At 46.9% G+C, this 60,948-nt stretch overlaps 1 protein-coding gene and 1 non-coding gene across 8 annotated transcripts; both read left to right on the top strand.

Moving 5' to 3' along the window:
* The first annotated feature begins 10,745 nt into the window (after positions 1-10,745).
* On the top strand, positions 10,746-39,117 carry LOC130153868 (aprataxin and PNK-like factor). Of its 7 annotated transcripts, none has more exons than XM_056349258.1 (7): positions 11,924-12,355; positions 13,349-13,448; positions 25,275-25,375; positions 29,628-29,749; positions 32,236-32,282; positions 34,089-34,157; positions 38,340-39,117. In XM_056349258.1, coding segments are annotated over exons 2-7 (366 nt in total). In that variant the 5' UTR covers positions 11,924-12,355; positions 13,349-13,423; the 3' UTR covers positions 38,342-39,117. The 7 variants fall into 7 exon arrangements, 5 of the variants coding, with proteins under 5 accessions (XP_056205231.1, XP_056205233.1, XP_056205232.1 ...); XM_056349257.1 differs by lacking the exon at positions 34,089-34,157 and adding an exon at positions 33,578-33,615; XM_056349256.1 differs by lacking the exons at positions 11,924-12,355; positions 34,089-34,157 and adding an exon at positions 10,746-11,118.
* Positions 13,872-13,956, top strand: LOC130154516 (small nucleolar RNA SNORD45). Its single transcript, XR_008823780.1, has one exon. It is a non-coding gene; the product is annotated as a small nucleolar RNA SNORD45 (small nucleolar RNA).
* Positions 39,118-60,948: the final 21,831 nt, after the last annotated feature.

Below are 60,948 nucleotides of genomic sequence, written 5' to 3'. Positions count from 1 at the left end.
TAGACATTTTCTGGGATGGCATTATTGTTTGAAAGCTTGAGCAAAATTGCATTGGCTGGCTTTGAGTTAGGGCAGCATGAAAAAAGAAACTTTCCCCATTATAAAAGTAATACTTATGTTTGTTCCCGAGAAGCCTGCAGGCAGAATGTTGAGGTCTGAGTAGAACTGCAGTTTGGCAAGGGAATAATACTCATTCAGGAAAAAGGTGGGGCCTTATTCCAGAGAAGTTTGAGCTTGAGTTGTCCAACTGGCAGTTCTGCTCTGCTTAGCAGAGGACCCAACCCTACTTTGGTGCTAGGGAGCCTCCTTGGGCTGATAACCAGCCATAGCCTAATTTTACTCTGTGTGTCTCTCTCTCCTTACACCACATCAAAATAATGCCCAAAACATAGGCTTTTATCTGAACTGGAGTTGAATTCTGTTAGAAAATGTGCTCCAGGCAGTGAGGACTGGGCTGAGTCTTAAAAGCAACCCAAGGGCCAGTGTTTTGCACACAGGTGGGAGCCTCCCTGTGCCCGTGGCTCTCTTGTCTTGCTCACACTGTTTCTGTTCTCTCTCCAAAGCTGGGGAAAGCACCAATGCAAGTGGTCCAACAGACGTGTTTAGCTGAAGAAAGAGCGTGTCAATACGTAGTAAACAGTGTTGGCCCACACTCAGGGTTTCTTTGAGTGCTTTCTAATTGTAAGCACCTGCTGTAGCAACCTTAAGGCGGCATGACCATTTTCTTTGGGTTTCGTTGGATTTGTTCAATTGCTGCTCCAGACCACTGCTGAACGTCATCATGAAATCATCTCTTTTTCTCCGTTGTAATAGGCAAGAGTCATTAAATAGGCATCAAGGAGTTCACAGCATGTAGTGGTACTTAGCACAGACCCATTAAATGCAGCTAAACCAATTTTCTGCCTTGGTGAAGAGCCTAGGCAGTCAAAGCAAGCGATGGCTGAGGCAGCGGACAAAAAAAAAATTGAAGCAGTGGTTCTGACTTACACGTTTAGCTAATTATGAAAAGTAATGATTGCAGTGCATGTGGACAGCATGGCTTTTAATTATTATTTAATTAGCAGATGGATTAGTGAAGACCCTCAGATATGCACACATGACTCCTATTGACTTTGGGAACCACTTTAAACTTCTCCTGAAGGGGAGCAGATGGAGGTTGCCCCTAACGTCGGATGTTCATCGTGTCGATACAACCCTTGTGCTGTGAGGCACCAAACTGCACCAAGGCCCTGGAAACTGGACTGATGCCTTTCTGCCAGTCCAGCATGCCCAGACAGCTGGACTGTTGGAGCCCCGCTCATAAGTTCTGCCCCTGAAATTTCAAATGAGGACTCCAGAGCTGCAGGGCACGTGAGGGGAAGGGATCGTTTCTGAGCTGCAGACCCCAAGGGTGGGAGGAGGTAAGGGAAGGCGCTGTGCTGTGGTAGTCTGTCCCGTACTCTGCTGGGGCACGGAGGGGTTTCCAGACTTGCGGCACAGCCTTGTGCTGCACTTTCCATCACAGGGGAAAAACTGCTCTGGACAGGTCCTGGCATGTGGGCGCGAGCAGATCAGCTGGGAATGGGGGAACCACACAGATGTGCTGGACAAGAGCAGGTGCAGGAGGGGGCCTGGGAAGCAGGACCACAAATAACAATCAGTTAGTTGAAAGGAATGTGCTCGAGCTTGTGGGTCACAAGCCCTGGTGAAAGGGACATGAGAAATTTCTGAAGGGTATAGAAACAGGGACTAATCATCAAGTTGAGACTATACAAGGAATAAGGCAGTCAGTTTGTCAGCTTGCTCAAAGACGTGGTGCAAGAGCTGCAGACATTGTTGTCTTTATTGCTGAATTGCTAAATAGCTAGTGTGAGATCCTCGCAGGAGTTGCCACATAGTTATTGAATAAGCAAGTTTTTGAACCGATCAGAATTAGATGTAACAATTGCTTGTGTGTATATAATCATGATATTCGGCTAGTTAAAGTGACGTCTGCTTGCATCAAGCTGCATCCCGTCTCTCAGCTGTGGCAAGCAGGGACAGCACTGCAGTACCTGACAGCATCCCAACAGTTTGTGTCTACCAACACTGGGAAAGACCTGTCACCAGTAACCCGTGTGTGTGTTTGTCTCCACACCGGAGTGTGAGTTACTTTTGGGTGGGTATACAAGGCACATCTTCCAGACAAGTAAACAACATAGCGGTGTCCTGGAAAATCTGGGATGGACAAGAGAAACCTTTTCCCCCATTCAAATAACTGAGATATGTGTGTGCTTTTGTGTATTCTTCAAAGCAAGGTTTCTGCCTGTGAAGTGTCATGTCACTACCTTGTTCAAATGCTAATGACCTCTTGTGTAAGAGGCAGAACTGGTTGCACTAGTTCCAAGTCACTTGGGCTTCCCACCATTGCCTCCAAAACAGTAATTTGGGATAACATTTCAAGTGCTCTTCTCAGGCTGGGCTGACAATGGTTTATTTCCACAGCTGCCTCTGAAAGTTAGTTTAGGAGAAATATATGTATTGTTTGTGCCTGGTGGTGGCACAGTGGTAAGAAGCCAGCACTCATCAGAAAGACTGACCTTCTGGCTTTCAGGGGTACTACTTTCCCAGCATTTGCAAAATATATTAGAATTTAGACCAAGAATAGCTGTTAGGAAAGTGCCGCTCCACTTCTCCCTCATCATTATTACCATCAATGGGCCCGATTTCCTGTATGGAGCAAGTTCGGTCTTTTCTTTGCTCCTCCTGGAGACCAGAGCAGTGAGAACAACTCAACCTTTTCATTCTGTATCCTGGAAGAAATCCATGTTGGATTCACCAAGCCCTGACAGTTTTGGGATATGAATCAAAAACATTTTATTGCAAGACAAACAAAACACTTTGTTTACTTGGGAGCAAAAAATTAGAAAGAAACTTTGTCATCATTTAGGGCTTTCTAAACTGCATTTCAAGTAGAAACGCACAAGATTTGGTGCTGGGGACAACTAGTTATGGTAAAACAGTGCAGTAAGAATTGAGAGGTGCTCCTTTCCTTGCAAGCATTGCAGTGAAGGCTCTATAATGCAGCTGCTCTGGGACTCAGGGACACTGATTCATGCTCGATCTGCCCAAGGAGTGGGTCAGGGTTTGTAAACTGAAGGAAGGTGCCTTCTGCGGGTCCCCTGCTTATTTGCTGTGGGTGCTAGATGACAGGCAGTGAGAAGATAAGGTGCTGTAGAATAGAAACCTTAAAGCAGCTGAATATCTTTCCCCTCCTCATGCTCTTGAATGATGAATGATGTACTGCTTATCTATAGGATGATGTACCTATGTTTATCTAAAAGCTGGGAAACATGCAAGGACCCTTATTGCTAACATGAGGGATGTACTAAAAATGACTGAAAAATCCCCTCGGTGTGGGTGACTTTGGTGGAGGGATCCCCCATGCACCCAGCGCTGGCAAATAAAGATAACCTCCTCCGCTCACTCGAATATTGGTGGCTGATTCTTTAAATCAATTTGGCGACCCAGGTGGGACCTCCTCTGCTCGGCTGCGGGACCCATTGAGAGCGAGCGGGGACTCCCTAGGGTACCCCCGGGGATTTTCCCGGAGGGGCTCCTCGTCTCATCTGGATCACCGCAGGAGCAGACAAGGACTCCATCTTGCGGAGCAAAGGTACTATCTTTATTCAAATATTATATTAATTGTAAATATTATATTAATATTATATTTTGAACAGTACTGTTTTGGATATTTCTGTTCTGGGACTGGTCCATCTGTAAAGCTGTCCGTAAGACATAAGATCATTGCATGCTTATGCAGGATGGCGTATGCCGGGTAGCTAGCACCGCAGGTATACATCTGATTCTGTTCTGGTATTTGTTCCGGTATTAAGGTAATATCGGAACTCTGATTCTGTTCTGGTATTTGTTCTGATATTGAGGTAATATCGGAACTCTAATTCTGTTTTGGTTGGAAGACTGACACGTTTGATGATTTGAAGTCAATCTGTGTATATAGGATTAATAATTATAGGGTTACTAATAATATTTGTTATACTCATTTTATGCTGGAAATGTGAGAACATTTCTGTATTAGGTATATTATGAATGTTGACATGTGGTTATTGTCTTGAACATCCGAGGGGTGAGTGTAAACCTCTATATGTTTTAAAGCGCATATAGTGTAAAGAATTAGTGAGTATATGGTGGGAGTTGCTGCTTAAAGACAAAATTTGTCTCTGAGCAGTTACTCTGTGCTGTTTTGGCATCGATTTTGCGAGCCAGCCAGGAGAGCTCTCCACCAGTGCTGGAATCCAGGGGCCTGGGGACCCTCAGGGCCCCCGACTGCATCTTCTGTCGGCAAGACTCCCCTGCCTCTCGGCTTCTCACACAGGTGGACAAGGACTTCTGCACAACATAAAAGGTATTTATATTTATTCTTTGTTTTGAATATTTGATTGTCTTAAGATTTGTTTTTACCCCATAAGACAAAAGACAGGGCGCCGTCTTGCAGGGTTGAGAAGAAGGGACGCCTTCTGAAAAGGGTAATAGCCCTATTTGATTATCTTAAGATTTGGGAAGCTAAAAACTTCCTTTAGGTTGTCTTAAGATTTGAGGAATTCCTAGAATATAACAACTGAAATAGCGCTCTGTGTCTTGTTTGTTCTATGTATTGTCTTGTTACATGTTCAAAATTGGAGTTATGAAATGTATGTTGAAAAAAAAAATATTCTGGTAATTCTAGGCAAATAGCTGAAAACTTAACACTCTGCTTAAGGCCAGAAAAAAATGAGAATCTGTTTTTTGGCAATTGTTCATTGAAATGCGTACTTTGTGTGATAATGTAAACTGTCAGCATTCCTAGAGTTGTATGTAAGTGCACGGTACCGTGTAGCATACTGCCTGTGTGACTGAGGGCTGCCCAGAGAGTGTGGCGTGTGTGAGAGACGTGGTGTCACTGCAAAGCGACTGGGGAGTCCCGATCTGTGTGTCTGTGTTCCCCGCGAGGGGCCGGCCAGAGATGGACGGAGCGATTGCAAAATCAGTTTATGAAGTGTTGGAATGCATAATTAGACATTATAGCGGGAGACTGTGGACAAAACATTAGAACTAACATCATTGGAAAAAGCACGAACTAGCCTCTGCCCTTAGTGTCGTAGGTGCTGTCTGTATACTCGAGCAAGAGGTTGCAAGTGTCTAAGATATATTATCTCCTTGCAAAAAAACCCCAATAATAATAATAAGAAGAAAAATAATGAGACCAAGAAATAAGGCTAAATAGAGGTCTGGAACTGTGGTGTGTGTTCTGAGATAAGTATGGTACCTCCAGTAATAACTAACACATTGTAGAAAAATGCCAGACTTATTAGGACGATGGGGGGCAGACCGAGCCAAGAAATAAATACCAAAACACCCCTGGGATGTATTTTGAAGCATTGGAAAGAATTTGGCAGAATTCCCAGTGGAAATTTGAACAAAAAGACATATTTAAAATATTGTCAGAATTGGTGGCCTTTGTATACATTAGGTGATGGTGAAAGATGGCCACTCGAAGGAAGTCTTATATTACAACACAATTTTACACCTTATGCTGTTTCTTCATAGAGAACAAAAGTGGAATTAACACCACCTGATCTTTGATTATGGCTCTAGAAAAGGATAAGGGAAAAACTGAGACCTAAACTAGAAAGATATTCTTGTTGAATTTTTTTTTTTGGGGGGTGGGGGGGGTGGGAAGAGAGAGAAGAGCTGAGGTTGTGGTTCCTTCTGTGGAGCAACCAGAATGAAGCACGTTGTAAGATAAAAACTTGCACTAACGTATATAAGACCTAAAGCGGGGTGTGGAGAGTCAAAGACCCTGTGAAAGTGTTAAAGTATTGGGGTGAGTTTGTACAAACCCCCATACCCCCTCGAAGGTGCATGCTGGACGCATGACAGGGTGTTTGCTGTTTGCCTGCGAAGGCGTGATATGTAAGAACACAGAGCAACAAGTAGCAGATTTGCATTCAGGGTAAGAAAGAGTTAAAACAGAAGTGCTGTAGCAGAGGCAGGCTTGTGTAACCTGCAGAGCAGGAAGAGCATCTCCTGCCCCGAATCCTTCTGATGGTGAGGAGGAGGGGGTCGCTGTTGCTGACGATTGAGCAGAAGGACCTGACAATGTCACCCCAATTGCTGCAGCATTTGCAGTACAATGGGACCGGTAACGGCCCCTCTAGGGCAGGCGGTGGGTCTGAGGAGAATAAAGGTGAGTCTTTGATGGGGAAATTTAGATGTTTGAAAGTTGGTTGGGAAAGACTCATCAGGATGATCTAATAGGACTAGATAAAGGTTCGAGTTGATTGTTATTAGGTAATTGTGATGTAGAAAAGTTGATAGAAGGAACAGGGAACCTGTACAGAAGGTAAGAGAAGAGCTGGGTCGTGCTGAACTGGTAGAGGAGATGAGGCAGAGACAGGAGGAATGTCAGGCAGAAGTGAAAAGTGAATCCCTCTCCTATGGGATCGGATCACTGTGCATATTGTAGGGAAAGTGGACACTGGAAGCGAGATTGCCCTAAGCTAAAGAACCAGCAAGGGGTTCTGGTGAAATAGGGACTAGGAAAAATGAGGTGGAATTTTTAGTGAATACAAAACCAACTTACTTGGTGTTAAACTTCAGTGAACAGAATTTGTTACAGTTGTGGGAGCTGCTGGCCACCAGGAAAACATCCTGAAACCTTTAAAGTACAAACTAAGAAAACAAGTAAGAATGCCAAATTCACCAAAATCTTTGTTGGGATGAGATTTATTAGAACATCTAGATGTTTAAAGAAGGAGAAATGAACCCAAAATTTAAAAATAATCAATTAATTGAAATCTTGAGCTTATCTTTATCCCTGAAGTAAAAGAAATCTTTAACCAGGTATATCCGGGAGTAAATTCCAGGTAAGGCAAAAAATGCTTTACCTGTTACAGTAAAAATGATAAGCAGGAGGCCTGCCTAGTTCAGGTAAAACAATATCCCTTGGTCAGCAGGGCTGTGGGGGATATTGGCATAAAAACTGAAATAAAACGCACTGTGTAGTAGTTCTACTACCAATGTAAATCTGTGTGTTTTACCACGACACAGACTTGTTACGGGATGCACAGATGAAACTGCATTGACAACGAAGTGCTGAATGATGAATGATGCACCACTTATCTATAGGATGATGTACCTATGTTTATCTAAAAGCTGGGAAACATGCAAGGACCCTTATTGCTAACATGAGGGATGTACTAATTGCAAAGTCCTTGGATCTGTCATCTTTAAAAAGGCTCTCTGGTCCTAAGTTCCTGCTGTTTATGAAAGGTGGCAAAGACAAGGACTTAAATCATGGTCACTAGTTTAGTGAGATGTGTAAATGAGTTCCTGGCATTGTAATGAATATGTAAACGATTTCCTGGAAAGTTAATGAATAGGTCTGAGTTGCTTGTATAAAGAGGGGACTGAAAAATCCCCTCGGTGTGGGTGACTTTGGTGGAGGGATCCCCCATGCACCCAGCGCTGGTGAATAAAGATAACCTCCTCCGCTCACTCGAATATTGGTGACTGACTCTTTAAATCACTCTGGGTAATGTTATTGGCGGAGGCTACACAGGGCCTACAGGAAGATCATTTCATCCAGTCTCTCCACCACCGTGCCAGGGTGCGTCCCTCATTTTCCACTGGCACAGCACCTCTTGGTGCTCAGCGCTCCACTGCTGTGGCTGCAGAGCCAGATACTCACTGCACCGTGCACTTCGGGTCTGCCAGCAAAACCCACGGCTCACCTGGCCCAGGATCTAAGGGATGTTTGTAATTGCCCTGTGCCTCAGTGCCTAGCTGTTAGACAGGGATGCCAGGGAACTGCCCTCACATTAAGAGGCCACAGAGGAAAAAAATTGTTACTTCTGATGCACTCTGATGTCAGGGGTGAGATGAGAAAACAACAGCCTGCGAGGAAGATCAGCACTGCTGTCAGTGCAGAGGATAGCATGGGTGATAAATAAGGCCTTGGGCTACAGAATGCATTAAAAAGATCAGCAAATTCAGAAATGAGTACTGACATGCCTGTTCACCGGGCACAGTGGGGAGTGCTGTGCTCTACCTCGTGCTGTAGCTGTGTGACGGATCTGCCCCACGGAGGGGGCATCCACCCACCTGGGTACTGCACCGCTTCACTGTGCTGCTGCTGGGCTGCGGATGCAATTGCACACCCATCGAAGGGGCATGGGGGTGTGAACTGGCTGGAGTGGAGGTGATGATGGGGATACTGGGTATTGCGAGAAAACAGGGGAATTCCCCACTGAGGGCTCCTGAGGCGGGCACTGTGTGAGGTGGGAGTAGGACCAGGCAGTGCAGTATCCCACTCTCCATACATTTTAGCTGTGTGCTCCTGGGTAGCCCAGGTCCTGTGGCAGGATTTTGCTCTGTGATGTGGACTCGCACAAGCTACTTCCTCACTGCAAACGGGGTGATTAGAGCCCCTCTGCCTCTGAGATGCACCCCTTCCCCCAGTATGGATTCTGGTAAAATATTTCCCATCTTCTAGCCTTTGTCTTAGCCCTTGTTTCTTCCATTCTTCATAACTGCTATTGTTATTTTTTTTTCACATGCACAGAAAGCATCGTAACGTAATACAAATCAATAATTCTAATACAATAATTATGATAACTACAACAAAGGGCTGCTTCAGCCACATAAAATGAGGTAGGCAAGAAGTAAACTTTTCCCAGAGGTCAGAAAATCCAAAGGAAGTGTCATCTAGGGATACTTGATGTAGTATTTTGGGGGTTATCCAAATTTGTTGCAAATCCGTTTCAATACGTTTTTCTTGGTTAACATAGACACAGCAAGTTTGATTAATAACCATACACAATCCTCTTTCTTTTGCTAAAAGTCTGTTCAGACCCATTCAGTTTTGAAGTACTACATTTCTTAATGAAGAAACTTTGTTGGACTCCCTGTACAGCGTCCATGGTGAGTTTTTCCATTTGTTCTATTGTGGCAGAAATATTTATTATTGCTTTTTCTAACTCACCCCTAATGAAGGAAGATGCCGTCTCGCAAAACTATGGAATGCTGAGGGGCTTTTGGGTCATCAGGGGGTTATTAGTTCCTCATTTAACCAATTTCCATGGGGATCTCAAAACACCTGGTGGAGGATGCGAATGATTAAATATCCTGCCTTGGGGAACTGGTATCCTACCCCAGATTCACCTTGCCGTCAGTTAGGTAGTCTTTTCCTGGCCCTGCCATCTCCACATAACCACCATAATCCTTGATGTAAGCAGCTATAGGTCTGATTAGCGAGCATATCTAGATGCACTTTCCCACATTTCAGGGTAATACTATATTTTCCTTTTGTATTAGTTGGTGTTAGAATTGGCGGGCCACATACACTCCAATTCAGAGCAGTATAGTTTAAACTGAGCCATCCTGTCAGTGGAGCATTCATTCCCATCATTCCCTCTAATTATTGTAGAATTTCCTGATTTCTGTACTTCATATCAGGGTCCTGCCGTACTATCTGGAGATTTGTAACAACCAAATCCTGCATGATTAAATGGCCAGCTCCAATTTGCCTGTGATACCATTACACCATATAATGGAAATTCTCTACTACCTCTGGAAAATGCTGAACATACCCAGCAATCTGCCAGATTCAAAGCATTCGTTACATTATGGGTTAATTGTACAAACAGATTCTGGTCCCAAGAATGAGTTCCTATTGTACAGAACATTGTTAATATACAAACAATCAATGGTCTTTTTGTTGGATCCGAAGCCGCAGAGGTCTGGTAGGTGTTGATTTCCATTGTGACTTAGGGGCTGCCTTCGCTCTGGTGTGGCGGATCCAGGATGCTTGTTCCTTAACTCTGACTGCGGTATGGGATGTAAGCAGTATTTGGAAAGGACCTTCCCACTTCTGTTCCAGAGGTGAACCTGAAAGAGGTCTGACACATACATAATCTCCTGGCTCCATGTTATGCACAGGTCCATCAAGACCTGGAGCTCCAGTTCCTAAAACTACGTCTCGAAGCTGTTTCTGCATGCTTCTTCCATAATCAGTAAGTACTTCATTCTCAACTCGGGCTGACGCTCTGCTCCTGTTTGTATACTATAAGGTCTCCTATACAATATCTCAAAAGAACTTAGCCCTTCTTTAGCTCTGGGCTTGGTTCTAATTCTCAGGCGCGTCAGAGGCAATGACTGAGGTCAAGATAAACCAGCCTCCTGTCCAGGTTTTACAATTTGCGGCTTAATTAGGTGGTTCATTTTCCACTTGACCACTTGCTTGTGGATTATATGGGGTGTGTAACTGCCAGTCTATTCCTAAAAATTTAATAACTTGCAGAATGACTTTTTCAATGAAGTGTGGCCCCCAATCGGATGAGATTACTGCTGGAACCCCAAATCTCTGTACTCTTTCTTGTAATAGTACTTTGGTTACTTCTTTAGCTTTGTTGGTTCGGCAAGGGCATGCTTCGGGCCACCCTGAAAAGGCATCCTCAATACCTCCTGCATGACCAGCAGGTATTATATTAGGACCCCCCTTTTGGGGTCGGTGAGCCTGGATTGCGATGACGGTGCCACCTTGTCCCGCGGCCCCACGGGGATTTCAGGAGTTCACCTGGCTCCCGGCTCCCCCTTCAGCTCAGCTGCCCCCTGCCCCGCACCCGCCCCGCACCCGCCCCAGCCCCTCCGCACCCCGCTGGGGTCTCCTTCATGTGCCCACATGCCGGGGGGGTCCGTGCCCTGGGGAGCCCGTCCCGGCGCGGGCACGGAGGGGAGCGTCGCAGAGCCCCCCGGAACGGCGAGCGCGGCTCGGGGAACGCCGGCCGAGGCGTCCCGGGGCAGGGGGGGCGCGGGGGCCCCCAGCCCCGCAGCGGGCTCGCTCCCGGGGCTCGCTCCCCGTGCCCCGAGTAACCCCCCGGCGCCGGGCGAGGGGCTGCGAGGAGCCCGGGGGAGGGGTCGGGCCAGGGCCCCTTTCCCCGCGGGGCTCCGGCTGAGGGCCGGGGCGGGGGGACCCCGGGGCGGGCAGCGGGGCCGGCGGCGGCGGCCCCTCCCTGTAGCGGGGCGGCTGCCGGCGGCGGGGCCGGGGCGGGGAGCGGAGCGGCCGCTGAGCGCCGCCGGGCCGCGGCCGCGCCGGGGCAGGTGAGCGGGGGCCGGGGCGGCGAGCGGCGGGCGCGGGGGAGAGCGCCGGGGGGGCGGCGGGGCCCGGGCCGGGGCGGGGAGCGGGGCCGGAGCCGCGCTGGGGGGCGCGGGGCTGCGCGGGGGGCCGGGGGCTGCGCTGCCGGGGGGCGGCCGCGCTGTGCCGGGAGCGCCGGGCGGTGCCGGCTGCCGGCACTGGGCTGCGGCCGCGCTGCCCGGGCCGTGCCGGGGGCTGGCGGCGCTGCGGGCCGGAGCGGCGGGGCCCGGGCTGCCGGCGCGGCGCGGGGGGCGCTTTGCTGCGGGGGGCGAGCCCGGCGGGGGGTGCGGGGGCGCAGGGGAGGCGAGCGGACCCTGCGGGGGGCGTGGGGGTGTCTCCTGCCCGCCGGCCGCCTCGGGGGGCGGCACGGGGGACTCCAGCCGACCGCGAGCCGGGTGCGGGAGCCCCGGAGGGTCCGGGGGCTGAGGGGGGGGAGGCGGGGAAGCAGGAGGCCGCCCCCCGGGCGCCGGCGCCTCCCCAGCTCGCCAGACCCCCGAGCCTGCCGCGGCCCCCGCTCGCCCCGCGCCGCTGCCCCCGCTGCAGCATCTCCCCCGCAGCCGGGCCCCAGCCCCAGGTGCCCCCGGCGCTGCCGTGGCGGCGGCCAGCCGGCCCCCCGCTGCCGCTCGGGAAGGGCCTGCGGCAGGAGCGGCTCCGGGCGGGGCCGAGCGGCGCCGGTCACGGCCCCCTGCGCTTCTGTCCCTCCGCCGGGGGCCGCGCCGCCTCGGGCTGGCGGGGTTTGTCCCTGCCCGGCCTCGCCCCCCGCGGCGCGGGTGCGGGAGGGCAGCGGGGGCACGGCCCGGTGTGGGCAGGAGCCGGGCCGGCCGGGGCGAGGCGAAGGAGAAGGAACCCGAGGGCAGGCGGGCAGCAGCTGCCTCCTGCTGCGGGCACAGAGGGCCTGGCCCTGCGGTGGGGGGGGACCAGCCCCGCAGCAGCCGGGTGCCAGCGTGCACAGCGGGGTCCGTGTGTCACCCGCGGGGTCCGTGTGTCACCCACAGCCTGGGGCGGCCCCCGGTGCGCGAGGGAGCGACGCGCCGTGTCCGGGAGGCCGCGTCTTGCGAGGAACAGCTGTGAGACACCCGGGGGTTACCGGGGGTGGGGGAGCCGAGCGGCCGGCGTTCTGCGGGAGGGAGGGAGGGAGGGGAGAGGGGGAAAGGCGCGTCTGAACTGGCACATTTTCGCAGCGGTACCAAAGCGAGAGCTGTGGTGAGTCCTGGTCCGTGGGACCCTGTCTCCCCTCTTGTGTGCCCCAGGCGCCCCCTGCCCCTCCTCTGCCCCCCCTCCCCTTCCCTGTGCCGCTGTGATTTTGTGTGGGGGTGACCCGGGCTGGACCGAAGCTGCTCTTACCGCTCCCCCTCCTCCGCTGGACAGGGGGGACAGAATATAACAAAAAGCTCACGAGTGGGCACAAGGATGGGGAGGTCACTCCGCCATTACCTCCGTGGGCGAAACAGACTGAACCTGGGGAAATCAGCGCGATTGATTAGCAGTCAAGTCAGAGCAGGAGAACGTGCCGGAAAAGCAAATCTTCAGAACACCTTCCCTCCAGCCCCCATTTCTACGGGGCTTAACTTTACTGCCGATTTCCCTGTCTCCTCCCCGCAGGGGGATGGGGAACGGCAGCTGCGGTCAGTTGATCACACAGTTGTTTCTTCTTCTTTCTCCTCCTTTTCCTCCTCCTCCCCAAACCTTGCCATACAAACCCATCGTGTTTTGATTCCCTGTAGCTCTCCATCCTATTCTTCTGTCCTGCTCCCTCTTCCCTTCTGTCTTTCTCATTCTGCTGCTCCCTTCTCTTTTACTCTCTCTGCTTGTGTCCCACTCCCTCTCATTCTCCCCTTTTCTTCATCCTCCGCCTCTGTCCTGCAGCCCAGGGCTGGTTTTCCCTTTACATCTCTGTCCTCATCTGTATCCCCGTCTCTTCTTAGGTTTTCTTCTTCTCTTCCCCCGCCCCGCCCCCCCCCCCCCCCCCCCCCCCCCGCCTTTCCCTAACGCCTCTGGTCTGTTCCCTGACGTTCTTTTCCTCCTTGCACCTGTACGTGCCACTCGGGGTCCAGGGAGTTGTCTGGAGGTGGGGAGCACCTCAGGAAAGTCTGTGTCCAAAGAGGCACTTACTACTGTGGAATTCCTGACTCCCCCCAGGCATGGGAATCTCCCAAGCCAACACCACAACTGACCTTTTCTTGGTGTTTTTTAAAGGTGATGCCATGAAAGGATGGGGTAAGAAAACCTGATGCCCTAAGCGTGTCATTTCCAGAGAAACATGTTGCTTATATGCCTTCATCTGGGAGGAGGACAGGTGAGTACATTGTGTTGACTTGTTTCAGCACAGCTGTGCTTTTATTAAGAGGAATGACCTTCTTTTTCTTGTTAAGAGTTAGGGGTTGCTTTTTCTGAGAATTCTGCCCGTCTGTTCAACAATCGCTGATGTGTTGCGTGCTTTTCCCTCGAGGAAAAGGACCCTGTCTCAGTCTTATTTATTCACCATTGCTCGCTCTGTTGTAGAAAAAATTTCTCACCATAAGGCTCCAGTGCTTCCAAATGGCAGGTTGGTGGTCTGCATAATGTATCTGTAGTCCCGTCTCAAGGAATGCGTTAACGGTGTTACGAATTATAAATTTGTAAAAAATTAAAAAGTAAAAAATTAAAAGCTTCCTGCCGTAGGAAGACAGTGTGTTGGGTTTGAAACCTTTGGGTAGGACAGAAGGAGGTTGCCACCCTGGGTCAGTGGTGAGTGCTGGCATGTATCGTCTGATCTAGAGCTGATGTCTGTCACCACTTTAGCTCTAGAATTACTCTGAGACGCAGGGAACTCCAGTTCCCTTCAGCTGCAGCCTTGGAGCTTTTCCAAGCAGTGGGATGAAATTCCTGTCACAAGCTGTAACCCAGCTTAAGGAGAAGGGGGCACAGTTTGAGTTTTCTTCCACGTAGGCATCTGGGAGGTACAGTTCTGAGCTTGATACTGCTACTAGGAGATGCTTTCAAGTGAACTGAGTGTGGCTCTGGCGACCCAAAGCTGGACAGGGTTGGCAAATGGTGATGTAGAGTTTTGGTGGTAAACTTGACCAGCCTGTCTTAACGAGCAGGCATGTTCTTTGTTTGCAAGCACTGTTTAGTCCCGCCTAGGCATCCCGCAAGTTTGAAGGGCCGTGGTCACATCATCCCTTGGTCACACACAATGAACAGTTGCCTGTGCTTTTTAAGGAGCATGCTTGGTTATATTTTCTCTGTTTGGCTTTGCATTTGGGAAATAATGTAACAGTTACAGCTCAACTGAAGGAGCACGATACCTGACGTGGCAGAGAAGGAGGTGTGTTTTACTAATTTTTTGGTGTGCATCAGTTTGACCCCAAAATGACATTGTGTCAAAGCTTGTGGCCAGGTTCCGCTGTAGATGTTGACTTGGGGTATGAGTGGCTCCAGGTGTGCTTTAGGAGAGCTCTGTTGGTGTAGATGTGCTGAGCAATTGCTCTGCTGTGTGTGCAGCTGTTCTGGTTTGGCTTGCAGGTGTGAGCATGCAAAAGAAAACTCGCAAGTGTGGTCAGCCTTGCTGTAAAGTCAGAACGGTTTCTACTGCTGAGAGCCTCCTGAACATTTCAGGCTGGCCAAGCGTTGTGCCCCGGTGTTTCTGAAAGTCCACAGCTCTGCAGTTCTCTAGGAGGGTGATGCCAAAACGGCACAGAGTAACTGCTCAGAGATGAATTTTGTCTTTAAGCAGCAAAGGTATTTATTTCGTGCAATGCTGGGGAGCTAGCCAGTTCGCACCAGACAAACTAGCCCCAAAGTTTTCAGTGAAAAGTCAGGTAATTTATACAGTTTTCACGAGAGGTTACAACATCTTTACATACATATTCATTTGATTTTGACATCTAATCATCATATTCATAATAGATGGGGTTTAGGCGGAGCTTGAAGTGGAGTCTTCTAGAATTGTCTTTTGGGGAGACTTTTGGGTGGTCGTTCCGTTCTTTGGCTGGAGCTTGCAAAGCCTCCTGACTCATGGCCTTCTCATCTCCTTCAAATGCCCACCTTATCTTTATTTATGACTGCTAGATTGCTCAGAGTACATTTCTCCTGTCTCTTACTTCAGTAGCATCAGCAGAACAGAACAGGCCGTGCCGTCTCTGTTATATCTCAACATAAACAGAGCATCCCCCAGAGCATGGTACCAAACTCATCCCGAATAATCTTTCAAGACCTTGCTCTGTTTCATTCCCCCTTTTTCTTAGGACTTGGGAAGTCTTTTGTCAAGTTCTGAAGACAAAGGGTTTTGGTAGACATGCATCATTGATCACATTATTTGTGTTCTTCTGACTATGATACTTAGTTTATACCACAGACAGACGTTTAAGAGAGATAACAGGATCATTCCTTCCAACATGACTTAACATGGGATGTATTAAATAGTAGAATACTTGTGTTGCTTTGGGGGAATGGCCTGCAAAGGTGTCCCACCAGTGATGTTCTCCAACTTGTTCTGCATCGGCTAAAGATGGATTTTATATTTTCAGAGTCACGTTTCTCCTGTCGAAGCATTTGTTGGGCCGTTCTGTTTATTTCTTGGACCAGTCTTTCTATGTTGGGGTGTCTAAGCATTGCTTTGAAGAGGCTAATGTTCATGCCTATTTTTAATTTAGGTATATCATGATACAGGGTATAATCAGTTCCAATTAACTGTCTGGTAGTTACAGGAACAACATAACCAAAGTCACAGCCTACAATTCTAGTAAAATTATACATACAAAATTTAGTACCATTTGCCATTTCATGACAATTATCAATACTCTTGTTACCAGAAGAAGTTGTAACACATGTGCATCCATTTCCTACATAAAATATTTGTGGCTGGGCTTTAATATGTGGAAACATTTCAAAAGCACGCATAGCCTTTTTGATATCTAAACACAGATCTTCATTCTCTTATTACTGCGTTTTCACAGATGTATCCCAGTTGTTCCCTGGGGAACATGTTCATTCCATGTTCATTGACTGCCACTTGCCTTTGGTCTGACCATAACTTGCCCAAACATTATGGCCTAGGGGTCTGACAGTGACTTTCTGGTGTATGGCTCCTAGTGTCGCAACGGGAAAGATTGCCTGTTCTTTTGCTCCACTAATTGGGAGCACATATGCTTCAGTTTGCTCCTGTTGTGGGTTGTAGGTGAAGTTTACTAGTTGTCACCAAGCCTGGTGATGTTTTTCAAACTGAGTGGTGAGGCTGGTTTTGCCTATTATTTCCCTTATTTCTTGAGATAGTATTCCTGATGTTCCTTCCTGTTGCGACGGAGGGAAGACACAGTCACTCAATATGAGTGATAAGCAGACTTCGTTTATTGTCCCTTACAGTCACCTTTTATGCCTTGTTATAATTAGCTCATACATATTACAAAAGTTAAGCTCATTATTGGTTAGTTGCCTAAATACCAAGCCCGCCCCTTGTTTCTCTTCTGTAGTTTTCTGTTCCCACCTGCAACATTCTTTTCCCACCAAAATCTTCCTGTTACTGTGTAACAAGGACAGCCAAAGACAGTGTATTTTGCTTTACTTCAGATAAGCTGAGAGCGATGCGCACTTTTGTCCAGCCAGCTGGACTATGTCTATGTGACCCTTTTCAGCTAGCCAGTTATCCACAATTCCCCCGTTTTTATTTTGGGCGACATAGGCTTGGTTGACCATTTTCAATAACAGCATTTTAACACAGGAAAATACACAGCCAACTTATAAAATCTCAGTTCAGAAGTATAATTCCTGAAATACTTGAAAAATAAAGTTAGCTTGAAGCTTTAATTTAGATGCTCTTTCTGTTCCAGTGATATAAAAAGTTTAAAAAATTCAAAGGTAATTTTAAAGTTCTGAACATGGACTAATGCAAGCTCAAAACCCAAAAAGAAACCAAACTGATGTTTGACTAGGAATATTTGCAAATATTTTAGTGGAAAATCCCTGACCATTAACAATTTTCTGTCCAAATAACAACTGCCCTTATGCAACCAACCAATCCATACATTTTCTGAAGAATTCCTCATTGATATCAAAGAATTAACAAAGGGAAAAAATTAGTTCTAAGCTATATACATTCATAAGTGTTTTTTTCAATAGTTACATACAGATTTACACACTAAGCCATAATGGCTTGTAGGTGATACACACAAGAAGAGTACGTTGCTTATCTGTCTGAATGTCTATGCTAAATTTGACAACTATGCCACAAGCCAAGCCTACATGGGTTCTATGTTATGCACGTTCCTTAACAAACAGAAGTATAATAGGTAAATTCCCAAGATCTAGTCCCCAACCTAATTATATTATTTTGTAGCCAATTAAGGAAAATAACACAAATGTGCGTAACTACATGTGCACACACCTTTTAGTTCAGAACCAATCTGTGATATAAGGCCTTAGCCTTATGGCATCATTGAATCTTAATGAGTACAGTAATTAAAAATGCAGTCTTACTGTAAGTGTGATTTATGCTGACATTCCCTCAAATGCTACACGTGAGTATTTCTCACTCAACTGCCTCAAGTTAAAATAGTAGTATTTGTTAATATGTATTAAAAAATCATTAATTATCTACAATAGCAGTTGACTTCCATAACACTATGTAAGCAAAAGAGGCTTAAGATGGGTTTTTTGAATACTGACAATTTATTTTAGACTGTCTAAACTCAGGTCTTGAAAGATTTCACTCTGCCAGACATAGAAACACTGTTGCACTCCAGTTGTGATATCCCTTTTCCCAAGTTGTCACATGCACATCTTGCTCAAGCAACATTATTGTCAAAGTTTCTCTCTGCTACATAAAAGCATATTGCACTTGTGGATATAAAAGACAGCACCCTTACTTAGATTATTACCTTACTACCTCATAACTCTTAGTATCTCTGATTTCATCACTTCAAAAATTCACCAGAAGCAGATAAAACCACAGCATCAGACTAAACTACACCTTAACTGCTGATTCAAATAAAGGCATTCTCTTCAGATATGCCTAATGCTTACAAATAATTTTGGCTGGTTTTGATCAAAAAACTATTATTACAATAATGATCAAAAATAATAATCCTGTTTGCAAAATGCCTTTAAGCCAGCCTCCTAGTCCCAGCCAATTTCCACATTCAGAATACAGCATAAATACAGAATACAGAATAAATTATCTCCATCAAGGCAAAAAGGCTTCTCTTTAAGCACAGAGATGTTTGCTAGTTCAAGGCAGAAACCCATTTCTTGTAGGGGACACCTTCCCTTAACATTCCTGTGGCTACAGATTGTATCCACTGCTGAGTATTGGATAGCAAGTGCAACCTTTTTTGCTAATGCCCCCAGTCTGATGAGATTACTGCTGGAACCCCAAATCACGGTACTATTTCTTATAATAGTGCTTTGGTTACTGCTTTGGCTTTATTGGTTCAGCAAGGGTGTGTTTCTGGCCACCCTAAAAAGGCATCTGTCATGACCAGCAGGTATCAAGACCCCCCTTTTCTTGGGAGTTCTGAGAAATCAGTTTGTCATGGTTGCCCTGGATATTTTTCTTCTCCAATTGTCCCCATTTGATTCATGTTCTCCCTACAATTTTGTCAGTCTAAATATTTATACTATGAGTCAGTGCCCCAATGGGTCTTGTGACGTTCTTCCTTCCTGGGTGACCCTCTTACAACAGCGGGGGCCATTCCTCACATCAAGGTCTGGCATGGCACATGTTCCCACCACTCGGCACCTACTGGCTTGCAGCCAACAGCAGAATTCAAGATTCTTCTTGGTGGCAAACACAGAGGCCAACCCAGTCTTGCCCTTGACTACGGTAGGAGGCACTTGACCAACCTTATTCCTTGTACTTTGTTGTCAATGCAGAGTTTCATCTGCGCATCCCATAACAAGTCGCTGCCATGGCAAAACACACAGATTTACATTGGTAGTAGAACCACTACACAGTGCGTTTTATTTCAGTTTTTGTGCCAATATCCCCCACAGCCCTGCTGACCAAGGGATACTGTTTTACCCGAACTGGGCAGGCCCCCCTTTTCATTTCTGCTGTAACAGGTAAAGCATTTTTCGCCTTGCCTGGAGTTTACTCCCGGATATACCTGGTTAAAGATTTTGGTGAAATGGCATTCTGATTTTTTTTTCTTAATTTGTACTTCAGAGGTTTCACAATGCTTTTTCCTGGCGGCCAGTAGCTCCCACAACTGTAATAAATTCTTTTCTCGCTGAAGTTTAACACCAAATAAGTTGGTTTTGTATTCACTAAAAATCCCACCTCCTTTTTCTCTAGTCCCCAGCTTTAATTTAACCAGTGGATCCGCTAGGGCGGATTCCCCAGGCCTCTCAGTCTGGTTCTGATGCAGTCACCGGAACCCCCTGATGGTTCTTCAGCTTTGGGCAATCTGGCTGCCCGTGCCCACTTCCCTACGATGTGCCCACTGATCTGGGCCCGCAGGGCAGGGTTCGCTCTTTCACCTCTGCCAGGCATCCCTCCTCTGCCTCTGCCTCGTCTTCTCACCTTAGTCCCTCTGCCAGTTTTCACTTTTCCCGAAGCCGCTGCCGTAGCTGTGACTACAGCACGACTCAGCTTTTCTTCTCTGACCTGCTGTGCTTGTGCCGTGCTGCTTCTGTCAGCTTCTCTACATGGCGATTACCCAGTAATAGTCAACCCTTTTTCTACTCCTGTTGGGTCATCCTGATAGTCTTTCACAACCGACTTCCAAGCATCTAAATCTCCCATCACAGATTCGCCTTTATTCCCGCCCGCCCCCCGCCCCCACTGCGTGCCCTGAAGGGGCCAGTTGCCGGTCCTGTCGTGCTGCAAATGCTGCGGCCCTTGGGGTGACATTGTCAGGTCCTTCAGCTCTGGTGTCAGCAACAGCGACCCCCGCCTCCTCGCACTGGAAGGATTCCGGGCAGGAGATGCTCCCTGCTCTGCAGCAGGCACAAGTGCCTGCCTCTGCAACAGCACCTCTGCTTTGACCCTTTCGAACCCTGAACGCAGATCTGCTCTGTGCTGCTTTAAGTCTGTGTCCTTACCTGTGGTGCCTTTGCCAGCAACCAGCAACCAGCCTGCCACGCGTCCAGCCTGGCTCAGCCGCACCTCCCAGCGGGTGTGGGGCTTTGTACAAACTCACCCCAAGACTTTAACCCTTCCCTGGGGTCCTTGACTCCCCCGCCTCAGGTCCTACATTAGTGCAAGTTTTTATCTCCCAATACGCTTCACCCCAGGAGGAGCCACAGCCTGAGGCTCTGTCTTTACAAAACACAGCGATCCTATATTACACAAAAAACTTCAACAAGAGCATCTTTCTAGTTTAGGTCTCAGTTTTTCCTTGTCCTTTTCTAGAGCCAAAGTCAAAGGATCAGGTGGTGCTATATTAATCCCACGCTCCTTCTGCCACACTCTGTATGGCTTCTCAATGTGAAAAACAAATCTGCATGTGTCGTCCCATTTCCCTTGTCATCTTAAAAATAGCATTAACTGTAGCGAGGTGTTACAGTTTCCTGATCTTCTAAGATACATAAAGGCCACCATTGGTTATAATATTTTATCAATGTTTGCTTGACGTGTGGAATCAGACTCCACAATCTTTATCAGATTGTAAAGTAGGTATGTTTATTCAGCGCTGGGCAGCACCAGGGGTAGTCCCACCAAAGCCGTGTGCGCCAGGGGCAACAACTTGTCTCAATTTATATAATCAAATGTTGCATATACATAAGATTTCCAAATATACCGATACATATTCATAACCTAGCCCTGCTTCATATTAAAATTAGTTCCAAGAAGTCATTTCCATATGTCCCTCCCAACTGCGTTTGCGTAGTGCCTCTTGCTGGTCATGGGGGTCATGGGGATGAAGGCTTGGTAGTCTTTCTCACTCTGAACCTTCTCTCTTTGCCAGACTCAGTTGCTCCTTGGTCTTTGTCCAGACTATAGAGTTGGTTTTAGCTAGTTCTCATCACAAACTGTCCTTCAGGAGGAGCTGTAGACTCCTTGCTTCAGTTAATTTACACAATAGTTAGTAAAACAAAGCATTATTTATCAACAACAATCTAGGTAATCGTTAAGCAATTAGACCTACTAAAACTTCTTTAACCCTTTCCCTGACACTCCCACCCTGCGGTCCTCCTGTATTCTTCCAGTGAGCCAAAATACAACCCAAAGGGCTCATGTTCACTCTTTCCCCACTCTGTTGACCTCCCATTTCACCTTTATGCAATACAGTAAATAATACAAATTATCACAAGTTGCAGGTTTCAGCACTCGCTTTGTAGCTGAGCTACGTCTCAGTTGCACAAAACACTCGCACAAAAGGGCCCGTTACACACTCACTCTGCTACTCAGATAGATAGCAACAATACCATTTTATGATGGACATTCCGACCTCAAACACCGTTATGCCACCCCAGAACGTCAAATATCAACAAGAGGTCTCAACTAATACACGGTACCGAATTTTACAACAGATGACAAAATGGCCAAAAGACATTCTTGAAGAGAACCCAAATTGGCCAAAACACACCACTTGGGAGAAAACCTGTTACCCCTCGAGAGGCCCCTTCCCGCTACCGCAGCGAGGAGAGCACCCGAATTCCCACCCCCAGCCTTTCCAGGGGCAAGCACCAGCGCTCTTTACCTCACGTAGGACGTCTCCTCACAACTTACAGGTATCCCCAACCCAACTGCAACATACCTGGTCCACCGACGATGGTCCCTGTCTGTCCTCGCAGTCATCTAGGTGAGTAGGGGAGTCCTCCTGAGAAACCCTGGGGGCACCCAGAGGAGTCCTGTCCTCAGCAGGTCCTACAGCCGGACAGAGAGGGTCTCACCTGGGTCACCAAACTGACATGTGGAATCGAACTGTACAACTCGAGGGCAGTTACAAAGAGGTATGTTTATTGCAGCGTTGGGTGCAAGGGGGATCGCTACTCCTAACTTGCACGCTGTTTCAACAAGCCGACAGATATTTATTATACAAAGTCATGCAAATACGTAAGGTTTCCAAAAATTCATTATCATAACCTCCTCCCTCTGGCGCCTCTTCAGGATGTACTTTTCATCTTATTGGGCAGTTACCTAAATTTCCTGCTTACCTTTGCATACATTAGCAGTCTGTTGTTTAGTTTCTGTTACCTACTAGAGTTCTTTACACTTCCATCATCTAACCTTTTGTTCAAGTGTAACACATCTGCTGGCTAACGATGAGCCCCAAGCTAATATGTGCCCACGGGGCTGGTTTTAATCTCTATCAAGGTCCTTTCCAGCCTGGGCTCTACTATGATTCTCTCACTTTGAAAACAGGAATGATGAGGCAGAGTTTGACCTTAAAGCTTTTAGTTCTGAAGAATGTACATTTTCAGGTCCTTCAAAATGGAACCTTGTTCCACAGAATGCTCTGGATTTCCTCTTGAGAATACCATGAGAAACATGGCAGGGAATGGCAAGACTGGAACAAAAACCCCTGGAAGTTCTGTGGGAAGAAAAGCTAGGCAGCAGCATAGTAAATTGTCTAAAAGAGTAGGTCAGATCTCCAGTAAAGGAAATAGAATTGAGGAAACAGTAAACAAAGAGCAGATGACTGGTTCTGCAAGCCAACAGCCTCACTGGGCAGGACTTCCTGATCTTTTGGTGCCCAGGAAGGGACTCTTGAGCCTGATGCAAATCTGGATTACAAGACAGATTTCTGATTCAACCAGAAGTGCAGATACTTCAGAAAGCTCCAAACAGAACAAGCGTAAGAGGACACCTTGCGTGTATGGAACAGGCTGTTACAGGTGAAGCAAAAATAAACCCAGCTTAAGCTAGCTTGTTATTAAGAAGTACTGTATTAGCTACCAAAAACAGTAAAGTCGTTACAAGCTTTGATTTGAAAGAAATCTTTTGGTAAATGGGGACTGATGAGAAACCAATGGCATAGCAAGAATTTTAAAAGTATAAAAGGAGGAGCCAGGATGTCTTGCTAACTTTCAATATAACCTAAACAAGGGATGATGTACTTCAGCAGATTAAACGATGCAGAGTTCTAGGAAATAAGAAACAAAGGTCCACTTTAAAAAGGAAAGAAATAAACCCCCCTGTGTGTACAGTACATGTACCGGCAGGGAGAAGAGATGTAAATGATTGAAATGCCCAACATAGACCCTGTAGGCTTATTTTATTTGCAGCTGAAACTTTTATGAAAGATGAAGTTATTGTATGCTTTGTGATCTGACTATTTAAAATGCTTATTATTTGTTATCCCTAAACAATGGAGAATTACTTCTGTTGTAACTTGGCCAATCTGCACCATTTTTTTTTTTTATTTATTTTTTTTTTTTTTAAGCATTCAGTCCCCTCTTAAAACCAGAACAAGTCACACTTATAAACTCCCTGTGAACCCTTATCTGGTCAGTGTCTTTGGCGATACTTCAATTGAGGGATGATTTTTATTTTTTTTTCTGCTACTCATATCCTCTCAATTCACAATCTGTCATACAAATGTTTTGTGCGATACAAATGTTCCAGCAAGATCCCAAAAACCCCAGTGCTGAGTGCCTGGTCTCCTGCTAGTTCTTTCTGCCCAGAAAAGATCTGTAATGCCATGTGTTAATATATTGAAGAGAAGATAGGCGTCTAGAGGTGTTCCTGAGGGTAGCAAGTGACCAGTGACCTGAGAACTGCCTTTAGGAGAAGATTTTGAGCACTACATAAATCTATGTACATTGTAAGCACAAAAGATAAGGCTAATCCAGGAAACAGGAGGTCCTGTGATTTTTTTTTTTTTTTAAATATTATCACTGTTACTACTTTTGTATTTTTTACCTCTTCCCCCAAGGGGCTTGAGTGACAGTAAAAGCTTAGGTTGTTCAGCAAACAAGCAAGCACAAGTAAATGGGTTCTTGTGTATGTTTGGTGTGCCTGTTGCTGCAGATAACTGCGTAAAGCTGTTGTGTTCATGAGCACATCAGACTTCCAGTTTTCATGTAGCATTCCTTCGCATATCTCAGTTTTTGCCCTTCATGATTATGAGGAGGACATGGTTCATTAGGCAGCCAAGCTGATCCAGTAGTACAAATGCAGCCTTTAGTTTGCTCCAGCTACTTTTCATTTTGCTCAGACAAGTTTTCCCCTCTGTGGGGGTGAAGCTGATTCAGTGCTCTGACACGCTGAAGGATTCCTAATGTTTTGGAAGGCAAGTTTTAGTTACAGGTAACATGCAATAGGAGTCTGCATGTGCACGTTTCTTCTTGGGTCTTTATTCTAAAACATTTGGCAGCAGTACTTTTGGGAAGTGTTGCTTTGTAAGAAGAAAAGAATGCTCTGAAATAGCACATAACGAAATCTTATTTTGTTGGAGAAATTTGTAAATAGGAAGTATCAAAACCATCAGCTTTGATCTTCAGGAAATGTGATGAGACTAAACCTGCTTGTTTGCAAAGAAAGGTGCTTTATCGTCTGTCCTGTATGTGCTTTTAATGCAAGACCACCAAGTAGTCATTCTGCATCAATGAGATAGCTATGTTGCAGTAAAGCAAGCCATTGCAGTTACCCATATTCTTGACAGAAGTGTATATAAGTGTGATGTGAATGGACGCTTTGAAGGAACGCACTGATAGCGTATTCAGTTTTTGATTGTGTAGTGTTCTCCTTGAGCAAAACCTGTTTTTTAGAGTTGCTAAGGAAGAGGAGCTGCTTTGAGTGCTCTTTTGAGTACGATGAGTAGCTGGTTTTTGTCTCCTTCCATTAACCTTATGAAAGGTGTCTTCTAGCACAATGTGCTGTAGGAGTCAACGTCTTAAATGAGGACTGCTTTGGTAACCATAACATTTCCTTACAGTGTTCTTTCTAGGTGAGGTTTCATATAAAATGTCATTTTTCCAATAACTGAATGCCCTTCAGTTTTCTAATCCGTATTTTATAAACTCCTAGTAAGAGATACTTGTCTTCTGCATATGACAGGCACCTTTGGTGGGTGCGTGGTTGAACAGCACAAATGGAAAAGATGAAATGTTAGTTTAGTTGATTTTATTAGATGTCTCTAACACATAGCTGAAATGTTTAGGAAATAACTTTGTAACCCATAGCTCAGTTTCTTCATTTATGAATTTGAAAACACTGCTTTTTGAAAGAGTCAAGCTTGATTCACACTTCTCTCTGCAGAGATTCTTCTTCTTATCCTCCGTCAGTGTGAGATTCTCTTCCTGTGGCAGTCTGAAGCTTTTTCCAAATCGAAAGAAACTGCTGTTACCACTAGGAGGCAAGTGCTCTGTCTGTGTTATATCTGACTATATTTGTTGTCAAGGAACTTACTCTTTGAATACTGTCTTGTGTTCATTTTCTTGTCTGCTGCTCGCTTTTCAGAAGTTAGAAGAATAGGGATTTAAAAACAAAAACAAATTCAAACCCAACCCCCATTTCGAGTTGCATAGTAGGGGTGTGGTACAGCTGAACTCTCATCTCTGAAACTGTAATTTCACAATTTTTGTCCACAATTCTGTCCTTTGGCTAGCCTGTGGTACAGTTCTGTGCTGACTGGGTGTGTGTGAATCTTTCCTGTAACTGTCAAAGCAGGGCATGCTCAACCAGCCTTTGGATTTGTATGTGCATTCTTCTAAATACTGTGCTCTTTGTTTATGAAAAGAAGTATTTTTCATTTCACCTTCAGCTTGTAAATCTGGCAGCTACAGACTTGCATCTGTCTTTTTATGAGACCTGTTTTCTAGTAAGACTTAGAGTTTAGAACTTATAAACATCTTACATGCACTTGTGGCGTTAACTTCAGGCTTGAATACTATGGCTTTATAACTAGTGCTGGTGAGTCATTACGTTTTCCTTACCAGTTTCTTTAGTAGGCTGAGAAAATAAGCCCTTGAGATGACAGGGGTCTCCTGCATGTGATTAAGAAGAGCCAGGGATTCTGACCTTACCACTTAAATTTGTTTTAGAAAAAGCTTTTAAGATGCTTTTGGGAGCTGCATAGATGAAAACTGTCTTGAGTATTTCACTGAGCGATGCTCAGCTGCTGCTGGAGATGACTGCATTGATTCTGAAGAACTTTGTAAGTGTTACTTGCATAATTTTTATTTGCATAATTTTCTGCCACAAATTCAGAGCTTCTGTGTATGAGAAGGCAACTCTCCTAAAACTTTATTCTTAAAATAGGCTTTTAATTGGTTATTTTTTGTGCGAGTAAAGCTTAATGATTTTGTTTTGATCAAATTAATAACGTATTCCTGTGCAGCAAGGTTTTGTTGTAAAACTAACTTTGGAGTGCAGCTTCCAGCATGAAGGGTGCTGTGCTCTTACAACTCAGATCTCTTGTATTCAAAAAAACCCAAACAAACCCTCAAACAACCCAAACTCTTAATAAAAGGAAGAAGATTTTTGCAAGAAGGGATAATGTGTACTTAATATTAGCTGTGCATTTCTCTGCTTCTATTTATTTTGCTGGATATCGTTGCACAACATCTAGAAATGGAGTAAGTATAAATTATCCACATAAAGGTAAGAGAAACTATGATGTTGTTACTAGTCCTGAGCATCTGAAATAGGACATGTTTAAGGTGCTTCACAGGTGATGAATAATTTGAGGAGCATCATCCACTGGCCCAAAGAATCCTGAGGCCCAGTGATAGGGTGCGTACCTCAAGACCCTTCCCTTTTTCTTGCTTCCTCCTATACAATTTTTTTTTTCTTTTTTCTCTCCTGCAATAAAGGCTCTTTGGTATTGGCCAAATAGCTTTTGAAGTAAATTCATGAAAGGAACTGGCTATCACCTAAAACAGAATAGGTTAGCTAACTGGCAGCTCTTAGGCCTTCTTTCCTTCATGACTATGATGCTGCATGTATCTTATTGTAGGAATAAGTATTAAAATGATTTCACAGAGCATTAGCTGCTTCTGTGTCCCTTTGAGAAGATGAATTGTGTTTCAAATGACTGAACTCAAATTCTGGCTAATATTGCTAGTACGTTAGCTCCGTGCATTTAGAAAACAAAGCAAGTAGCCTCTAAAATGACTTGGTTTCATCCCATTTATTTTTAAATGGCAAAAGAAGTAGGCAGCCAGCCTGAATGTGGGGTTAGAAGTGATGTTTTCTGAGAACTTGTAGAATAAAAGACTGGTAAATGCAGCCTTGCAAGGATATCTAGTGAAACAGTATTTACTTACCCTACAGTCTGCAGAAATCAACAGAAAAGACCAGAACCAGAACAAGGCGTCTGTCACCTGTGTAAATAGGACTAAGGGACACTGGATCTCTGATAAGTAGCTCCTGGAAGAGTTTATCTGTAGCTTGCTTGCTGAGTTTCCCGAGTGAAAGATACCAAGCAGATGGAGATGTAAAAGTATTAATACTAAATATCTAATCTGTTTTCGGTGCCTGAAGGGAGGCCTGAATGGGTTAGTGGGGCTCACGGTGCTTAAGTAATCATTTTGCAAAAGCTATAACAAACGCTTTTTCTCTTACGGTGTTGGTTGAAATGCTGAAAATAATACTGACTGTTCCCTAGAAAGTTCATAAGAGCCCGTTGTGGTCAGTGAGGAAGCTGCTGTGTATGTCGCTAGCTGCATACGTGCTTCTGGCTTGGTGTTTCTAAATGCAGCTGTAACAAGTGCAAATGACAGCAGTAATCCCTCTGCAGTTTAAAGTTATCATTGCTCTTGCTTGAGGCAAGCAGTTCACTTTTACAGTTTGCACAAAGATGTTGATTATGTACACTGGGGATTAGTGGTAAATCACTGAAGTATTTTGTGTATATCTTTTGGAAAATCATTTATTAAAACATCTCACTTTTCTTGCTTTCAAATATGCTTGAAAAAAAGTGTCTCTAAAAGAAATCAGAGGGAAAAAGTAGATTTGCTTTTAGTACAGTATGTTCACTATGACATAATTTTTTGTAGTGTCTTTTGATCTGCCCCATGAATTTCTCCTGAAGTCATAATGTATTTTTCTGTGTTCTTTTTAACATCACTTCTTCACAAAGTGATGTTGTTTATAGCTGCCTTGTCTTGTACGGTGCTCTCATCACTAACATCGGTGTGGCTCAGCTACACACAGAGTTATGTCTTAGGGTACAACTTCATGTCATCGTTGTGATTTGGTATTTCAAATAAAATGTCACGGTAGCCAAGGCAAACCTGAGAGCATAATCAATGTAATGTCCAGGAGACTGCTCCATTGTTTTGCCAGTTGATGGGGTCAATAGATAGCACACAGAAACCAATACAGAAGATACCCTTGATGCACTGTTTGTTTCAAATTAATGCAGAAAATAAGGCAATATGCACATACAGAAGGATTAGCCTACGATACCCTGATTCAAACAATAAAACAGATAAGCAAGGCAATGCACCTAATCGTTACTATTCACAGCTAGCTGTAGTGGTTCAGAAAGATACATCACCCGTTGCCCTAACAGGTTGCCATCCTCCAGCTCCGCAGTCGCTGGGGAGCCCCTGTTGCACGAGGATCTGGAGAGCCTGTCCCGGCAGCTGGGAAGTCCTGCGCAGGGCATCTCCTGGTAGGTGAGGTCTGCAACGTCGCTGCAAGAGGGTTCAGCTTTTATACTATTAATAAACAAGCTCACGTAATTCCAAACGTGGAAACATCTGGTTTCACTCTCCTGTCAGATGCCACCAAAGCCTGGCCAGGGGTTGGGAGGAACCGAGGGAGTTCCCTTTATCGACTGGTTTTTAACCACCGGTTTCCAGACAAGGCCAAACAGCTGGATTCATGGCTTTGGCCGCCTGCCTCTAAGCAAGGAAGGATGCGCTGTCTCTTCTCTCATGATTGTAGTTTATCCAAGGTGCATCTTTTGCTAATGGCCATACATGGTTCACTAATGACCGTGCATATTTCGCTAATGATTGGATACTAAATACATATATTTAAGGTTGGGTTGGCGGGTTCTTCTGGAGGTCAGCTTCGGCTCAGGGCCTGCTGCTCAGGCCCCAGCACTTCACCCCTCTGGAATAATACGCTGGCATTTGAAGTGTTCAAGTGAGTAGTAACTTGCATACGGAACAGAAGTAATGATTGAGACATGCTGCCTGAAGCTCACAGGTGATCACCCGAGAGCGTGGGAAGGCTTCAGGACTGCAGTTGCTCAGCTGCCATGGGTTGGCCCTCGCAGCTTGAGCTCAGACTTTGCGAGAGGTTTGTGTAGCACTTGGTAACTCCAGAGGGAGTCATGACAGAGCAAGCCACGGAGCGAGATTCATGCTATGGGACTACATCAGTAGATTGTGTATGTGTTGGAGGCCTGAAACGTAAAGCTGATGATGGCAAATAGGAGAATTCATGTTTTAACCTCTTGCGGCCTCTGCTGAAACAAAACTTTTCTTCAGTTATCCTGAAAGCAGGTCTTACATTCTGCACCAAGTTAAACGTTAAAAGCTTCTCTTTCTGTAACCGCTGAAAATGTCACTGATTCAGTAACACCTTTCTTACCTCCACTTCTCCTGTTTAAATGGAATAGTCAGTTCTTGATCTATATTTGTCTTTTGCAGGAAGAATCCCATTCACTTTCAGCAGTTTAGTCACCCTAATGACGATGACAATCATGAAACAGAGATCGTAACTCAGGATAACAATGATAACCGGCCTGAATGTCTGTATGGAACGGCTTGTTATAGGTAAGAAGCACTGTACAAAATGGCTTTTCTTGTTTTACAGGTTAAGAATGTTCTCCCCTGGAGTTGCAAATTGACAGTAGGATAGTGATGTTAAATCTTGACTGTGGCTTTCCAAATTTACTGGCGCCAGACTGCTACCTTTATGCCACCAAGGTCTGTGCAAAGTATTTGTGATTTCAGCTGGTGAACATGAAGCCTTGACTTTTGGAACCTGTTCAGTGGCCTAGAGATCAAAACTTTCTCATTTTTCAACCTGAAGTAAACTGTTCTTGTATAGAAACAATAATTTATTGTTACATGTTCTTCTTGATATGTAACTTTTAGTTCAGATTTTGACAAAATATTTGTTAAGATTTTGTACAAACCCTCTATTTTAGTCAGTATTTGATTTGTTAGAAAGCATAATTTAGGTACCAGCAAGAAAATCCAGTTTATGGCTGACTGCTGTTTCTTTTAGCAGCTGTTGATTTTCTTCAAAAGATCCTTTTGTTCCATTTGTTTCTCAATATCTAGGTTTTACACTTGTATTTAGCAGAGTGTAAGGACTGCTTTGTAATTGATGCAATGGACAAAAGGATATATTTTGAGACAACAGCCCTTCTGTGGGGGCATATTGAAACTAACAGCTGCTGTTAAAGATTGTGCTTGAGCAGAGACATTTTCTCTCTCTCTCCCTGGAAGCGTGATGATCCTAAAGAGCGTGTTCTTTATAAAGTGTAACAAAATGGGAGTAACTTTTAAGGAAAAGCCATCTTATGTTCAACTAATGCAGAAGAAGTGTTTCTTTTCTCAAAAACCATCTGTGAGATGAATTTCTCATCTCAGGATGCGAAATCTAGGTTTATACCGCTCCTGAAATTGCCAACATACTTTTCAGGAGTACAATGGACACTGTCCAAAACTAAAACTGTCTCTCCTTGCAGATAAGTCAACTCCTGTGCTGTATTAGTTGATCATTTCTTAAACAGCGTTTCATTCTTTTTGGGGTAGAAGAAAGGAGGCACCCACAAAGCAATGATAATTCTTTCCACAAAGCAACAGGTGTCATTTGAAGGATTTGGATGTTATTTTTGTTGTCTTTATCTGTTGGCTACTACTGGAATACATAATTGAGTTATCTAAATGTTGTGCCTTGAGTTGGGATCAAATGCTCTGATGCTACCAACACTTGCAAAACACTGGATTAAGCAACTGTTCTGTTTCAGTACGGTATTTAATAGAAAGCTGTACTTGCATGTTTTTATTCAGATAACTATCCCTTCTAATGCACATGAAATGCACTTTGGGATAGCAGTAGCTATAAAACTGTAAATCAGCTTCAAGTATGTGAATGTGTAACAAGTTATTTGATGTAAAAATAAGATTTTCTTACTGAAGAGTATTCTGTTTTTGAAGAATAAGAAAACATAAGCAACTAGTTTTACAAGGCAGTCTTCACAGCAAGGGTATTTTGTAAAATATCAAAAAAATTCTGCAGTTATAGAAATTAATCTTGTGTTTCAAGCAATGTCAAATGGTATGTCATTCTTAAATAGTGGGCTTTAATTGTTGATTCTTTTTCAGAAGGAGAAATTAGGACAACTGAACCAGTTTTCTTCCAAAGTTAGAATTTTTTTTAATTTTAATTTTCTGCACAGAAGTAAATTGAGCTGAAACAATTTTAACGTGCCGCTCTAATACACTAACACAACAGATCAGCACGGTGTAAGTGGGACCAAGTTAAAACATTAGAACAGCATTGGATAACTGCTTTAGGGGGTGGGATAAATCAGTGTGTTCATGACCTGGATCGCAGCCTGAATGAGGGGAGCATTTATTGCAGATCAAAGAGTAAGTTGACTTTAAATTTTTAATTTTCATTGCATTGATGCTGTTTTTTAATAGAAGACATACACACTTGTATATTGAACTTCCCAGATTGCAGCAGCATATTGCAGAAATGAGTAAACTCTCTTAACAGTCCTTCTTTGGCCTTTCCCTGTGATACTTTGAGACAGGCAATTCTTTTCAATTTCTTTAATTTTCCCAAACTGTTTGATTTTTAGCCTTATGTTGCAGAATATGGAAGTTACGGCTGGGTATCTCAGACTTGTGATGCACTGTGTGTGCATTGCACTTTGTGCACCAGAGGTTATGTTCTGGTTTTGGTTTTAGTGAGAGTAAATAATTGGATCAGTTCTTATTATGCTGAACAAATGCATCTCATCTTACAAGTTTGGAAACTATCTCATCTCTTGGTTTTGGTCAGCTGTCTTTTTTATTTTTTTTTAAAAGGCTGAAACAAAAGGAACTCTTATGGAACCCTTTTTTTCTTCCACCCTACATTACGTAAGCTGAGACACTGCAGTAAGGCACTGGTCACAGAATTTTATTTTAAAAAGAAGTGAAAATTATTCACAAAATACAGAGGAGTTCTGGGAACTTGTTAGGTTCTTGTTAGGTGTGGAACAAGGTGGCAAATCAAGCTTTTACTGTTTTCTTTGCAGGAAGAATCCACAGCATAAACTAGAATACAAGCACAGTGCACCTCCAGGTAAGCCAAGTTGTTCAGTATAGCTCAAAGTGGGGGGAAAAAACCCCCAAACCCAGTAATGGATGCCAACACCTTGGAATAAAATGCTTTAAGTGAGAAAGTAACATTGCATTTGCAGCTTGCTCTGTATTGCCCTGCACCCTTGCTCTTCTTGAGCATGCGGTGTTGCCGTTGTCTGTGATAAGGAAGGTAAGGCTGCTTGGCCGCTGCACACTTACATTCACTTTTTCAAATGTTTTTCAACTGAAACAAGATGGTCTGGGTCAGACACCGCTGACATAGTTTTTATGCTTTATATCTTAGGATTTGACAAAAATGCCAGGTGGCAAGTGGCTGTTTTCATGAGTTTAACAGGTTTTATTGAAAACTAAGCATGGTATAGCATGGTCTTACCAGATCTCTCTATTCTGCTTCCTCCATTTGGAGCTGGAGTATTACAGTGAAAACAGGGAATATACTGAAGTATTTCTCAACATTTCAAATGGATACTGCAGTAAATTTTTTCTGTAGCTTTTTTTCCCATCCCCACAGCAAAATGTGTATATCCCTATAGCATGTATGTTCTGTTGAGGCTTGGAGGGAATATAATTAAAACTGAATCTGAGATTCTATTCTAAAAGTCTTTTTGTATTCCAGTAACTAGACTTGTTGAAAAACACAGGGGAATATACTGTTTATATTTTGTCTGTTCTTAGAGAATTCAAAGATGTACTTTGCATTCTTTTTGTGCTTTTTCTTAATTATTGGACTTGGAGGGGTTTTTTTCCCCAATTTAATTCCCAATGCAAAAAGACAATACTTTAGAGCAGAACAGTTAGGGAAATGTAATGATAATGCATTTTACTTCAAAAAATCAGGATTATGACATTACCCCTGCCCATGGCAGGAGGGGTGGAACTAGATGACCTTTAAGGTCCCTTCCAACCCAAACCATTCTATGATTCTATGGTTATTAAGGAGAAATTGCATTTATGGAAACAATGGCGTAAAATATTTAAATGCTTTGAAATACTGCAATTGTCTGCTGTAAAAACCCCAAACAGTACCGATGATGTTTGTCTACAGATGGCATGGTTCATAATTGTAAGAACAGTTCATCTGGGTAATCTTTCAAGAATCATTTAATACAAAAAAAAAGGTTTTTGGGGGCAGCAGAGTAGTTTTTATACTTGTAAATACAGCACAACCATTGCAGCATTTCTTTTAATAAGTCAGTCTTCTGTTGTAGCAACCTCTCCGAATAACCTTATTGCTAGGTTGTACTCTGTCCTGGCTAATAACATTTCTTTCTTTAGTACCTGAAAGAAGAACACGACAAAAACTTCAAAAAATGGTATGTTCTGATGTTATGAATGGGCCCATCAGCATGGGATGCAACTGATCTGCTTTGGGTTTTGGGGCATTTAGTGGTGCTGGAGATGCTTGATAATACTTACCTGAGAAGAAGGTAGTCATTATTTTAGTAAAACTCTGCTTCCTTTTTTGCAAGTAATAGTGCTGGAATTGAATTCCTGTGTGCTGAGCACACCTGTCCTTCCCTGGAAGCAGGCAGCGAAACAAACAAATGTTTTGAGAGACATGTGTGACCAAGTCAATTCTTCCTTCCTTGAACAGGGTTCATAATAGGATGAAAGGAGCCAATAGTTCATCCACAGCTAGTTAAGGTTACCCCATGAAGACTGATTGCTCTTGAAACATTGAGATACTCCTTCTGCATTGCATTGACCTCTAAATAAATGTCAAAAGATATCTGCGGATGTGGTGATGAGCTTTTCTTATATTTACTCTGAGGTATTGATGTTACAGGCTTGTTAGGACTGAAGTGTCGAAGAAGGGTAATGCCTTTCAGCTGGGGCAGTGTTCCCTGTGAACTATGTATGTATCCTTCGAACTTTAGTTTCTAGACATCAGTGAGGATTGTGTAGTATCACAGGCAAGCTGTAGTCTCTCTTGATAATGTAACCTGTAATACTGTGTATGAGTATCTCCTCCATTTACCAGTAGTACACCTAGCTTGCTTTGCTGCTGCCAATAATATTAACTTACATGTGGCAGGTGCATGGGCTCCAGTTTTAAATATCCTTTAGCTCTGTTTCAAGGCATCTCTTGTATCTCAGTTTGGCTTCCAAATGTGAAGCTTCCTGTTATTTCTAAAATAATTTAAAAGTGAGCGTTGAAGAGCAGTCTGAAAGCCTGATGATATGCCATCTTTACTTTCACTGGCCTGAACAAGGCATGAGGATGTGGAACTGCTGCATCTCGAGTGGAGGTGGGAACTGACTTGTCTTCTTTGAGATCACCAAGGTGTGGCTGGGCATTTCCTACAGAAATCTTCAAAACAGAGATCTGCCTTCTAGAGAAAGTAAAGTGCAAATAGCTGTAGTTTTCTAGACAAAGTGTTTTGGCCTCCATTCTGTTCTGCGACCTACTTTCCACTCGGGAATGTCTTTCCCATCCCATTTCCTTATCATGTGTGTGTACTTCTGCTGTCACTGAATGCTTGATATGGGTGTATCTGTGCACTAGCATATTTTGAGGCATATTTGTTAGCTGTACGCTTTGCCACATCCCATGATGCAAGTATGAGCCCCATCTTGATCACCGCTCCCTTGCAGAAATGTGCATTAAAGAGTGGCAAGAGTTGTAAGCAGCGTTGTAAGTGCAGCGAGCGGTTAAAATTTTAATAATGAAGCAAGCTGGACTGTGTGCATATCTGAAGTTTAAAGCTAATCTTGAAGGTTTAAAATTGTAGCTGTGTCTTTCATAAGAGGACCTTCCTTACCAGAATGGTAGATCCTGTGTGTGCAGCTCATGGCAGGTGGTCAGCCAGGCATGGCTATGGATGGAAAAGTGCTTCTCTTGTAAATGTGTAAATCTTTGACATGGAAGTGAAATTCAATCTGTTAAATTCAACTCCTCATCCTAAGAACGAACCAGGGAAAAAATTATATTCCATGCACAGTGGGAAGAAGGGAATTCATTAATTAAAGTTCTGTTCATATTTAATGATTGTTTAAATTTCTTTTTTCCCCTCAATATCTTGTTGACTGGCTTGCTTCGTTCTCTTGAGGGCAAAGCTTGTAAAAGGTTGCACTCAGCAAGCTCACGTCTGAGGCGGTCGTACCGAGCCATGCAAGATCACACAGGCAAGGTTCCATTAGCCTTTATTTCGTGCTGTTTGGCACAACTGCACTGTTAAGCACAGCAGGATTAATTTCTGTTCAAGTGCACTGAAACTCCACCAGCCAAGAAAAGAAGGGTGCTATCTACATGACATTTGCCATGTTTAGTTTTTAACATTGATAGTCTAATTGCTGCGAGATGGATTACAAATTGCCAATAGAGAATGTGGTCTATGTTCTGAGAAACAGTCTAAGGCTAATTACTGGGGAAATAGCTGTAAGGGAGGAAGGGGAAAAAAAAAGAAAGGCTGGAATGTGTGTTGTCATTAAATTGTCACTAGTGAATGACTTCACTGCCTTGTTGCTACTTAGATGAATGACCTGCTGTGGCTATGGAGTCTGAGAGTTCTCCTGCACACTTCTGTGTATGTTTTCTAGCAAGCTGATCGGCTCACTTCCAAACATAACCCTTTGTAAAGGGGTGGTCAGCAAGCTTTTTCTCCCCGTGTGAAGGAGATACTTCCAGGGAATGTTTCAAGGTCATATTTATAAATATGGTACTAGGGGAAAGGCAGAATTGTGCTTAATGAGCAGCTTCAGGGGCTGTGGAGCTGAATTAAACTATAGCAGAAAGAGAGGAGTGGGAAGACATGGAAGGAAGTGCATCATTCACTGCTGAAATCTAAGAACACTGGTGGACGAAAACCAACATCGTATGTTCCTCATACATTTGTAGGAGAAATATGGAAGTAATCAGTATTTTTCCAGAATTCCTATTTCTGTTGTAAAATACCACCTGCAGTGCTGTGAAAGTGAAGAGCAGTTTTTCTTTGTTAATCCGGTCTTGGGTTTATTATTCTCACAGGCTTAGGCTGAGAAGAGAGATTTTGTTCTTAAGGTATTTAGAATCTTTGTTTCGACTTCTCCCTCCAGACATAATTCCTTCTGCACGACTATAGTCTGTGATTCTTAGAAAAAATTCTGCTGTTATGGGTAAACATGGGCATAATTACTTTCCTCTAAAGTCTGGTAAACAGTAAACTAGCAAGCATCATATGGGATGGGATTACAGCCGAAATTGACAGCTGATATTTTCAGGATTTTCTGCTAGGTGCTATATAGGTTGCTAGCCATAGGATATTTCTCAGTTGTAGTATTGGCTGTGTCACACATGGCTGACTTTATTCTAGGAAGTCATTGGGTGCCTCTGTAGCACAGTTCACCCATAAAATTGTGTACCTTTGAGGGAATTGACTGCTGCTGTAAGTGCTTTTGAAAACCTTGCTATAGAGTATAAAATGTTAATCAGACCATAAGATGATTCTGGAATAGTAACATTCCCACTAGCAGAAAAATGTAACTGACAGAGGATGTGATCTGACTACACCAGGCGCTGGTGTTCTTGCTTGTTCACCACACGCACAGCTTGAGTGTCTGGAGCTCTGACCTGAGGTTTCAAGAAGCTGCTAAGAAATACCTGAGGTTAATATAAACATGGATGATTTGGACTGGGTTGTGTAGCTGAGAAGACACATTTCTAGTTTCATATAAAAGATGATAAGAACTGCTCAACAGATAAATCATTATGAGATCATTGACAGGTTATCTCCAAATGAGGTAAGAATGCAGAAACTGGAGGCTGGGAAGAAAAGGAACAAATACAGCTTTACTCGGGGGTGTGACTTAAGGGCAGCATACCATGACTGGAATATTAACAGACTGTGGCTAGTTAGGAATTGTGGGCCTGTAAGAAAAAGGGAGGTAGCGTAGGCTGGTAGAGCAATGGTCGTGCACATCTGCCAAAGTCCCAAAGCAGTGGAAATAAACTTGTTAAAGGTTCACAGCTACCGATAAGTAAAAGGAGAATGCAATGCTGCTATGGCAGCAGCTTTGCATCGATGCTACCAAGTCAGGTAGATAAGGCTTCTTCAAAAATCAGGCTTGCCCTGTCTCTGGGAACTGGTTTATATATGTCAACATATTTGAGCAATTAAAAGACTACTGCAAGACAAGCTGCCTAAAAAAGTTTAGGAACATGCAGCGAGCAGCATCCATTTCTTGTGAATAGAGGTTTCCAAGTTTTGACTCCTGCCAATGTAGAGTATTGTGACATACTGGGAAGAGAGAAGGCAATTTAATCACAAAGTGTGAGCTGTGCAGAAGATGGATAGGCAGCAGATTGGACAGCAGCGCGATAGAATAGACTGAACTGGGAAAGGGGTAGGCTGCATCCAGCTCAGGAAAGAAGTGTTCAGCATTTGTTGTTTCCTTAACGTGTGTTCAGAAAGGAAGCACAGACTACACAGCACAGATCGAAGTTGAGAACGTAGGAGGTGAGTGATCTAGCAGATTGTCTTTGCTGACCTGAAGCTCAGGAAAGAAGTGAATGGGAATTCAAAGCCATGTCAGATTCCAAAGAGCAAGAGTATAAAGTAGCCCTAAGTAAATATGGGTGGGTGAAGGCAGAAAATTTAGAGTCGGAATAGCTGTCTAGCAAGAGCTAGGGGCTAAAGGGCAAGAAAGATGCCTTGTTTAGGTATAGAAGTAGCAGGAAGATGACCAGGAAAATTGTGTATGCCACTCCTTCAGGAAAGGAGAGTTGTCAGAAGATGTTATCCGATACCGTTTTCTTCTGATATCAGAAGATGTTATCAGAAGAGGCCTGGCAACTGTTTTCCAAGTGCTGGAAGAAAAGCCACTAAGGAGAACTTTCTTAATTGATCAGACTGGTAAGCCCTGCAGTAGTGGTCAGAGAGGGATGGTACAGCTTTACATGAGAGTCTTGAAAGTCAAACACAAAATTGTCAGCATTGGATAGAGTGCTTTAGTTGAGCCTTTCTCCTGCTGAGGAGAGAGGCTAACTAGATGGCCCCTGCAAGGTCTCTTTCGTTCTGTATTTATTATTCATGAATATATGGCATTTTTGTCCCTACAGGAGAAAGGGCTGTGGAGAAAGATGCGGCGAATGAAGAGACGGGACGCAGCTTGATGCAAGCAAATGTCAGTTTATTGTACAGAAGCACGAGGTTATATACACTTTCAGAAGCTGCGCGTTTTAAACAGATTGGTTCTTGAAGCTAAGCATTGCATCCTAGGCAATCCCTGACTGGTGGTTAACTGCCATCAATTAACAGCAAGCTGTTACCTTTCCTTGGCGCCATCCTTGGCGCCATCCGTCTCCCACTCCCCTGTGCTCTGTAAACACGTCTCATCATGTTAATTGTTGTCTAGACAAGCTTGAGCACATTCCCCTCAGCTAACTGATTGCCATGCATGGTCCTGGTTTCCAGCCCGCTTCTGCAGAAAGATGAACCACATGAGTATGACCTTAATGGTGGCTTTAGAGATGATGAGGAAGAGGTGTGCAAACCTACCGATGAAGACTCTGACTGGGAACCAAGTTCAGAAGACAAGGATAACAAAGATGTTGAAATGCTTTTGCAAGAAGCGTCTAGATTTGTTAGAACCAAAAAGTAGCCATAGGGGGACAGCATTACGAATGCCCAAGCTGGTTATGTTAAAACATGAATGTGTAAGGAGGGGAATTGCTTTGAAAGCTATTTTTTCCTCAGTGATGTAGGCACTGCAGGAGGATTTTAGTCAGCGAGGGGATTCAGCAGTGTCTGTCTTTTCCATATGGGTTTTTTGTCTTATTAAGTGGTGGAGCCAGAGAACTGAGCTCTGAAAGTTTTTTGTGTTTCCTGCCCCCCCCCCCCCCCCCCCCATCTATTTCTTATGTTCTTATGCAACACCATTGGTATTTCATGGTTTGAAACACAGTTTTAAAGGTTGTTAATGCTTCATCTTCCTGTGCTTGAAATAAATGCTGGCATTAGGAAAGCCTTTTCTTTTGCTGAAGCACAGTATATACTGTGTTGGATGAAGGGGAGTTACACTGCCCACCTGCCATATCACAGATTAATTCTTGGCCATCACTGGGGAGTTTGTCTAAATTTTGTTAACGTTCTTTTGAGTTAGTGCAGTGCTACTGGCTTTCCTCTTTGGTGTCATTTCTTTGGTTCTCTTGATTAATACAGATTAAATACAGATTAATACAGTTAAATACAGAATGTGTAAATCACTTGAGAACAGTATATCAGTGTATCGAACCGCATACACACAGTGACTATGGTGTATTTGCTGTAATTACAGTAGGACCTCTTTCCATGCCTGTACCTCACTGGAATTACATTCAGTTTACAACAAAGCTTAAGTCTTGATGACTGTATTTTTGCACAATTAAACTTGTAACATACTGCGGGAAAAACGTTTGCCTGTGTCTCTGTGATTTCTAAAGACTGTTGAAGGATCTTGCCTTCTGTGTGTTTGCAGCACGCCTGAGCTTTCAAGAAAGTAAAAGTTTTAGTGTGTTTCAGGGCAGGTGACTGGAGCCATGTGAATTGTGTCCAAAAAGGTGCCAAATCTGGAAATTCTGCAGGGGAATTATTCTTGTGTGGCTCTGGCTCCCCTGGGAGCTGGAGACAGACATCCAAATACGCTCAAGCTTTTCAGCTGTGTGGCTCAGTGTGCTCTGCTTAAAATGAAATGGCTGTTGCTGCAAGCTGGCATTGGGTGCTTTTGGATGTGGGGACCATCTTCTGCCAATTGTGTGTCAGAAGCTTCTCTCAAAAATTGTAGATGTCAAAAATACAAACATTTATGATGGGGAACTCCTGCGAATTTGGAGAACATCAGCTTCTGTTGGCCAACGGCTTACTGTTTGCTCAAGTTATTCCATACAGAAAGAATCCATTTGGTGTTTTGTACAGTGATTTCTGTGACCATAACCTTCCTCAAGCTAAAGCATTCTGTATCACAGCATTAGTCTGTGAATGGCTATTTAAGCTGCTCACAGGAGCTACTAGCCTTTATTTTGAAAGCAGAAATAGCTTTTTATTGCTGGAGGCTCCCAGTCAGATCTGTAATCACAAAAGCACATTTGGAAGTAAATTTTGATGTTGCATGATAGATCAAGTTTTATTACTGATACATCGGGACTGAAAAACTTGGGTATGACCAAAGCAGCACACTGGGACAGTCAAAGCCGTTGTGAGCTGCTCTGTGCTGGTAGGTTGAAGTTCTCTCTGTTGAAGTGCATTTCCCTGTTCTTGTATTCTTTCCTTAAGAGCAGGATGCATTTTTATTCTTCTGGCAGGATGAATTGGTAACTCCAGGATACTGGAATACTGATTGAAACTACTCTGTTGGAGATACAGATGAGAGTACCCGGGCACTCAGGAGACCCTGAAAATTTTCAAGTTACCCAGAAAGGCAGAGGGTAACGTTTCACCACGTAGACTCTGCATCACATTACCCTGTAATACATGCTTATTTGCTTTGAAAAAAAGCAACTGGTGAAATCTTTACCCCCCTGCCTCCTCCCCAGAAAATCCATTTTGAAATACTGTACTTCAAATGAAGTGAGTAGGAAGTGCTTCTCTCCAGCTGCCACCTGAGAGGGTACCCATCTGTTTTAATAATATGGCTAAGATGTGCAAGCCTCTGTTCCTTGTGTGATGGGGCGCAGACCGTAACTCCTCCCTCCTTTTATCTTGTGGTGCTACAGACTGCTCTCAAACTGCCCCCAAATTCTCCTTCCGTAACACCTCAAATGCATTTCCTTTGCTTCACTGAAAGCCTGGTCAACACAGAGTGCCCTCAACCCAGAGCATGGGGAGAAGTTAATTACTTTTTGATTTGTAGCATCCTTTTAAATATTTAAAGGCCCTTAGACAGCTCTTCTGTTAAGAAGATGCTGATGTTAAACAAGTCCATTCACCCTATGATTAATCCTGTGAGACCCTGTTTCCTGAAGCCCTGACCCTTCTTAACCATAGCCTCTGGCTGCTTTCTCCTTGGCTTATGTCTTTCTGGAAGAGTGATCCTCAGAAACAGACACTGTTTCGGGTGAGAATGACAGGAGACCCCAGCCCAGGCATGATCCTGGGAGGGGTTTTCCACCGACGGTCAGTGATTGCAGAGACAAACCTCTGCTGGCCTGTTCATGGGCATGGCAGGTGAGGGGGCGCGGAGGCCGTCTGGGGTCCGTGCCCAGGTACCTGCCCTTGACAGGGGCTTAGAGGAGGGAGCTGCTCTGCTGCTCCTGTTGCACAGTCCTCTCTTTATTGCCATTTTTTGTTGTGGTGGCCCGAATACACGTAACTCTGGGATAATGACTTAATCTTGGAGTGGGACCTGAAAAGGAGTTCTTTAGTTAAACTAATGTGATTTCATTTTTAAACTAAAGGAATTTATTTTCAATTGAATTTGATTTTTCTCTGCTTTTCTTGCCTCTTAGTTCTTTACCATCCTGCCGTGACATCTGGGCAGACAGCAAAGGAGTAAGAGCTTTCCATAGGCTCAGCCGTGGATTCTGACAAAGTTTATTGCAGGTTTCTTCCAAGTTTGTCCCCCAATAGTTTTGCTCAAGGGAGTCACCGTGAGCGGTGTTGATGCTGACAGGGAAGCACGTTACAGGGCTTGGCTGAGTCCCCTCTCCCTGCAGTGGGGTGAAGGCCCGCTGCCCTCCCTGTGGCCGCCTGAGGAGGCCTCTGTGGACGCGGTGCCCTCTGCAACACCCCTGCTGTGTTCTTTGACCAGCTCGTGTGGCCGTCCCCTTGTGACCAGGCTCCTCTCGGGGAAGGAGTCGAGGGGGACTCAAACCGGGCCCTGAGGGGGCCCCTCTGCTCCCGCCCCGAGCTGTGCGCGGCCTCCGCAGCCCTGAGCCTACCGCCCCCCGCGCTGGGCCTGTGCTGGGCCTGGCCGGGCCCGGGGCTGCCGGCGGGCGGGCGGGCGGGCGGGGGGCCAGGGCGCTCGCCATTGGCTGGGCCCAGAGGCGTCGGGGCCGCCGGCCAATGGGGTGGCGCCTTGTCACAGGAGAGGGAATCTGAGGGGTTCCCCGGAGCGCGTCTGCCTGTTGCCAGGGCACTGCGCCTCAGCGCCTCCCCGCGGGCGGCTGCGGCCGGCGGGCGCTGCTGCCGCCGCTGTGGCCGAGCCGCCCCTGCCCGCGGGGGGAGCTGCCCTCGGCGGGGAGCTGCCGCGGCCAGAGCTCTTGCCGCAGCGAGGCATCGGAGCCGGGCTGTGTCGGGACGGAGCCGCCTCAGCGAGTCCTCCCCGGGACAGGCAGGAGCTGGTCTGCGGCTTGGGACTGGGGCTCGCCCCAGGCTTGGCTTCAGGTGGGGTTCGGCCGGGGCTGAGGTGCGGGGTTACGGGGGCTGGGTAGGAGCGGGCGGGCGAGCCGAGCCCTGCCAGGCGGGCTCTGCCGCGGGCGCCGCTGTCTCTCCCCTCCCTCGGCCCGCCAGAGCTGCGGGCGGGCTGCTCTGGCCTCCGGCCGGGGCCGTCGGCACCCGCTCCGCTCCGGCCCGGGCCGCCCCTCCCCTCCCCTCCCCTCCCCTCCCATTGGTGGGTGCGAAGCACGCGCGGCTTCGGGAAACTTCGGGCGGCACCGGCCGGTGCGAGGGGCGGGTCCTGCCGCGCGCGGAGCTGTCGTTAGGACGCGGCTGCGGCGCCCTGAGGCGGCAGCGCCCTGAGGCGGCGGCGGCGGCGGCGGCGGCGGCAGTTTCGTGGAGGACGGCCGGGTGAGCCAACACCTTGTCCGGCGGGACTGGCGAGGGGAGAAAGGCGCTTTTCCCCCGGAGCGGGCGGCGGGCAGCCTGCCTGCGGGTCTGGAGCCTGTGCCCGGCCCTGCCGTGAGGAGCCGGCACGGTGACAGGCCCCGAGTGTGCGCCGGGCTGTGGCGCTGTGTCACGCCGGGTGGTTTAGCATCAGGCCCCGCGGTTCAGAGGCTGAGCACTGGAGATAGGGACCGGGGACCTCTGGTGCTGCCAGTTTCCACCTCAAAAGAGGCCGTTGAACGCACACCCCCCTTGGCATTTGAAAACTAAACGGAGCTGGTTATGGATGTGCTGTTGATGTGAGGGGCAGCTAAGATGGTTCATGGGCACCAGTCCATTCAGAACCTGTTCTTCAGGCAGTTCTTCATGTGGAATAAATGAAGCCTGGCCCATGCCCTGCGCTACACCCTGGGGTGCATGTAGAAACGATGCCAGGGTTTTGTGCTCAGGGAGCTCCAGTCTTCCTGTGCTGGCTGTGGGGAGAAGGGTATGTGGATCACCCCCGAGGCAAGCAGGAGCTGCCTGAGCAGGCTGAATTTAGTGCTGCCCAGCTTTGTGGTGCTCCGTGTGTGTGAGTAGGTGGTGTGGAGTGGTCTTTTCCAAGCAGTGTCAGAAACATGTCTTTGCTTATGGTGTGAGTGCTTGTCGCTCTTCTGTCCCTGCTGCTGGCAGGGGGAGGAGGTAACTCGCTGCCAGGGAGACCCCCCTGCCCTCGTATGCATGAAGGTGTTGCAGGATTGTGTCTAAAGTGCAGTGGCTTGCTCACTGCTTTCCCTTTAAGTCTGCATTTACAGGATATGCTGGATTGTGGTGTTGGGGCCCAGAAATTAATCTCGGTACTTTATTTTTCTTCTGGAACAGACTGTTAAATGCCATGCAGGGACAAGCCCTTCCTCCCTTGGCCTTGAGAATGTCTATGTCCCCTGTAAAGGTAGTATATATTTAACATAAAGACTGAAGAGGATAGCTTCTTCTCAACTCTGTTGCCCACAAAGTTGACTGATCCCTGTGCAACAGCAGTGGTCTGGGAAGAGATGCGGCATTTGTGTCCCTGTGAGGTGTAGCCTGGCTAAACGCAGGCAGCATTTCCATTCTGGGAATGGTGTAGTGCAGTTCTTTAGCACAGTAAAACCAGTGAGAAATGAGGAATTTCCCAGGAAGGCCTAGGAGGTGATGAATTTGGATGCATTCAGGAACTTTCCTGCAGCTTCCTAGGAATTATCTCTGTACGGTTGTTGGCTGGGTATTTCTGACTGAGGATAAGAACAGCTATTTCAGTGCTGTTTTCTAGAAGTGCTCACAAGGGTTTTGAAGCATGTGAGGAGTGCGTCAGCATGAGGTCCTGGAGGATGCTTGAATGCCCAGCTAGTCCTTCACAGAGTGGCTTTGTTGGGTTCCTCCACTGCCTGGCTTTCCTGGGGAGTTCACCACCTGGATTTTCTGGGGAGCTTCATTCACTGTGTATCTGTTTAGTAGTGCTTCATCATCCAGCTTTTATTAGAGTGCATCACCACACAACGCTGGTGAGGGGCTTCGCTGCATGGCCCTGGAGGAGCCATTCTCTTCCTAGTTTCTTTGGGGTGATTCCCCAGTTGGTGTTTTTTGACAGTTCCATTGTGTTTCTTGGTGGTCTTGGAGCCCTTCAGCATACTGTGCCAGAGGTATTGGTGTGGTACGGGATATGGTATGGAACTGGCTGTGGTACTGTGTTCTATGCATTACTTTGACCGTTGTGTTGCATTTTGTATTGCCGTTAGTGTATGTATGGTGTTTTGGTTTGGATGGTAAGGTGTATTTTGTATGGTATAGTATGTGTGGTATGGTATTGTGCCTATGGTAGGTTATGCTAGTGTACGGTGTTTAGGGTATGGTGTTTAGTTATATGGTATGTACCGCATGGTATGCATTGTATTGTACAGCATGTATAGTATTGTTTGGCATGTATTGTATGGAATATAATATGTCTTGCATGTATGGTATCCATTGTATGGTATGGTATAGTGCGGTATGGTATTTTCTATTGTATGTATTGTATTTTCTATTCTATGGTATGGTATTTATATTTTGTATTGCACTGTATGTATTCTGTGTATTGGTTTTATGTACTGTGTTGTGTGTATCTGTATGTATTGTATGTGTAGTATCATATTGGATCGTATGTACTCTTTTTATATTTTTTCTGTTAGTGTGTTAGTGCATTGTGTTGTGTAGTACTTCTACTGTATGTGTTGTATATTTATTGTATGTATTGTGTGGGAATTTTGTTGTTAGATGTACTGTATTCTCTTGTGTGTTTTATTGTATTTTGTGTTCTATTGTATACTACTTTTTCCATTCTGTGTTGTGTTTTGTATTCTGTGTTTTCTTGTATTGTGTTGCATGGTACGTACGGTGTAGTAGATACCCTGTGAGACAGACCATACAGTATGTACCATATTGTACTGCAGGTTGTTTTGGATTGTATATTGTATTGTGTATTGCCTGTGTTGTGCAGAATTCTATGCATTGTGTTGTGTGGCATAGTATTACACGCACAGTAATATGTATGTATTGTTTCTTGTGGTCTGTATTTTATTGCGTGGTATGGGTTGTATTTTGTATTGGACTGTATTTTGGGTTGCATGCGTTTCCCGTTGTATGGTTTGGTATTGCATAGATTGTATTTTGTGTTGTGTGTCATGCACTTCTGTGTGTGTTGCGTGTATGGTATGTATAGTATAGTCTTGTATTCTGGGGTATGCCCTGTATTTTCTGTTGGATGGTTTGTAATGCCCTGTCTGCATGGTATTTGACACTTAGTATTTCCCGTCTCTTGTGTGTAGTGTTGTATTCTCTCTGTGTTGTGATGTGTGTTTTAGGATGACGTGTATTGTATTGTGGTTTGTATGGTGTGGTTTGTCATAAATTGTGTGGTATGTGTGGTGCTGTATGATTTCCTGTGTTGTTTGGTATGTTTTGTATGTACTGTATTTTATGTAGGGCTCTTGCATTGTCTCATATGTATTGTATTGTGCTTCAGTTTGTGCCATCTTGTGTGCGGTTATTTGTGTTGTAGCGTGTATTTTCTGTATTGTATGGTATTTATGTATGTAATCTGTTGGCTTTCTTGTATTCTATAGGTTGTATGGTATTTATTATGTTTATTCTAGGAATTGTACTGTACGTTTTGTATGTCGGGTATGGTATGGAATGTCTGGTGTGTATCTTGTTTTGTATTGTATCTGGGGTGTGTATTGCAAGTTGTCTGAGGAGCGGCAGAGGGAAGTGGGGTTGTATAGCTCGGTGGAATTATGTGACCTCATGTGACCCTGGAGGAGCCCCTAGTCGCTTGGTAGCGGAGGAGCTGGTTCTTGCACCCCCGCAGAGGAGCCCTTCATTGCAGTGCCCTTGAGGAGGCCTTTATTAGCTTTGCACGGGAGGAGCCCCTCCTTGCGCCGCCCCAGAGGAGATCTTCATCACGCTGCCGTGGAGGAGCCCGTTGTTGCCCCATGCCTGAGGAGCCCTATATTTTGCCTCCTTCTCAGACCTGTTCATCGTGCTGCCCAGGCCTCCTTGCAGCCCTTCGCTGTGCTGCCCCAGAAGCATTGGCTGTAGTGTGGGATGTGGTTTGGCATTGGGTATGGTATTGTGTGGTCTGCGTTGTTTTACGTTAAGCGTGATATTGCATTTTGTATTGCCTTTCCTGTATTTGCAGTATGGTATGTATAGTGGTGGGTTTTTTTAGTATGGGAAGGTACATTTTTTTATGCTGTAGGATGGCATGGTACGCTATTACAGGGTATTTCAGGTATGCTGTGGTATTTAGGCGATGGTGTGGGGAACGGTCTGGTATGTATTGCATGGTATGCATTGTAATGTATGGTATGCATGCCTTTTTTTTAGCAGGTGTGGTATAACTGTAGCATGTATTGTGTGGTATGTAATCTAAGTCCGGTATCTATGGTATCATATGGTAAGGTATTGCATTTTGTATGTATTGTATTTTCTATTGTATTTATATTTTGTATTGTAGTGGATGTCTTATGTGTATTGAACTGTAGGTTTTGTACTGCATGTACTATGTAGTATCCATGCAATGGAATGGATTGTGCTTTCTGTAGAGAATTCTTTATGCAATGTATTTCCTGTGTTCTATGTGTCCTTTGTAGAGTGGGGTGGGTTTTATTGTATGCTGTGTAATATGGTATTTACTGTGCAATAATGTGTTCTACCCTAATGATTTATAACAGTCTCTTGTTTATCTTATGCAATGTGTAGTATTTCGTATTGCATTCTGTATTTAGTATTTTATTTTGAAATCTGTAGTATATGTCCTGTATTATAACTTCCATCATATGTAATGTAGTGTAGTGTAGTTTTTGTATGGTGTTTTGCGTGTATTCTAAAGAATGTGTTCTGTTCATGGGTATGTATTCCACGACCTTTGTCAGAATTGTATATTGTGCTGTATTGTTTTGGTTTTGCGTGGTTTAGTGCTTATTGTACTGAGGGTCTCTTGAGCTGTATCTTGTATTTCCGGCCTAGTGGGTATGGTGTGCGTAGGGTTGTATTTTGTATCCTATGGTACGTCTTGTGTTTTCTGCTGGGCTGTTTGTACTACGTGGTATGACGTATTGTATTTCAAGTCTGTTCTTTCCAGCGTGGTATGAGTCGTGTTGCATTGCGCTCGCACCACCCCAGAGGAGATGCTGATAGCGTTGCTCCTGGAGAGCCCCCAGTGGCGCCGCCCCGGAGCAGCCCTGTAGCGCAGCGCCGCAGGGGAGCGATTGGTGGCAAAGCGCCTCGGGAGCCCCTCGTCGTGCCGCAGAGGAGCAGCCCTTTGTTACGCTGCCGAGGAGGAGCCGATGGTGGCAGCGCCCTGGAGGAGCCATTTGTTGCTTTGCGCTGGAGGAGCCCGTGCTAGTGCCGTTGCGCAGGCGTCCTTGTTGTCGCCCCGTCGGAGGAGCGTGTCTTGGCGCCTCCCCAGAGGTTGGCTTTGTGCCACCGCAGCAGAGCAGCGGTTAGCAGGGAGCGCCGGAGGAGCAGTTTGTTTGATGCCCAGCTCTTCTTGGAGCCCCTTTGGTGCAGCGGAGCAGCTGTTGGTGGTGCCATGCTGGTGGGGCCCTTGGTGGTGCAGCATTGGAGGAGCCCCTGATGGCTTGGCGGCAGAGGAGCCCTTTTGTCTTTCCGCTCTGGAGGAGTCCTTGGTTGCGCAGCCCTGGAGGAGCCTTTCTTTGTGCCGGCCCGCAGGAGCCGCTTCTCGTGCTGCCTGCTAGGGCACCTGTGTCAACTTATGTTGGAGGAGCCCTGCATCGCAGTGCCCCACGGGAGATCTTCCTGACGCTGGTGATTTGGTACGTACCCTAGGGTAGGTACTGTGGGTCTGGTCCCTGCCTGTGGTATCTCCTGTCCGGTCTGGGATGGTGTCGCATTGCAGTTGGCCTGTATTTTTCTACTGTGGTACTTGTATTTTGTATTGTAGCATATGTATTGTGTGTATGGAGTCGTAGTTCTTGTACAGTGTGTGCTGTATGGTATACATTGCATGGGATGGATTTTGTTTTCTGTGGAGTATTTTTTACTGTCTGTTCAGTATTCTGTGTATTCTTTGTGCTGTCTTTTATTGTGCAGGATGATTTTGATGGTATGTATTCGTGTTTTGTTTTCTGTTGTATGTTATATGTATTGCATAGTACCTTCTGTTGTGTGTCGTTTACTGGGTTTTGTCTTGTTTTGCCTGTATTTTCTGGTACGTATTGTCTTTTGCGGTATTTCCCGCCCAGATTCTGTTTCCTGTCTTGTCTTTTGCGTCTGGTTTTGTGCGCTGTTTCTGGAAGTGTCTTGTGACGTGCGCTATGGTTTGTAATGTACTGGCTCCTGCGATTTCTTCGGTGGTGTGTGTCTCGAGGAGAGGCTGAGGGAGCTGGGGTTGTTTAGCCTGGGGAGCCCTGCATCGTGCCAGCCCCAGAGGACATGTTCATCACACAGCCCAGGCCGTCTCTGTGGAGCCTTTCGTCGCCTCGCGCTGAAGGAGCCCTGAATGGCGGCACCCCGGAGGAGCCCTTTGCCAGATGTCACCGGAGGAGCCTGTCATCGCCGCATCATTGCGTTTGCTCTTTTGTATGGCGTTTGGTTTGGTGTATTTGATTGTACGGCATCTTCTGTGTCTCTTAAGTGGTCTGTACAATGTCCTTTGTCGGGGATGGGTTGTAGCAAGGGCGGGGGGTACATGGTGGAGCGTACTGTAGTTGGTTTTGTGTTCCGTAGTGCGTCGTCCTGTGTCTACTGAGTATTGCATGATCTGATCTGGACTGTATTTTGTGCTGTATGTATTGTTTTGGTTTTGCGTGGTTTAGTGCTTATTGTACTGAGGGTCTCTTGAGCTGTATCTTGTATTTCCGGCCTAGTGGGTATGGTGTGCGTAGGGTTGTATTTTGTATCCTATGGTACGTCTTGTGTTTTCTGCTGGGCTGTTTGTACTACGTGGTATGACGTATTGTATTTCAAGTCTGTTCTTTCCAGCGTGGTATGAGTCGTGTTGCATTGCGCTCGCACCACCCCAGAGGAGATGCTGATAGTGTTGCTCCTGGAGAGCCCCCAGTGGCGCCGCCCCGGAGCAGCCCTGTAGCGCAGCGCCGCAGGGGAGCGATTGGTGGCAAAGCGCCTCGGGAGCCCCTCGTCGTGCCGCAGTGGAGCAGCCCTTTGTTACGCTGCCGAGGAGGAGCCGATGGTGGCAGTGCCCTGGAGGAGCCATTTGTTGCTTTGCGCTGGAGGAGCCCGTGCTAGTGCCGTTGCGCAGGCGTCCTTGTTGTCGCCCCGTCGGAGGAGCGTGTCTTGGCGCCTCCCCAGAGGTTGGCTTTGTGCCGCCGCAGCAGAGCAGTGGTTAGCAGGGAGCGCCGGAGGAGCAGTTTGTTTGATGCCCAGCTCTTCTTGGAGCCCCTTTGGTGCAGCGGAGCAGCTGTTGGTGGTGCCATGCTGGTGGGGCCCTTGGTGGTGCAGCATTGGAGGAGCCCCTGATGGCTTGGCGGCAGAGGAGCCCTTTTGTCTTTCCGCTCTGGAGGAGTCCTTGGTTGCGCAGCCCTGGAGGAGCCTTTCTTTGTGCCGCCCCGCAGGAGCCGCTTCTCGTGCGGCCTGCTAGGGCACCTGTGTCAACTTATGTTGGAGGAGCCCTGCATCGCAGTGCCCCACGGGAGATCTTCCTGACGCTGGTGATTTGGTACGTACCCTAGGGTAGGTACTGTGGGTCTGGTCCCTGCCTGTGGTATCTCCTGTCCGGTCTGGGATGGTGTCGCATTGTAGTTGGCCTGTATTTTTCTACTGTGGTACTTGTATTTTGTATTGTAGCATATGTATTGTGTGTATGGAGTCGTAGTTCTTGTACAGTGTGTGCTGTATGGTATACATTGCATGGAATGGATTTTGTTTTCTGTAGAGTATTTTTTACTGTCTGTTCAGTATTCTGTGTATTCTTTGTGCTGTCTTTTATTGTGCAGGATGATTTTGATGGTATGTATTCGTGTTTTGTTTTCTGTTGTATGTTATATGTATTGCATAGTACCTTCTGTTGTGTGTCGTTTACTGGGTTTTGTCTTGTTTTGCCTGTATTTTCTGGTACGTATTGTCTTTTGAGGTATTTCCCGCCCAGATTCTGTTTCCTGTCTTGTCTTTTGCGTCTGGTTTTGTGCGCTGTTTCTGGAAGTGTCTTGTGACATGCGCTATGGTTTGTAATGTACTGGCTCCTGCGATTTCTTCGGTGGTGTGTGTCTCGAGGAGAGGCTGAGGGAGCTGGGGTTGTTTAGCCTGGGGAGCCCTGCATCGTGCCAGCCCCAGAGGACATGTTCATCACACAGCCCAGGCCGTCTCTGTGGAGCCTTTCGTCGCCCCGCGCTGAAGGAGCCCTGAATGGCGGCACCCCGGAGGAGCCCTTTGCCAGATGTCACCGGAGGAGCCTGTCATCGCCGCATCATGGCGTTTGCTCTTTTGTATGGCGTTTGGTTTGGTGTATTTGATTGTACGGCATCTTCTGTGTCTCTTAAGTGGTCTGTACAATGTCCTTTGTCGGGGATGGGCTGTAGCAAGGGCGGGGGGTACATGGTGGAGCGTACTGTAGTTGGTTTTGTGTTCCGTAGTGCGTCGTCCTGTGTCTACTGAGTATTGCATGATCTGATCTGGACTGTATTTTGTGCTGTATGTATTGTTTTGGTTTTGCGTGGTTTAGTGCTTATTGTACTGAGGGTCTCTTGAGCTGTATCTTGTATTTCCGGCCTAGTGGGTATGGTGTGCGTAGGGTTGTATTTTGTATCCTATGGTACGTCTTGTGTTTTCTGCTGGGCTGTTTGTACTACGTGGTATGACGTATTGTATTTCAAGTCTGTTCTTTCCAGCGTGGTATGAGTCGTGTTGCATTGCGCTCGCACCACCCCAGAGGAGATGCTGATAGCGTTGCTCCTGGAGAGCCCCCAGTGGCGCCGCCCCGGAGCAGCCCTGTAGCGCAGCGCCGCAGGGGAGCGATTGGTGGCAAAGCGCCTCGGGAGCCCCTCGTCGTGCCGCAGAGGAGCAGCCCTTTGTTACGCTGCCGAGGAGGAGCCGATGGTGGCAGTGCCCTGGAGGAGCCATTTGTTGCTTTGCGCTGGAGGAGCCCGTGCTAGTGCCGTTGCGCAGGCGTCCTTGTTGTCGCCCCGTCGGAGGAGCGTGTCTTGGCGCCTCCCCAGAGGTTGGCTTTGTGCCGCCGCAGCAGAGCAGTGGTTAGCAGGGAGCGCCGGAGGAGCAGTTTGTTTGATGCCCAGCTCTTCTTGGAGCCCCTTTGGTGCAGCGGAGCAGCTGTTGGTGGTGCCATGCTGGTGGGGCCCTTGGTGGTGCAGCATTGGAGGAGCCCCTGATGGCTTGGCGGCAGAGGAGCCCTTTTGTCTTTCCGCTCTGGAGGAGTCCTTGGTTGCGCAGCCCTGGAGGAGCCTTTCTTTGTGCCGCCCCGCAGGAGCCGCTTCTCGTGCGGCCTGCTAGGGCACCTGTGTCAACTTATGTTGGAGGAGCCCTGCATCGCAGTGCCCCACGGGAGATCTTCCTGACGCTGGTGATTTGGTACGTACCCTAGGGTAGGTACTGTGGGTCTGGTCCCTGCCTGTGGTATCTCCTGTCCGGTCTGGGATGGTGTCGCATTGTAGTTGGCCTGTATTTTTCTACTGTGGTACTTGTATTTTGTATTGTAGCATATGTATTGTGTGTATGGAGTCGTAGTTCTTGTACAGTGTGTGCTGTATGGTATACATTGCATGGGATGGATTTTGTTTTCTGTAGAGTATTTTTTACTGTCTGTTCAGTATTCTGTGTATTCTTTGTGCTGTCTTTTATTGTGCAGGATGATTTTGATGGTATGTATTCGTGTTTTGTTTTCTGTTGTATGTTATATGTATTGCATAGTACCTTCTGTTGTGTGTCGTTTACTGGGTTTTGTCTTGTTTTGCCTGTATTTTCTGGTACGTATTGTCTTTTGAGGTATTTCCCGCCCAGATTCTGTTTCCTGTCTTGTCTTTTGCGTCTGGTTTTGTGCGCTGTTTCTGGAAGTGTCTTGTGACGTGCGCTATGGTTTGTAATGTACTGGCTCCTGCGATTTCTTCGGTGGTGTGTGTCTCGAGGAGAGGCTGAGGGAGCTGGGGTTGTTTAGCCTGGGGAGCCCTGCATCGTGCCAGCCCCAGAGGACATGTTCATCACACAGCCCAGGCCGTCTCTGTGGAGCCTTTCGTCGCCCCGCGCTGAAGGAGCCCTGAATGGCGGCACCCCGGAGGAGCCCTTTGCCAGATGTCACCGGAGGAGCCTGTCATCGCCGCATCATTGCGTTTGCTCTTTTGTATGGCGTTTGGTTTGGTGTATTTGATTGTACGGCATCTTCTGTGTCTCTTAAGTGGTCTGTACAATGTCCTTTGTCGGGGATGGGTTGTAGCAAGGGCGGGGGGTACATGGTGGAGCGTACTGTAGTTGGTTTTGTGTTCCGTAGTGCGTCGTCCTGTGTCTACTGAGTATTGCATGATCTGATCTGGACTGTATTTTGTGCTGTATGTATTGTTTTGGTTTTGCGTGGTTTAGTGCTTATTGTACTGAGGGTCTCTTGAGCTGTATCTTGTATTTCCGGCCTAGTGGGTATGGTGTGCGTAGGGTTGTATTTTGTATCCTATGGTACGTCTTGTGTTTTCTGCTGGGCTGTTTGTACTACGTGGTATGACGTATTGTATTTCAAGTCTGTTCTTTCCAGCGTGGTATGAGTCGTGTTGCATTGCGCTCGCACCACCCCAGAGGAGATGCTGATAGCGTTGCTCCTGGAGAGCCCCCAGTGGCGCCGCCCCGGAGCAGCCCTGTAGCGCAGCGCCGCAGGGGAGCGATTGGTGGCAAAGCGCCTCGGGAGCCCCTCGTTGTGCCGCAGAGGAGCAGCCCTTTGTTACGCTGCCGCGGAGGAGCCGATGGTGGCAGCGCCCTGGAGGAGCCATTTGTTGCTTTGCGCTGGAGGAGCCCGTGCTAGTGCCGTTGCGCAGGCGTCCTTGTTGTCGCCCCGTCGGAGGAGCGTGTCTTGGCGCCTCCCCAGAGGTTGGCTTTGTGCCGCCGCAGCAGAGCAGTGGTTAGCAGGGAGCGCCGGAGGAGCAGTTTGTTTGATGCCCAGCTCTTCTTGGAGCCCCTTTGGTGCAGCGGAGCAGCTGTTGGTGGTGCCATGCTGGTGGGGCCCTTGGTGGTGCAGCATTGGAGGAGCCCCTGATGGCTTGGCGGCAGAGGAGCCCTTTTGTCTTTCCGCTCTGGAGGAGTCCTTGGTTGCGCAGCCCTGGAGGAGCCTTTCTTTGTGCCGCCCCGCAGGAGCCGCTTCTCGTGCGGCCTGCTAGGGCACCTGTGTCAACTTATGTTGGAGGAGCCCTGCATCGCAGTGCCCCACGGGAGATCTTCCTGACGCTGGTGATTTGGTACGTACCCTAGGGTAGGTACTGTGGGTCTGGTCCCTGCCTGTGGTATCTCCTGTCCGGTCTGGGATGGTGTCGCATTGTAGTTGGCCTGTATTTTTCTACTGTGGTACTTGTATTTTGTATTGTAGCATATGTATTGTGTGTATGGAGTCGTAGTTCTTGTACAGTGTGTGCTGTATGGTATACATTGCATGGGATGGATTTTGTTTTCTGTAGAGTATTTTTTACTGTCTGTTCAGTATTCTGTGTATTCTTTGTGCTGTCTTTTATTGTGCAGGATCATTTTGATGGTATGTATTCGTGTTTTGTTTTCTGTTGTATGTTATATGTATTGCATAGTACCTTCTGTTGTGTGTCGTTTACTGGGTTTTGTCTTGTTTTGCCTGTATTTTCTGGTACGTATTGTCTTTTGCGGTATTTCCCGCCCAGATTCTGTTTCCTGTCTTGTCTTTTGCGTCTGGTTTTGTGCGCTGTTTCTGGAAGTGTCTTGTGACATGCGCTATGGTTTGTAATGTACTGGCTCCTGCAATTTCTTCGGTGGTGTGTGTCTCGAGGAGAGGCTGAGGGAGCTGGGGTTGTTTAGCCTGGGGAGCCCTGCATCGTGCCAGCCCCAGAGGACATGTTCATCACACAGCCCAGGCCGTCTCTGTGGAGCCTTTCGTCGCCCCGCGCTGAAGGAGCCCTGAATGGCGGCACCCCGGAGGAGCCCTTTGCCAGATGTCACCGGAGGAGCCTGTCATCGCCGCATCATTGCGTTTGCTCTTTTGTATGGCGTTTGGTTTGGTGTATTTGATTGTACGGCATCTTCTGTGTCTCTTAAGTGGTCTGTACAATGTCCTTTGTCGGGGATGGGCTGTAGCAAGGGCGGGGGGTACATGGTGGAGCGTACTGTAGTTGGTTTTGTGTTCCGTAGTGCGTCGTCCTGTGTCTACTGAGTATTGCATGATCTGATCTGGACTGTATTTTGTGCTGTATGTATTGTTTTGGTTTAGCGTGGTTTAGTGCTTATTGTACTGAGGGTCTCTTGAGCTGTATCTTGTATTTCCGGCCTAGTGGGTATGGTGTGCGTAGGGTTGTATTTTGTATCCTATGGTACGTCTTGTGTTTTCTGCTGGGCTGTTTGTACTACGTGGTATGACGTATTGTATTTCAAGTCTGTTCTTTCCAGCGTGGTATGAGTCGTGTTGCATTGCGCTCGCACCACCCCAGAGGAGATGCTGATAGCGTTGCTCCTGGAGAGCCCCCAGTGGCGCCGCCCCGGAGCAGCCCTGTAGCGCAGCGCCGCAGGGGAGCGATTGGTGGCAAAGCGCCTCGGGAGCCCCTCGTCGTGCCGCAGAGGAGCAGCCCTTTGTTACGCTGCCGCGGAGGAGCCGATGGTGGCAGCGCCCTGGAGGAGCCATTTGTTGCTTTGCGCTGGAGGAGCCCGTGCTAGTGCCGTTGCGCAGGCGTCCTTGTTGTCGCCCCGTCGGAGGAGCGTGTCTTGGCGCCTCCCCAGAGGTTGGCTTTGTGCCGCCGCAGCAGAGCAGTGGTTAGCAGGGAGCGCCGGAGGAGCAGTTTGTTTGATGCCCAGCTCTTCTTGGAGCCCCTTTGGTGCAGCGGAGCAGCTGTTGGTGGTGCCATGCTGGTGGGGCCCTTGGTGGTGCAGCATTGGAGGAGCCCCTGATGGCTTGGCGGCAGAGGAGCCCTTTTGTCTTTCCGCTCTGGAGGAGTCCTTGGTTGCGCAGCCCTGGAGGAGCCTTTCTTTGTGCCGCCCCGCAGGAGCCGCTTCTCGTGCGGCCTGCTAGGGCACCTGTGTCAACTTATGTTGGAGGAGCCCTGCATCGCAGTGCCCCACGGGAGATCTTCCTGACGCTGGTGATTTGGTACGTACCCTAGGGTAGGTACTGTGGGTCTGGTCCCTGCCTGTGGTATCTCCTGTCCGGTCTGGGATGGTGTCGCATTGTAGTTGGCCTGTATTTTTCTACTGTGGTACTTGTATTTTGTATTGTAGCATATGTATTGTGTGTATGGAGTCGTAGTTCTTGTACAGTGTGTGCTGTATGGTATACATTGCATGGGATGGATTTTGTTTTCTGTAGAGTATTTTTTACTGTCTGTTCAGTATTCTGTGTATTCTTTGTGCTGTCTTTTATTGTGCAGGATCATTTTGATGGTATGTATTCGTGTTTTGTTTTCTGTTGTATGTTATATGTATTGCATAGTACCTTCTGTTGTGTGTCGTTTACTGGGTTTTGTCTTGTTTTGCCTGTATTTTCTGGTACGTATTGTCTTTTGCGGTATTTCCCGCCCAGATTCTGTTTCCTGTCTTGTCTTTTGCGTCTGGTTTTGTGCGCTGTTTCTGGAAGTGTCTTGTGACATGCGCTATGGTTTGTAATGTACTGGCTCCTGCGATTTCTTCGGTGGTGTGTGTCTCGAGGAGAGGCTGAGGGAGCTGGGGTTGTTTAGCCTGGGGAGCCCTGCATCGTGCCAGCCCCAGAGGACATGTTCATCACACAGCCCAGGCCGTCTCTGTGGAGCCTTTCGTCGCCCCGCGCTGAAGGAGCCCTGAATGGCGGCACCCCGGAGGAGCCCTTTGCCAGATGTCACCGGAGGAGCCTGTCATCGCCGCATCATTGCGTTTGCTCTTTTGTATGGCGTTTGGTTTGGTGTATTTGATTGTACGGCATCTTCTGTGTCTCTTAAGTGGTCTGTACAATGTCCTTTGTCGGGGATGGGCTGTAGCAAGGGCGGGGGGTACATGGTGGAGCGTACTGTAGTTGGTTTTGTGTTCCGTAGTGCGTCGTCCTGTGTCTACTGAGTATTGCATGATCTGATCTGGACTGTATTTTGTGCTGTATGTATTGTTTTGGTTTTGCGTGGTTTAGTGCTTATTGTACTGAGGGTCTCTTGAGCTGTATCTTGTATTTCCGGCCTAGTGGGTATGGTGTGCGTAGGGTTGTATTTTGTATCCTATGGTACGTCTTGTGTTTTCTGCTGGGCTGTTTGTAATACGTGGTATGACGTATTGTATTTCAAGTCTGTTCTTTCCAGCGTGGTATGAGTCGTGTTGCATTGCGCTCGCACCACCCCAGAGGAGATGCTGATAGCGTTGCTCCTGGAGAGCCCCCAGTGGCGCCGCCCCGGAGCAGCCCTGTAGCGCAGCGCCGCAGGGGAGCGATTGGTGGCAAAGCGCCTCGGGAGCCCCTCGTCGTGCCGCAGTGGAGCAGCCCTTTGTTACGCTGCCGAGGAGGAGCCGATGGTGGCAGCACCCTGGAGGAGCCATTTGTTGCTTTGCGCTGGAGGAGCCCGTGCTAGTGCCGTTGCGCAGGCGTCCTTGTTGTCGCCCCGTCGGAGGAGCGTGTCTTGGCGCCTCCCCAGAGGTTGGCTTTGTGCCGCCGCAGCAGAGCAGCGGTTAGCAGGGAGCGCCGGAGGAGCAGTTTGTTTGATGCCCAGCTCTTCTTGGAGCCCCTTTGGTGCAGCGGAGCAGCTGTTGGTGGTGCCATGCTGGTGGGGCCCTTGGTGGTGCAGCATTGGAGGAGCCCCTGATGGCTTGGCGGCAGAGGAGCCCTTTTGTCTTTCCGCTCTGGAGGAGTCCTTGGTTGCGCAGCCCTGGAGGAGCCTTTCTTTGTGCCGCCCCGCAGGAGCCGCTTCTCGTGCGGCCTGCTAGGGCACCTGTGTCAACTTATGTTGGAGGAGCCCTGCATCGCAGTGCCCCACGGGAGATCTTCCTGACGCTGGTGATTTGGTACGTACCCTAGGGTAGGTACTGTGGGTCTGGTCCCTGCCTGTGGTATCTCCTGTCCGGTCTGGGATGGTGTCGCATTGTAGTTGGCCTGTATTTTTCTACTGTGGTACTTGTATTTTGTATTGTAGCATATGTATTGTGTGTATGGAGTCGTAGTTCTTGTACAGTGTGTGCTGTATGGTATACATTGCATGGGATGGATTTTGTTTTCTGTAGAGTATTTTTTACTGTCTGTTCAGTATTCTGTGTATTCTTTGTGCTGTCTTTTATTGTGCAGGATGATTTTGATGGTATGTATTCGTGTTTTGTTTTCTGTTGTATGTTATATGTATTGCATAGTACCTTCTGTTGTGTGTTGTTTACTGGGTTTTGTCTTGTTTTGCCTGTATTTTCTGGTACGTATTGTCTTTTGCGGTATTTCCCGCCCAGATTCTGTTTCCTGTCTTGTCTTTTGCGTCTGGTTTTGTGCGCTGTTTCTGGAAGTGTCTTGTGACATGCGCTATGGTTTGTAATGTACTGGCTCCTGCGATTTCTTCGGTGGTGTGTGTCTCGAGGAGAGGCTGAGGGAGCTGGGGTTGTTTAGCCTGGGGAGCCCTGCATCGTGCCAGCCCCAGAGGACATGTTCATCACACAGCCCAGGCCGTCTCTGTGGAGCCTTTCGTCGCCCCGCGCTGAAGGAGCCCTGAATGGCGGCACCCCGGAGGAGCCCTTTGCCAGATGTCACCGGAGGAGCCTGTCATCGCCGCATCATGGCGTTTGCTCTTTTGTATGGCGTTTGGTTTGGTGTATTTGATTGTACGGCATCTTCTGTGTCTCTTAAGTGGTCTGTACAATGTCCTTTGTCGGGGATGGGCTGTAGCAAGGGCGGGGGGTACATGGTGGAGCGTACTGTAGTTGGTTTTGTGTTCCGTAGTGCGTCGTCCTGTGTCTACTGAGTATTGCATGATCTGATCTGGACTGTATTTTGTGCTGTATGTATTGTTTTGGTTTTGCGTGGTTTAGTGCTTATTGTACTGAGGGTCTCTTGAGCTGTATCTTGTATTTCCGGCCTAGTGGGTATGGTGTGCGTAGGGTTGTATTTTGTATCCTATGGTACGTCTTGTGTTTTCTGCTGGGCTGTTTGTACTACGTGGTATGACGTATTGTATTTCAAGTCTGTTCTTTCCAGCGTGGTATGAGTCGTGTTGCATTGCGCTCGCACCACCCCAGAGGAGATGCTGATAGCGTTGCTCCTGGAGAGCCCCCAGTGGCGCCGCCCCGGAGCAGCCCTGTAGCGCAGCGCCGCAGGGGAGCGATTGGTGGCAAAGCGCCTCGGGAGCCCCTCGTCGTGCCGCAGAGGAGCAGCCCTTTGTTACGCTGCCGAGGAGGAGCCGATGGTGGCAGTGCCCTGGAGGAGCCATTTGTTGCTTTGCGCTGGAGGAGCCCGTGCTAGTGCCGTTGCGCAGGCGTCCTTGTTGTCGCCCCGTCGGAGGAGCGTGTCTTGGCGCCTCCCCAGAGGTTGGCTTTGTGCCGCCGCAGCAGAGCAGTGGTTAGCAGGGAGCGCCGGAGGAGCAGTTTGTTTGATGCCCAGCTCTTCTTGGAGCCCCTTTGGTGCAGCGGAGCAGCTGTTGGTGGTGCCATGCTGGTGGGGCCCTTGGTGGTGCAGCATTGGAGGAGCCCCTGATGGCTTGGCGGCAGAGGAGCCCTTTTGTCTTTCCGCTCTGGAGGAGTCCTTGGTTGCGCAGCCCTGGAGGAGCCTTTCTTTGTGCCGCCCCGCAGGAGCCGCTTCTCGTGCGGCCTGCTAGGGCACCTGTGTCAACTTATGTTGGAGGAGCCCTGCATCGCAGTGCCCCACGGGAGATCTTCCTGACGCTGGTGATTTGGTACGTACCCTAGGGTAGGTACTGTGGGTCTGGTCCCTGCCTGTGGTATCTCCTGTCCGGTCTGGGATGGTGTCGCATTGTAGTTGGCCTGTATTTTTCTACTGTGGTACTTGTATTTTGTATTGTAGCATATGTATTGTGTGTATGGAGTCGTAGTTCTTGTACAGTGTGTGCTGTATGGTATACATTGCATGGGATGGATTTTGTTTTCTGTAGAGTATTTTTTATTGTCTGTTCAGTATTCTGTGTATTCTTTGTGCTGTCTTTTATTGTGCAGGATGATTTTGATGGTATGTATTCGTGTTTTGTTTTCTGTTGTATGTTATATGTATTGCATAGTACCTTCTGTTGTGTGTCGTTTACTGGGTTTTGTCTTGTTTTGCCTGTATTTTCTGGTACGTATTGTCTTTTGCGGTATTTCCCGCCCAGATTCTGTTTCCTGTCTTGTCTTTTGCGTCTGGTTTTGTGCGCTGTTTCTGGAAGTGTCTTGTGACATGCGCTATGGTTTGTAATGTACTGGCTCCTGCGATTTCTTCGGTGGTGTGTGTCTCGAGGAGAGGCTGAGGGAGCTGGGGTTGTTTAGCCTGGGGAGCCCTGCATCGTGCCAGCCCCAGAGGACATGTTCATCACACAGCCCAGGCCGTCTCTGTGGAGCCTTTCGTCGCCCCGCGCTGAAGGAGCCCTGAATGGCGGCACCCCGGAGGAGCCCTTTGCCAGATGTCACCGGAGGAGCCTGTCATCGCCGCATCATTGCGTTTGCTCTTTTGTATGGCGTTTGGTTTGGTGTATTTGATTGTACGGCATCTTCTGTGTCTCTTAAGTGGTCTGTACAATGTCCTTTGTCGGGGATGGGTTGTAGCAAGGGCGGGGGGTACATGGTGGAGCGTACTGTAGTTGGTTTTGTGTTCCGTAGTGCGTCGTCCTGTGTCTACTGAGTATTGCATGATCTGATCTGGACTGTATTTTGTGCTGTATGTATTGTTTTGGTTTTGCGTGGTTTAGTGCTTATTGTACTGAGGGTCTCTTGAGCTGTATCTTGTATTTCCGGCCTAGTGGGTATGGTGTGCGTAGGGTTGTATTTTGTATCCTATGGTACGTCTTGTGTTTTCTGCTGGGCTGTTTGTACTACGTGGTATGACGTATTGTATTTCAAGTCTGTTCTTTCCAGCGTGGTATGAGTCGTGTTGCATTGCGCTCGCACCACCCCAGAGGAGATGCTGATAGCGTTGCTCCTGGAGAGCCCCCAGTGGCGCCGCCCCGGAGCAGCCCTGTAGCGCAGCGCCGCAGGGGAGCGATTGGTGGCAAAGCGCCTCGGGAGCCCCTCGTCGTGCCGCAGTGGAGCAGCCCTTTGTTACGCTGCCGCGGAGGAGCCGATGGTGGCAGCGCCCTGGAGGAGCCATTTGTTGCTTTGCGCTGGAGGAGCCCG

Source organism: Falco biarmicus, chromosome 8 (assembly GCF_023638135.1).
Source record: "Falco biarmicus isolate bFalBia1 chromosome 8, bFalBia1.pri, whole genome shotgun sequence".
NCBI classification, from domain to species: Eukaryota; Metazoa; Chordata; class Aves; order Falconiformes; family Falconidae; genus Falco; species Falco biarmicus.
The sequence above is the reverse complement of the archived record's forward strand: the minus strand, read 5'-3'. Positions and strand labels throughout refer to the sequence as shown.

Excerpts from the sequence above, each read along its gene's own strand:
- LOC130153868 (XM_056349256.1), top strand. The coding sequence starts at position 13,424 with ATGCCTTCATCTGGGAGGAGGACAG. Across the intron at positions 13,449-25,274 it reads TTCATCTGGGAGGAGGACAG|AGATTCTTCTTCTTATCCTC; the intron begins GTGAGTACATTG and ends TTCTCTCTGCAG. Across the intron at positions 25,376-29,627 it reads CTGTTACCACTAGGAGGCAA|AATCCCATTCACTTTCAGCA; the intron begins GTGCTCTGTCTG and ends TTTTGCAGGAAG.